Source organism: Papaver somniferum, chromosome 7, assembly GCF_003573695.1.
Source record: "Papaver somniferum cultivar HN1 chromosome 7, ASM357369v1, whole genome shotgun sequence".
Taxonomy (NCBI): Eukaryota; Viridiplantae; Streptophyta; class Magnoliopsida; order Ranunculales; family Papaveraceae; genus Papaver; species Papaver somniferum.
In genome coordinates, this window is record NC_039364.1 from 142,727,761 (window position 1) to 142,799,849 (window position 72,089).

Here is a 72,089-nt window from a genome sequence, read left to right on the forward strand (position 1 = left end):
AATCAAGACTTGTAGTTTTGATCACTAACATTGACAAACATGCTTGAGATGGGAACACATACGAGTTCGACCGAGAAATGATCTAACAAGGTTTCCCAGTTGCTAGAGTTATTTTTTATATAGTCTTGAAATCATGGTTTGCAATCAATGTTACCTTGGTAACAAAGCATTCAATATTCACCGTTAGATGAAAACCTGATTAGATTCAAGCTAATATCTTTCAACCTTAGATCGAACTTAGCTTGTTATACACAAATGAAATATACCATCATTTAGATAAAGGTAACCATACCTAAACGTGTACACTTAGTTGGTTCAACAATAGTTAACCAATGGTTATCCATATGAGCACTTTCATATCAACCTTATTCATCTTTTTCATAACTAGTTCAAATGACTCAAATGAAACTAGTTAGAGAGTTGTTCAATTGTTTATATTATCATAGAAGTATACAAGAAACAATTGAAGCAATTTTTTTTTTGATTCACTCGAATCATTTCATGAACATTATATCCACGGTTTGCAAAAGATTGCATTCCTTATTATATAAATGTAATAGTTCATGAACAAACCGATTTTAGAACATAACCTACTTAAGTATGCAAACGGGTACGCATACCTAAGTAGCCGGACTGAGTTTGGTTATGCCAGTACGTGTACGGGTACGCATACCATTTACACTTCCAAACTCCAGAAGAAATTCACGGAATTTGAACTTCCGCCAGTACGCGTACGGGTACGCATACTTAGTTTCCGGACTTCCAAAAACCAACCAGTATGCATACGGGTACGCATACCATGGTTCCCGGTTTTGGAATTTACACAAATGTGAATACACACTATGTTTATATCCAATCATGGTTACATGTTCTAAACCCTCATTTCAATCATTGAAACATTCTTGGAATACGACAATAGCTGTCTCACACAAACTATTAGCTTCAAAGCAATTTTCAAGTGATCGAATGATCAATACGAAACATTCTGAGTCTACATCAAATGACTGTCTCATACAAATCATGTAAGATGTTACAAGGTGATTTTCACATGATCATATTTTGAATTTCGTCAAGAATAAAAGATGAACTTGGTTAAAGCGAAAGCTTACCAGCACATATTTCGAGAAATAGATAAGCGAGATAAACTCGACTCGAAATACCAAATGTGTATAATTGAAGTTTATATAGCAATACGACTTTTTGTCTCAAATAAGAGATAGAGTAGATAGACTTTTGAGTGATAGATGAGTTCAAGCCTCCACATATCTTTTGTTGATGAAGTTCCACAAGTTCCTTTGAGTAGTTCTTCGTCTTCATTCGATGAACACCGTGAAGTCTAAAGCTCAACTACATTTACTATCCTAATCCGAGACTTAGCTATAAGTAGACTAGAAATCAAGACTTATAGTTTTGGAAACTAAACTTGACAAACAAGCTTGAGATAGCAACGCTTGCGAGTTCGAACGAGCAGTGCTCTAAAAAAATTAGATTGATCTAACCATACAAATTATGTTAAACGGAAGAGCCTTTGTCAATAAATCATCTAAATCTTGTAGCAAGATTGATTAGAGTGGTTACCAAACAAATTATTCCTTTGCTTTTTGGAATACGATCCAAAGGACTTGCTATTCACGTGCGTGACTCTAGAAGTCGAAGGCGCGGGGATACTGGAGGAACTAAGTATCTAGGGGTAGTCTGCTTGGTATCAATTATACGAAGTTGGGATTAGATTTTGTATAGCGGCTTAATTTTGAGAGTATTCAAAACTTTACTAGGTCCCGGGGTTTTTCTGCATTTGCGGTTTTCTCGTTAACAAAATTTTGCTATGTCTTTTACTTTGATTTCCGCATTATAATTGTTTATTATAATAAAGTAAAATACACAAATATGTTAACTCCGCAATACTTGAGAGAGATCCTATAGAGTTTGGTTATTACCGAACCTATTATCAAGTATCACACTTTATTGTAGTATTATCTCGATCTTGTATCTATAGTCAATCACACAAGTTATCTTGTTGTTGTATTGTCTCGATATCGTATCCGTAGACAACCACACAAAGTGTGAACTGAATCGTCGTATTTTCTCGACTTTGTCCATAGACGATCACATTCGGTAGAGGACTTATAGGTTGATAAATAAACTATTGTCGTATATTTGGGTACCCTCGTCTTTTCATCAAGACATGGTTTTGATCAACTAAATTTGACAACAAGATTGATATTGCAACACTTGTGAGTTCGACCGAGAAATTCTCTAACAATATCCCCCTTTGTTAGTGATAAAACTATCAATACATATGGATTTCAAAAAATAAAGCTTCAAAAACTCCTTGAATCCATCATGCTTGATTTCCTTGGTTTCTTCAACTCCTTGAATTCTTCGTTACTTCAAGTTGCAATGATTTTTAGCGTGTTCAACTTAGTATCATTTTTGTTGAAGATCCTTAGCGATAACAACTTTCAAAAAAAATATTCTCAATCGCCATTATACAGAAACATTGTATTATTATCTTCTCTAAAGTTCATTTGTATCACAACTTTGACGTAATACTACGATGATATGTTTCTCCCCCTTAATCAATACTTACATCTTTTGCATAATAGGTGAAACCTATAGATATTGATTCACTCCCGTTTACATAATGATCCGTAAACCATATGTATGTAGGGTGAAACTACTAACTAATTCTCCCCCCTTTTGTCAATAAAAATTGGAAAAGTTACGAAAACTATGGGATCGTAATGAATTCAACCAAAAGATACTTCAAGACTTAAAGGAATAACATATCAACTTTTATTTAGATGATATCACATAGTATGAAATACTTAGATCTCATCTAGGATATTTTATATAAAAGCATCCCCTCTAAATTCCACAGCCACACACCCCACAAAGATATAGCAATTAAGGAAAAGTTCACTTGAAAACTCTCCCCCATTTGATGTCATTCACAAAAGAACAACATGGGTGACCTTACTTTAATGAAAAGGAAGGATTTTGTCATACATTAACAAATCACATGGACTTGTATCATGAACATCGATATAAATTAATCTTAGCGCCAGTTATGAACAAAGATATGATTTTAATCGGTATGACTCAACATAAGAAAATCTTAAGGAGTTTATAGTGCAGTAATAACACAAAAGTGTGATCACGAGTAGATCGATACTGCAAAATATTCTCACAAAATTTGTTCTATTTTTAGTTTGTAAAACATAATAGATTTAACTTCTTAACATATATGAGATATCAATTCAATTCACATAAAGTAAAGGACACATATATCTCATAAGACTTTGCAATATATTAAACCAATAATGATTACATACTGCAAGTTCATCTTCCAAATACTCTAGAATTTAAATAAATAAATATAAAAACATGCAAGATGAAAAATCGTTGGAAATAGCTTGTGTAATAACACTTTTCTATACCAAACCCTAGTTATCCTTCTTAAACGCGAGAATTAATTCTCAGAAGAAGTTTCCTAGTACTCAAACGAAAAACAAGATAAGGAAAACTATAACTCATAGTAGTCCGCGACTTGACTTTTGAGAGAGCCAAGGTCATCATATGCTTTTCCCAACTCTGAATTGAGGAGTTTGAGATCCCTTTTTGCTATAGAAAATTGATATAACAAAACTCTAATGTCTCTCATAATATTTCTAACCAAATCGGTGGACATCTGAACCGGTCTTGACCCTGCATGTTCTTGAGCAAAGTAACGGTATATGGTGACAGGATTATCGTAGAACTCAATAATACCTGTGGAACCACCATCCTCCATCTTCTTGTTATCTTCCTTTGTGTTGTTTGAAATCTCAGAACCATTCATGGTTTATGAACATTCACTAGTTAAACCATCACTTGTATATAATTCAAAGGTAGGCATACCTTGAGTATATATATCTTACAAAATTTCTAGGTCAAGAAAACCGAAGAAGGAGAGATCCTTTTCTAAAATCTTCTGAAGAATATTAGCTAATTACTTACATGGGCTTTAGATCTATCATAGGGCCCACATGAATACAGGTTCGTGAGTTTGTTGAGTTCGTGATCAAAAGTTTCCAAGACAGGTCATGTAGACAATATCAACATTATTTTTAGCTTAATAAATGAGGATTTAGAGCACAGGAGATAGTTGATATTCACATCAAAGATTTGATGTGACTGCCTCAAGGACACGTCCTATGATAGGATTTTAGAACCATGTTTTTGCACAAGAGTAAGTTTACACACAACACAATACATCAAGTGTCAAGAAGGAAGCAATTTTCTTTCTTGAACAAGTTGTGCATCCTCCTTTTTTTTACAAGAGGAAGCACTATATGCCTTCATCAAGTTATGTTATGATAAGCATCCAACAAATTCCCATCATGAACAATAATATTTTTGGTATATTTTCTTGTTTAGTACCTGCTGTAACATTAATGCAATTTTTATCAGATGAATTCAAGGATAGAGACATAGAATTCTTACTTGCATATAATCTTTTCTTTGTCCTCCTGATGCCACATCTCAATCGATTGATATGTGATTTGACATCAGAAATCCTGTGATCAATCCTTTTCTGAAGGTTTGTAACTGTGTAATTATCAGTTTCTGAGAAAGTTTTCTTTGAATTGAAGTTATCTTTCGTTTCCCACATAATTTGAGAGCTGCAACATAATTGATAATTTGGTGCAAGGATTATTGTAGAACAAAAATCTTATCTCCCTCAGTTACTGGTAAATAATCTTTTGAAAAACTATTCGTACGGAAAAAAGGTTCCACACACGACAGTTTTCTATTAGGATTATTCTTGCATGGTTCTATACGACCTTCTTGTTTACATCAAAAAGTTTTTTTTCTGAAACCTAATGAGATCATATTTACTTTTCCGCTGTGTACTAGATTTGTTTTTAAAAGTACTTGAAACCATTTCTCTGACGTACTGAGAACCATGAGGAATTATGCTTTCTAGAGAATTTTCTGGAGAGCATACTGAGTTTTTTCTTACTTGACAACATGGTGGTTTTAGTCTAGATAACTCTTTTTCCAAGCTCTCAGTTGTTAAAAGTGCTTGTATTATACCATCTCTTGATTCATTGAGTTTTATCTTCAATAGATTTTCTATTTTATTACTTTCCTCAAGTTGTTTTTCAAGAAAAACATTTCTTCGCTCTTTTAATTGAAGTAGTTTTTAAGAAGGTTAACTCTGTCATGAAGAAATGATTGAGAGCACATTTCTCAAAGTCCTTGACTATACATAAATCATTGAAAACAAGTTTATCATGAAAGTTGATGAACCTGTTGTGTACCTGTCTTCTCAGAAGGTTCGATAAACTATTCGGTTGTACACACATAAGAGGTGTATTACCAAATAAGGAAATCTTCTTCCTCGTGATGTGTTTTATTACGGGTAGTATGTACAATGAGTCTTTACTTGGTAAATTAAAATCATGATTTGACTCATTTGATACAGGTTAGATCGTCTATAAACACAAACTTATTAGATTTTCTGTGTTTTCCTGCTCTAATACCAACTGAAAATACGGGGGTACCAAACTGAACCACCAACTTCTTCTTAGGCAACCTGTAAGGACAAACCTAAATACAATTCCAAGAGTTCAACTTAATGAATCTCAATCAAGGAATAATATTCAAAGTTGTACCTCTTTCTCTCACAATCAGAAAGTTTACAGAGACTAGTTCGTGAACCTGATTTACGTGTGAGAGTACTTAGACGATTCCAAAGATCAATACCCAAGAATCAATCAAGTCGTATCCAACTAACAAGATGGATGTATCTATTTTGATTGATTTACGTACAATCTGTGATATTTCAATTATAAATATAAACAATATAAGGTGGAAAAGAAATAACACAGACACCAGAAATTTTGTTAACGAGGAAACCGCAAATGCAGAAAAACCCCGGGACCTAGTCCAGATTGAACACCAAACTGTATTAAGCCGCTACAGACTCTATACTACTACAAATAACTACGGAGTGGAATGTAGTTGAGACCGAATTAAACCCTCACAACAATTCAGTTACATTCGCGCTCCTTACGCCTCTTGAATCCCAGTAGGACTCCACGCAATATATTCCCTTAGCTGACGTCCTATACATCCTAAGAGTTTCTTCAACTCAATTGAAGACTTTAAACCAATCTTCCTCCCACATATAAGCCTATATATGATTTCCTTTTTGATCAAAGATAAAGGTGAGAATGGGAATCGATAGTAATAGACAAAGTCTAACTAACCTCAAAATCCGGTCTTATGACTCCTGAAGAGCATCTTAGATTCTTATTCACCTCACAATTATTAAATCTTTGGAATCATAAAGTCTGAGACAAAGAGAACTTTGGGATTTCTATCTATCTTGTTTGAGTGAGCAACTCAACTGAAAACGCAGGGGGCACCAAGATACACCACCAACTTTTTCTTAGGCAATCTATATGGACAAACTCAGCACAACTCCGAGAGTAAAAACTCAATCAATAAAAGTGCCTAGAGTTATATCTCTCCCTCTCTTTTGTTGTTAGAACGTTTACAAAATTCAGTCAGTGAACCTAACTACAAAGATAGTTCTTGGATGGTACCAAAGACCAATGGCCAAGGATCAATCTTGTCTTTTCCAACTAACAAGGTTGGACCTAGATACTTTGATTGATCAACGTACAACCTGTGATATTTCAATTTTAAAGTTAAATAATATAATGCGGAAAAAGAAATAACACAAACACTAGAAGTTTTGTTAACGAGGAAACTACAAATGCAGAAAAACCTCGGGACCTAGTCCATATTGAACACCACACTATATTAAACCACTACAGACACTAGCCTACTAACAATTAACTTCGGTATGGAGTGTAGTTGAGCCCTAAAAGGAAATCCACCATTAAGGTACAGTCGTGCTCCTTACGCTTCTAGAATCTTGCAAGAATCTGCGTAATTGATTCCCTTAGATGAAGTCACCCACAACTAAGAGTTGCTTCAACCTCAATTGAAGACTTTAAACTAAATCTTCCTCCCACAGATTAAGCCTACAATTGATTTCCTGATTTACGATCTAAACGAATGATCAGATCAAACGATAGATCCGGGTGATGGAAATCAATAGAAACTTAAACAAAAATCTGGCTATCCTCAAAATCCGGACTTATGGAATCCTAAGTGCAACCTAAATTATTATTCACCTAACAAGTATAAAAATTTCGGAATCAACAAAGTATGAGACGAATATACTCTGTTTATTACTATCTATCTTGATCGTTGGAGCAAGCTCTACAAACAATCAAGATCATGATACTCAAGTTATCAAGATATAAGATAACTCGACCTGGATTCACGAATCCTTGTGAAGTCTTTATAGTCGCTAAACCCTAAAAGGGTTTCTGGAGAGGATGACCCTAGATACAACAATGACACCAAAAAGTAGTGTCGGGATTCAAAGATCCAAGTTGCCAAGAGTTCCCCTTATATAGACTTCAAAGCCTAGGTTGCTTTTGGTTTAAGCTAAGATAGCTTTGAAACCAAGCAGACAATATCCATCGTTATATGAAAGCTTTGAATATTAATCACATATACAAGATATATACTATGGTTAGGTAAACCGTAACCGAACCGTGTATAAATACTATGTTCAACATGGTTAACCGAAACTAGACGATTTGAACTTAAAAGATTAACACTCATTTTCATCTTCACTAAAACATTAAGATTGAGTAACAATCATGTGATCAATTGAGTCTAGTGTCAATTATAGAAAAGATCAAATACAAATTACTTCATATAAATGATTTAATCGTAATTGAATCATGACCGACGTAGTTTGTAAATGTAAAAGGTACAATTACTTGAACCGTTCGTGAATCGGCTGAGTCACAGTATGTGGACCAGTTTGCAAACTCATATGCAATTACCGAGTTCCGGAGTCAACAGAACTTTTCAGTTCATAAACTTGTTTGCACACTTATGCAATTACCAAGTTCCGAAATCTTACAAAACATTTAATTTCACGCTCCGGTTTGCAAACTTTGACCCAAATCAAAGTTCCGGAGTCTATAGAAATTTTTAGTTCATGTACTTGTTTGCAAACTCTTAGACCTTTGCCGGTTCCGGAGTTCACAGAACATTCAGCTTGCGTACCGTTTTGGGTACTAAACTGGTTCTAGAACATAGAATTGTTTTGGTTCGCGTACTGGTTTGATTATTTTAACCCAGTTCCCTTACCACAATTTCACAATTATTTGTATGCGAATATACAAACCTATCTGGATCAGGAAACAAACAGATTTTCCCATGATGTACATACGAATATGCATATCACACAAATCTGAAAGTCGATATATAGCTACTCTGCTACATGTACGAATACATGTAATACAACTTAAGACATATAACAGTTTTTTCAGTTTGTAAGACTGATAACACCGTCTTGTATTCCGAATATAGTAGTTTTATATTTCAATAAATCAATTCGAAACATTCCTGAGTAACAACAATGACACTTATCACTGTTCCAGGCTATTTTCGAATGATAAACTTGAATCATGATTTAGTTCCAAACAATAAATTGTTCTCCACCGAATTTGATCAGGTATGAACAAATGCTCATTAAGCTTAGTCATTATATCTCGAGAAATTCGTAAACTAAATAATTAGTTCTTGATTCGAAATTCTTGTCTATGCAAGCTAGTCTAATTAGTTATGCGACAATCGTCTCAAGATAGAAAGTGAATATAATTTGAGAAATAGGTGATTCAGTCTTCACTTACCTTTTGTTGATGAAGTTTTATAAAAGCTTCGGTTGATCTTCTCCTTCAAACGGTAGAATGAAAATGATGACTAGCTCATTTCTCAATTCCACTATCCTAGACCGAGGCTTAACTAATTGTAGACTAGAATCAAGATATAGTTTTGACAACTAAATTTGACAACAGGTTTGATATAGAAACACTTGTGAGTTCGACCGAGCAATTCTCTAACATCAATAATCAAAACAAGATCGGGATACTCGAACTATCAAGATAAAGATAATTGGACTTGGCTTCACGAATCCCTAGGTGAAGTCTTTTTAGTCGCTAAATCCTTGAAGGGTTTGAGGGAGATAACCACTCTGATTTACAACTATGACACACAAAGATAGTGTCAGGGATTTAAAAATTCTAGTTGCTTGAGGTTCTCCCTTATATAGACTTTGAAAGTACACGTTGCTTTAGGTTTAAGCTAAGATAGCTTTGGAACCAAGAAAACAATATCCACTGTTAGATGAATCTTTGAAATGAGATGAACATACCAAGATATACACTCTGGTTAGGATGAACCGTAACCGAACCGTGTATAAAGACATTTTTCATGGATGGTTAGCCGAAACTAGCCGATTGAACCATAAGCTTAATCATTTTCATATAACACTTAAGATTTTAAGCTTGAGTCACAACCATAGGTTATAATGTGATCAATCATGTGTATATAGTATTTTTAGAGATTTATTCAAATGCCAATTATCTTACATAAATAATTTGTTGTGCATCTGAAAATATTCGGCAGGGCAAGTACGTGTACTCTACCTTGTTCGTGACTATTTTTGTCATGGTACATGTATCGGGTATGTGTACCGTTAAGACAAAAATAAGTTCAGGAACTCACAAAGCTTTTCCATTTTGTGTACCGGGTATGGATACCACTCCGATTACAAAACCAACAGTTCCTTTACGATATGCGTACCATTCCTGGTTCACGAGCAATAGACTTTTTATGGTATGGATACCGGGTATGCGTACCAAAAAATTGTTGTCGAACTATATCTACATCGGTACGTGTCCGGGTATATGTGATGCGGCTTCGGACCTAGAACATTTTTCCTAGTATGTGAAACTGGTATGATATTGTCATGTATCTAGATGTACAATAGTTCTATATTTCTCTCTAAATCTATTCGAAATATTCTCAAATAACATCAATGATATATATCACTGTTCCAGGCTATTTTAGTTAGATAATCTTGAATCATGATTTAGATTATGAACAATAAATTGTTCTTAACTGAAATTCATCCAGTATGAATAAATGTTCAAGCTTAGTTGTATATATTTCTAGAACGATATTACCAAGGTAAACTTGACTCGAAATTCTTGATATGCTTGCGATAGTCTAGTTAGTCATGCGACATCGTCTCATAGATAGAAGGATAAATATAACTTGAGAAATAGGTGGTTCAGTTTCACTAACCTTTTTTTGAAGAAGTTCTCCAAAAACTTCGGTTGATATTCGCCTTCAAACGATAGAACGCAGTGATATCCGATTCTCAGCTACACACTTCTATCCTAATCCGAGACTTGAATAATTATAGACTAGAAATCAAGACATAGTTTTGATCATCTAAATTTGAAAACAAGATTGATATAGCAACACTCGTGAGTTCGACTGAGCAACGCTTTAACAAGATTTATATGGAGGACCCGTTGTGTTTCCAGGTGATTGAGGATTCCTGGGACTTTGACCCAGGTGGGTCAACATCCTTTAGGTTGATGTCCCGGCTAAAAAATTTTAAGACTAATATAAGAATTTGGAATTGAGAATATTTTGGGAACATCCAACAAAACATAAAGAAACTCAACCAAAATCTTGATCATGCTAAAAGCAATCTCAACCTTCAAGATAACAACCCTAAAATTCTAGAAATTAAAAGTGATCTAGAAAAATGGTATAATTATGAAGAAGCGTTTTGGAAAACAAAAGCTTCAGATAACAACTTGCATTTGGGAGACAGAAATGCCAGATATTTCCACTCAATGACTAATTATAGGGCTAGAAAATTGAGATTGAGACTTTTAAAAGAGATGATGGAACTTAGTATAATGAAAGACATGAAATAGTGGACACTTTATACACCCACTTTGCCTCTATGGCTTCTTCCTCCCATCCTGATATTTCAGAACAAATCATCAATCAGATCCCCCAATGCTTAAGTGATCTGAATAACAACAAACTCATGGGAAAATCTTCAAAACTTGAAATAAAACTCATCCTTTTCAATATGCACCCAAACAATTTCCCGGGCCCGAACAACTTCCTTGCAATCTTTTTTCAAAAAAATGGTTTCTAATCAAGGATGTCAACTAAGATGATACAGGACTTTTTTGAAACTAGACACATTATAAAGGAAATCAATTCCACTTTTATAACTCTCATTCAGAAAATTGATTCTCCGTAAACACCAAGGGATTTTAGACTTATCTCTTTGTGCAATACCATTACAAAATCATCTCAAAACTTCTAGCTAATATGATCAAACCTCACCTGGACAAATTGATTTTCCTTTATCAATATGATTTCGTCCCTGGTAGGCAAATATCCGACAACATTATCATTGCTCATGATATTATACACACAATGAGAACTGAAAGAAAACATAAGAAAAAGAAAGGGTACATAAGTCTAAAAATAAATATGTCTAAAGCGTCTGACCAGGTAGAATGACCTTTTTTGGTTGAAGTCATGGAAAAAATGGGTTTCTATAAAAACTGGATTGAGTTAATCGTTTACTGCATAGGAACCACCTCCAGTGCGGTTCTTATCAATGGGTCTCCGATGGGTTTCTTTAAACCTACTAGGGGATTAAGGCAAGGAGACCCTCTTTCATCGTACTTATTCATCATCTATATGTAAGCCCTCTTGGGAGTCCTCTTGGAGGCTGAAAATAAATAAAAAACTGATAAGTGGGGTAAAGTTCGCCAAAGTCTCGCCATCTATCTCTCATCTCCTTTTCGCTGATGATTCCCTAATATTCACGAAAGTGTAGAAGAAGGAATTAAGAACCTGGTGAAAATTCTTGACCTTTTTAGCGTTGGATCAGGTCAACAAATTAACTATGATAAATCTGGGGTCTTCTTTAGTAAACCGGTATCAAACGGTGACATAAGGGAAATTTTGGAAATCCTCAAAGCGTGTAGGATTAGACTAGATGACAAATATTTAGGTGTCCCTTTATTCACCCACAAGTCCAAAATCAAGTGTTTCAAACATCTAGTTGAAAAAATCCATGGAAGACTAAAAGGTTGGAGGCTCCTCTCCCCTGCGGGAAGGGGGGTCATGATAAAACACGTTGCAGACACTTTTGGCAACCTACCAAATGTCTTGCTTCGTGATTTCTAAAACTATAACCAAGAAAATGGATGTTCTCAACAGATCCTTCTGGTGGGGTCATGCAAAAGACAATAACTGTGGTTGGTTTCCTATGGCATGGGTGGTATTTGTAAGCCCACTATCAATGGTGGGCTTGGTTTCAAGAAATATAAAAAATCCATCATGCTATTTATCCAAGCTAGCATGGAGAATGATAAATAAATAAAAAAAAAAAACGAAATCTTTATGGTAAAAAATCCTAGAAATGAAATACTTCAGAAACGTTTCCCCTTTAAACATCACTCAACCAAAAGGTAATTGTTCCTAGTTCTGGAAAGGCCTCCAGAATGGTTTAGAAATCATCAAGAACGTGGCCATCTGGCAGGTAGGAGATGGAAAGGATATCCATATATGGAACCATAACTGAATACCCCTTGACAGCCCTAATATCATTCTGAGGAATGATATCAAGCCCACCATAGAGAATACCCTAATCAAAGTGAAGGACGTTCTGCACCGCTCTTCCTAAGAGTGGAATGTAGATTTTCTGCACCAAGTTCTCCCCTATGAGATTGTGCAAAACATTATGGGTATAGACCTGACCAACTCCAATGGCACCACCGAAATTTTGATCCGGCCTTAAACTATTAAAGGAGATTTAACTGTTAAGTCTGTTTATGAATATCTGTTCAAAGATCACGCTCATCCCAACAACACCATATCTACGTTAAACCCTGTTTGGGGTCGTATTTGGTCTCTTCTTGTGCTACCGCGCATCAAAGTTTTTTGTGGCAGGCTTACAATGGTATCCTTCCTGTCAGCTCTACTATGAATAGATTGGTTCAAGCAATTGACCCAATCTGTAGTCTTTGTAATTCTGAACCAGAAACTAAGTTGCATTTCTGCTAAACTGTCCATTCAGCAGAGCAGTCTAGATGGGAATAAGTTGTAGAATATACAATTACATAGGAAGCGTCGGGATATGGATAAAAACTTGGATAGATAATATTAGTCCAGTTGGAAATGTAAAGTGGAGTCAAATTTTTTCTCTTACAGCTTGGTACATATGGAAGGCTAGGTGCAATAAGTGCTTCCAGAAAATTACTCCCTCTCATGTAATAACTGTTGGCCTTATACATGATCATACGAACCTACCATACTCATGCATATTCATACACCCTCAATAGAACCCCAAATATAGCTTAACTCACAAATTCCCAAGCTTATCTTCCCAAACAAAGTCTCGTTATGTTATGTTATAGAAAATGGCAGGTACACCTAATCAAGGCAATTGAGGTTATAGTCATTACAGATGAAAAAGGAACAATCAAAGGACAACATGTCTTCTACTGTGACATCGGAACAATAGAAGAAAACGTGTCTTTTGGGGCTTTGGCAGCAATGAACTGGCTAACAAGTTAAAGAAACAAGTATGATTGTTCTCCCTTGATAAGGTAAAGAAATAGGTATGATTGTTTTCCTTTGTATACTTGGGAGAGCAAACAACGTCTCTATTTATATTACACAAGTTACAGGAATTGAATGAATACACAATCACATAAATACAGAATATACATAAAATGGGAAACACGAAAATCTTCCACAATAATCGTGTAATATTTTTTCCTATCCTGAACTATGTTTCCTTATGTGGTTGGATACTTGCAGCTATACATGATGTCGACACAATATCTTTGACAGTTGTTGACGTTGACACAATATCCTTGACACGCCCCCTCAAGAGAATGTCTGTGCCAACAAGATTGAGCTTAGATTGCAACTGCGTAAATCGAGGAGTAGAAAGACCCTTCGTAAGTGTGCCCGCAATTTGATCTTGAGACGAGATTATTCTCACAATGAGCTCTTTCTTAGCAACCATGTCTATAAAAAAGTGGAAATAAATATCAACATGACGACTACGAGTATGAAACACCATATTGCCAGTCAAGTACGTAGCCCCTATGTTGTCGCACCATAGCGTGGGAGGATAAACCAAAGGAATGTTGAGTTCTCTAAACAATTAACAAAGGAAAACTACTTCAGCTGATGCACTTGCAATGGTGCGATAGTCATACTCTGTATCCGATCGAGAAACAGTTGGTTATTTCTTCGAACTCCAAGAAATAAGGTTAGTCATGTTAGAACATAGCTCGGTTGAACCCACCAAGCGTTGGTATTTCAAGTTTGTTTGTCATATTTTAGTGAGTCAAAACTCATCTAAGAGTCGTTTGATTATGTATTAGAGACAACTTCGTTTAGGTTAGGCTAGAAAGTCTAGGAATGTTGAGACATACAAGTATTACTCGAAGACCTGAAGAAAGTGAAGAAGTAACGACTTACAACGACGACATAATCCTTTCTCTTGAGGTTAGTAATATTGACTTGAACTGTTTCATTCCTAATGTATCTTTCAAGTCGTGTTATATTGAAAACATAACTGCGAAGCTGTGTATGGATATATTACTCAAGTAGTGAGATATGATCACATGATCATAGTATTAGGGAATTAGACTAGGAAGTATAACTCTTATCTTTTGAACTTCGTAGATATGTGATAAGTGCATAATTCATATGATTTTCGTTTCTATTCCATACTTGTTTTAGCTATTATTCTTGCATATTTTCGTATTATTACTCTTGTTTTCTCTTATTTGTCTCTATTAGGTGAATCATCCAAAAAGGAGCTATAAAGTTCTTAAAATATCTAAGAAGAGAAATATTCCAAGTATCCAAGTGCCCAAGTCCAAGAGAAGTTGAAGAAGTGCGACGAAAAGGAGCAAAACGCTCAAAATCAAGAGATGGGACAAAGAACGATATTAAATCATTCAAATTCAGGATTTCTCAACATCATCTTGAGGATAATTTAAAGAGTAAAATAATGCAAAAATAATGAGGTCATTCTGAGTTCGGACGAAGAAGTTGTGGGCAAAACAAGCTTTTTATCGAATACCGAAGCCAAGAAACGTATGCAAACGGGTATGTAAACGGATTTTCAGTATGCAAACGGGTATGCATACTTATTTCCCTGGATTTTATTACAAAATTAAGTATGTGAACGGGTATGTGTCCTTGTGGAGGCCAAAATTCACGGTTAGGGTCTTTCCTTCATAATTTCGGGTCGGGTTCCCTAACCGACGGAAATACTTGAGGGCCAAGCAATGTAAACCTATATAAATAGGTATTAGTCCTTCCAAATAGGATATCATCATCTCATATCATAAAAGTTAGGGTTTAATCTACATCTAAACCTAGGGTTTATCCCTTTAGGGGGAAGCCACCATTATTCATCTTCTTTGTAATATGAGTAGCTAAATCCTTTGTTGATTAAGGATGAATTCAATGTTCTAAGCGTGAAGATTTATTATTAATACAAATCTATTGCGAGTTTTAATCATAATCATTTGTTTTCACTATATCCAGGGTTTATGATTGATTTTAGATTGTTCAAATGTACAATTGGATTAATTTTTTGATCATTCTATTGCTAGTAAAGGGTGTGTAATTGTTGAATAACCCTTACACAAGTAGAGAACGTGAGACCTCTCAGAGGGATTCTATAGAGCAATCGTGTGTGAAGACAACACTAGTATGTGGACCTTACGCTAAGAGTCTAACTGCTAGGATCAATCTAAGTTCACATAACTTAAAGCTTCTGTTTGGGTTACACCTTGAGTGCGCTACTACTTGGTGGTTCGGTTGGATATAAATTGATATGCAAGAGCTTCGGTATCCGGTTATATAAGGAACTTCGGGGATAACACTGCTCTAGGTGTTATTCTACGGTTGGTGATGAATGGTTCTTACGAACGATAGATAAGTATTCTAATCCTGTTAACGCTTGGTAACGGCGAAGGATTCCTTGATCAACTTTCTTTTATTATTATCTTTTTATTTACTTTAATAAAGCAAACCCCCTTTGTTATTTACTTTTTTTTGCTGATACAAATAACTTATCAATTACACAGCTATCTTTGGGAATGATCTCTTACTACCGATATATTACTAGTTAATTAATTAGTGGGAAATATCTTTATTAATTTGATTGCATCTGCGACACACATCAATATGACATCGACATAATCTTATGAATGTTGTTATGATTACGTGAATGGGTAAAGGTGAAGATTTCATCCTAGGAAACAATGTTTTACATTTGTTTAAAGGAAGTACATTCATGAGCTTGTTTTATGAATCGAAAGGGAAATCACTAGGCTTATTGGTACGGCTATTCATTGCAAATCTTTGGATTACCAATATGTGTGAGATGGTAGAACCGATCGTAACTTTTTTATGTATCTTGGTACAACTAATCACAATGTTTGGCTTATGACTTGGTATGACTAGTTTTGATTAATTAGTGTAACCGATCCTAAGTAATCACCTGAGATGTTATGATCGATATTTGTAATTGGTGTGATCGATCCTATTAATCGGTGTGACCGATCAAAGGGAAGCTGTGTAATCGATCCTTGTAATTGGTGTAACCGGTCCTAGTAATTGGTGTAACCGATCCTGGTAATTGGTGTAACCGATCCTGGTAAATGGTGTAACCGATCCTACTGACTGGTGTGACCGATCACAAGCAATACTATGTGTATATGGTAACCGGTCCTGGTAATTAATGCAACTGATCCTGGTAACTGATGAAACCGGTCCTGGTAACTTGTGTGACCGATCACAAGTGTTTCCATATTAGGGTATAACCGATCCTAGTGATTGGTAGAACCAATTGAACTCATTGATGATATTTGATATTTGATCAATCACATAGTTTTCTTGGAATACAGATGAACCAATTCTAAACTTGTTTGGAAGTGTGGTATAATCGATTCCAAGATTGTAAATATGAAAGAGGATTTACAAAGAAGAGATGTCAACATTTTTTGAACACGGACATTAACTCTTATCTTTTATTGTTCAAAAATATTCCTTAGTACTGAAGGAGATCATGTTACGAAATAAATTAAGAATCTTTTAATAAAGGTTATTAATTTTATATGCTTTAATTACCAGCAATTAAATACATATCTTAGAGAATAAAAATTAGTAATGTGCATTTATTATTTGAAGATTTTCTAATTGAGAAATTTCGGGAAATGTTGGACAAAGCATTTACTGGGATTATGGAAACCAAATGGGAATTTATTGCATATCTTGAGAATACTTTCGGTTTTGGAAATTCCTTGGTGCCCAAACATCCTTGGTCTATAAATACCTAAGTTTTCATTTCTAGCAAACTTAAGGATAACATGTTTTAGAGTGTATCCGGGCATTCTTGTCTTAAGGACAACATGTTGAACATGTGCCTCAATATACCATTATCAGTTTCTTCTTTCCATGGTGTTTAACAGGGATGTTCAAGACATCAACAATTGAACCGGAGACGAAACAATAATCAGAGAAGTGCCTCTAATATTAATTAGTTGTTCGATACATTCAATTTTAATTGTTATTTTAACATTAAAAATTGTTATTTTCCAACAATGAAAATTGCAGCGGAAAACTCACGAAACGTTAGCACTTAAACTCTCGTATCAAACATAGATAACGAACAAAGAAGTACTCAAGAGAGGTTCATCTGTATATAAAACCCTAGCGCAAATCCAAAATATATAAGGTAAACTTATCCTCTAAAAAGCTAATAGATAAATTTGGAAGGTTTTTATGGTGGGTTTGGATGTAGAATTTTAAAGGTGGAATTTATGGGTCCATGGAATTTGGTAGAATTAAGTTTCCTTTTGTATATTTGGTTATCCGAATCCTTGGAATCACATTTCCTAAGGGATTCAGTTTTCCAGCAAATCCTCCATATGGAGTCCGACCCCTCCCTCAAAAGATTTGCTGGGAAACTTATCAAGGGATTTATGGACCCACTTTTTTTTAACTCTAAATCCCATATATATGCAATTTTAAGATTTGAGGATAATGCCAAACAGTGCAAAGACTTTAATACAAGAAAACTCTATAAATCCTAGGAATTTTGATTGAGTTACCAAACACACAAAGAATTTACATGAATCCCAGAATCTGTAATCCCATGGGATTATAAATCCCTGGAAACGGTGAATTTTGCAACCAAACCCACCTTTATATTATTTTGAAAAACTATTTTATTATAAATTTTTATTACATAAAACCTTATTTTCCCAAGATGATTTCCCTTGGATACTTGGGAGAGAAAACAACTTCTCTATTTATATTACACAGGTTACAGGAATTGAATGAATACATAATCACATAAATACATAATATACATAAAATGGGAAACATGAAAATCTTCCATAATGATCATGTAATATTGTTTCCTATCCTGAAGTATGTTTCCTTATGTGGTTGGATACTTACAGTTGTACATGATGTTGACACAATATCCTTGACAATTGTTTATGTCGACACAATATTCTTAACAGTGGCATCACCAACTCAGGAACAAAATTTGCAACATTGAGATGGAAAACAAGAAGATAGTGAAGAAACTGAGGTCAAGGTGGAAGCACCCAACGTAACCATCAAATATAACTATGCTTGATGACAATGTAGACTTATTTTGTCATTTTAGACTTTTTAATTGTAATTTCCTAAGGCAAGATTGGCAGCCAAAACTGAAAGCGATTGCTTGTACTTATATGCTACATCCTCCATAGATGATAGTGATAAAGAAACGATTTGTTTCTTATTCAACGGCTAGCATCTCAAGCTCAAAAGATCATGATTCAAAGAACCAATAAATCAAAGGGTAGCAATTTGCTTAATAATTTTCTTGTTATGATTAATCAACTGATAAGGCCTATAAATAGGTTACATTACCTGGAAAATAAGAAAACAATACTATTCCTAAATTACTATTCCAAACAAATATAAACTCTAAATAAAATAATTAAACACTTAAAATATAATAAAATGCCTAAATAAATATATTATCTCTAATAATAAATTATTTTTGCTTATCCAATGCCTTGTGCCTCAATTGGACTTGTGTGCTCGTTGCGCCCTTCACTTGCTAGCCAGGGTGACTTCCACAATCTTGAAAGACTTGACCTGTATAAAGGATCATATATGCCAAATATGCTTGAGTGAAGCATCGGGTCAACACCGTTGACATGTTCCATAAAACGTGGTCGTATCATTTCACCCTCCTTAAATGAGACTTTGCCCTCAAAGTCCATTATATATATTGATACTGGCTCCACATATGATCTTATCATTCCACCCTCCTTAAATAGGACCTTGTCCTCAAGGTCCGATTTTGAGACACTTCCGATTTGGTTTTCTTCGTCGACAACTATCGAAGGAACATTAACAGTATCATAAAAATTAATCTCACTGGGTTTTGGAATCTCAATAGTGAAATAATCGGATGTAGTTGCAACAGGTTGCGGCTTCAATACTTTAGCTCTTTGATGTTCCTCGAACTCTTGGAATGCAGATTACCAATAAGCAAGACTCTCGTTCAGATCTTGTTACAAATTGGCCAAGGCAAGTTTCGGATCATCACTTCCAAAGCGTTTTAATAAAGCAAAACAAAAAAATTCTTCCAAGACCCTGAAATATAATCTTGCATCCACTTGTACCATTTTAACGGATTACCGATAAGGTGATCACTCGCTACCTTTATAAAATCTTTTGGCGGAATCTTCCGAAACTCAAAAATTAGTTGTACTTGGAATAACCAACCTTCACGATCTCTGCCATCGAATTGTTGGCGTAACAACCTTTTTGTGTTGTTGCACCGTTTACATATTGGATTAACCGGAAACGGTTGGGCTTTAATTAAATTTTGATATGTGTATGCTCGCCTAATAACTAAAGATGATGACGTGCCTAGGATGAATGGATGAATGGATGAATGAAGATGAAGTGCGTACTGGTTGGTATGTATGCAAATTATTTAGCTGTGGTGGATTAATGGGTACTAAAGATGGATAGACAGATATAAATTACAGGGACTCGTTATGGTTGACTTTTGGAAATTAATATAGACGGCTGTGATGATGAGTTATAAACCAAGGGTTTACTCAGTGATGGTGATGATATGGGGTGATATAAAACTAAAGAGCTTCGGTGATACAATAAGAGAACTAATGGGTGGAGTGATATTTATATGATGATGCTTGACTGTTGAACCCTGAAGTAAACCTTAATAAAAAAACTCACCCAACAATAACTTGTCAAATCTGGAACGTAATGAATCTTCGGATCCACGCAGCAACTTATACAGATAAAGATCTTGATGACGCTAGATATCAATACCTGTTTTCCACGTATTTTTTTTCTTTTCAATGAATACGGTGAAGATGGGTGATGGATGATTTTGGTGGTTGATGGTGATTTGGTAGCCGAAGTTAGGATAGGAAAGATTTGTTTCTTATTTAACGGCCATCAGCTCAAGCTCAAAAGTTCATGATTTAAAGAACCAATAATCAAAGGTAAGGGTGCACAGGAACCGAGTCGGACCGAGTCAGACCGAACCGGAACCGGTGGAACCGTACCTGGTTTTGGACCGAACCGAGGTACAAGGTACAGGTACCGGTCCCAAAAATAGGAACCGAGGTCTGGGAGGTACAGGTACACGGTCCAATACAAGTACCGTGCCGTACCGGACCGAAAATCCCGAATTATATAAACCGTTAGATTTGGGGGATAAGGATCAGTATTAGCCGTTAGATTAAAGGGGATATATAAACTAAGGGTTAGCCGGTTAGGGTTTCAGTTTCCTACTTCCCTTTCTTTCTTCTTCTGTTCTTCGCCTCTGGCGATTCTGAAAGTTTTGACAGATGAAATTAAATTATGAGATCGTGAGGGTTGAGCAGAGATCAAGGCATATTTGAGGATGAAGATTAGGGTTTCTGATTCGGGAGTTTGATTTGAGAAATTGAAGGGTTAGGGTTCATGTGTTCTTCCCCAACTTGAGATAAGGGTTTGAGAAGAATTGTTAACGATATCGAGTATCTGTTGCACGCAGAATCAATGGGTTGTTGTTTAAATTGATGTTCAGAAGCTGTTGATGTTAGGTTGAAGAGTTAGGGTTTCACAAGAGGAACTCAAATGAGATTTAGAAGTTGAATTTAAGGTTCTACATGGATTATTAGAGACTGGGTTTGGTCGAATTGAAGAGTTTGAATGCATGTTATAAACTTGAATTGGAAATTCAGCTTTTCAGAGGATTCTAACGGTTGGGTAAGATTCCTTTTTCGATTAAGTTTAGTATTTTCGTTTCAATTGGTAGATTATTGATTATCTTGAGTGTATATGAATGTATGTGAATCTGTGAGTTATAGTTAAGATAGTTGTTTGGTATAACTGGCTCTAGTTGTCAGATTTGGAGATGATTGAATTGGTTAAGTGTTTGAGAAGTTGAATTGTATTAGGTTTAGTGATTTATTGGATTGCTGGAGGTAATGAAATTGTTGAGCTGAGTTGTAGTTCGGGAAGAAGAGGAGTTCAGTTGAGTATGCAGCTGAACTTTAGTTCCAGGGATGGTGGTGCAGATTATGTGAATGGAGCTGTAATTTCTTAGAGTTGCAGTGAGGTTTAGATTAATGGAATAAACTAGTGTTGGGATGATGTTGTTAGTGATGCAGAAATGGAGATAGTGGGATAAAATAGTTACGCTGAAGCTACAGGTGGAGTTGTAAGTTGATGAAGGTGATGGCTTGGGTATCTTTGGAGTGAAATGGTGATGAACTGATGAAGTGTTACATGTTTGAGTAATGGAGTTTTAGGTGGTGCAGGTTTGATTAAATCCAGAGTTTTAATGACAATGATGTTGCTGCTGGAAAAGTACCGACCGGTACCGGTCCCGTACCGAAATCGTACATGTACCGAATGGTACCGGAACCGAGGTACACGGTACCGGTCCAAAATCTGGGAACCGATCTCTGGGAGGTACAGGTACTCGGCCTCGACGAGAACCGAGCCGAACAGTACCGTGTGCACCCTTAATCAAAGGGTAACAATTTGCTTAATAATTTTCTTGTTATGATTAATCAACTGATAAGGCCTGTAAATAGGCTACATTACTTGGAAAATAAGAAAACAATACTACTCCTAAACTACTATTACAAACAAATATAAACTCTAAATAAAATAATTAAATACTTAAAATATACTAATAAAATACCCAAATAAATATATTATCTCTAATAATAAATTATCTATGTTTATCCAATGCCTTGTGCCTCCATTGGACTTGTGTGCTCGTTGCGCCCTTCACTTGCTAGCCAAGGTGGCTTCCACTTGACCCGTATAAAGGATCGTATATGCCAAATATGCTTGAGTGAAGCATCGGATCAACACCCTTGACATGTTCCATAAAACGTGGTCTTATCAGATAGCGGCTCTTTGTTTCCGGATTGTAGTACCTTCCAAAGGTACAAAGCCAATCAGGCTAAACCCCCTGAATGGCTAGTTTTTCCTAATATAGTTTGTTCCAAGGAAAAAAAAAATATGCATCATCAGTCAAACATGGCTTGGCTTAAAGGCCGTAGGTATTCAAAGATCGGGTAAGAACTGTCACTGTATCAATCCCTTGAGGCAGGAGTGGTGGGTCTCATCTGATTTCTCTTATGGTTACATTTACATGATGAGATGGTAGTATCTCTAATCCTACTAGAGTGCCGGTGTCAGACATTTTGATATCCAAAATACTATGAATCACATAGAAGAGTGATTGTTCTAGATTATGATTCTCCTTGTTTTATAGTATTTACTGTACATTAAGTAAACGCAGGTAAAAACCACTAGAAAAAATAGTTATACAAATTTTGGATTAATCAACTGAGCACAACAGTAACAGAAACATAGCCGAAAAGGGAAATTGCTTTCACAAATTTCTTTCCAAAACCTGGCTTCTGATTGTACCAGACTCCTAGTACTTGTAACTTCTCTTTTATTTATACAGAAAGCACGTTTGCTTGCAAGAATGACTCAAACCGTGGTTCTGTCAGGTCTACTGTCTCGTCGTCTGGGTGAGCACGCCAACTTCTTCCTTTAGAAGTTAATAGAACCAATCTTTCCATATAATCGGCTGAGAGAGCTACTTCCCCATCTTTACTGTTGTCACTTATACATAGGGTACGGTCCAAGCTTAATGGCAAAGAACACCTAGGAGACCATCTCTCAGATGTAGTTCGTTTCAACTCCTCCGCAACTGTTGATTTTTCAGTCAGCTCGTCGTTTTTCTCAATTTCGACTGTAGCTCTCATGCTACTACCAGTTGAATTTTCAGTGTGCTCATCAGTCTTCTCAATCTCCACTAAACTTCTCATACTCCTGTTTAAAGAGTTCTGCATGGTAATAGAGAAGGATTTAAGAAAATGCATTAGTTGGAATGGAGAGTTGATGGTAATATTAAGTGAAACTTGGAACATGAAGCCCATCTCCGTAAGGACATAGACGTATTACCTGAAAAAGATTTACAGGAAAACTTCGTCTCCTTGATTTATCCGGAGAAATGGTAGAAAGGATTTGAACAACCTCACTCATGGATGGTCGAAAATCAGGATCCAACAAAAGGCACTCCTTTGCTAAATATGCCATCACCTGCATTTCTTCTTCTGGATAGTTACCTTTCAGAAGTGGGTCAGCAAGTTCTGATATTACCCGCTTACTATCCTTCAAACGAGGGGCAGCCTGCGACAGCAATAATTAACTCAACTAGTTAACCAACAGTTTTTCTTATTTACGTAATGCTTATTTGAATCAGAGTTTGCTTTTCCAACAGAAAACTTTAAGTTCGCATTACCCATATTACAAGACTTTGATCTCCTTTATCAGGTGATTTGTGAATAGGGTGACGACCACTGATCAACTCAAGAAGCACCACTCCAAAACTGAAAACATCTGATTTAAGGGAGGCCCTTCCAATAATTGCATACTCTGGGGCAAAATATCCAAAAGTGCCTTGCATTCTTGCAGGAGAAGTTGGAGCACTTTGAAGGTCATCTGTCTTTAACCGTTTAGCCATACCAAGATCCGTTATCTGCACATGCAATGAATAAATAAGACACACATAAAACTATCAAGTTATAATCTAAATTTTGTAAGTTAAAGTTACTTGCCTTGGCTCTCCACTTATCATCTAGAAGAATATTGGTTGACTTGACATCTCTGTGAAGAATCCTGGGAGCAGCAGCTTCATGGAGGTATTCCAGACCTCTTGCAGCTCCAAGTGCAATCCTAATTCGCGTCACCCAATCCATTGGTTCTTTCCCTTGAACCTCATCCAAACAATCTCTAAGATTACCATTAGGCATGTATTCAAACACTATTAGCCTTTCAGCTTGTTTTCCTTGGGATTCTGAGCAGTAGCCAAGTAAAGGAATTATATGACAGTGGTGGAGTCTGGATATCAGTTCAATCTGTAAAAACAAAGAAAACTAAGTTTCCAACGCAGCGGGGTAAACTAAGTTGCGTTTCCTTACAGGTTATAGACTAGTCGAAATGAACCTCAAAGGAACAGCTAATTAAATAGATCAAGATGACTATTAGAGAAAATGAGGAGCACCTCAGTTAGAAAAACATTATCCGCATCGGGCCCTCCTTGAGTTTTTAGTCGCTTTATAGCTACAGTTCTACCATCTTTAAGCTGACCACGGTAAACATGGCTACTACCTCCGAGCCCAATGAGATTAGACTTGTCAAACTTGTGTGTTGCAAGCTCCAACTCAGTGTACGAAAATTGGTAAATGGTTCCAGGTAAAGTTCCACTTTTGGTCCTAAACATGAAAGATACCTTTCTAATGCATCCTGCAGGATAATTAAAGAGTACTGGTGATTTGACTACTTATGAAACATTCAGAATTTAAAATGACCCGTCTTATGGTTTCAATGAAATTTTTATTAAGCCTTTTCAGCTTCTAAAATAGGATTGACCTTTTGCAGAAGAAGACACCAATCAGTTACCTGACAGAGGGTTGACTGAGGAACTTGTATTGAGTTTGAACGTTGATACAGATGATGTTGATGTTGACGCATGACTTATGAGGTTGGTTGCACTATTGCAGCTTGTGTCCTTGTCTGATGAGAATATCGGTGGTTGCATCGGATATTTATCCCTTCGATAAACATAGCATCCCAGAGAAGCAAGAAAGGCAAGAGTTGTGAGCCCAACACTCAGTAAGAGAACATAGACAACAACCTTATTTGTAATGCGCTTGCTCGCTACTTTAGGCTCACCAGCAGAACCTGCACGTGATGAAATAAAAAAAAAATGTCATAGAACGAAGTTCTGGGAGTGTTAACTAAACAGTGAGGAATGACTGTTGGGTAAGTTTTCATTGTTCAGATGCAACTACTGATGTCAACTGGTTAAAAAGTTATACCTAATGTGCAGTTGCAGCCTGTAAAACAACTGGAATCATGGAAGTTGTCAGGCACTTTAGGTAATCCTTCAGCAGAACAAAGACATGTCCATGTTTCTCTACTTGAACCCCCTACAGGTTCTTCTGCCATTTGTAGGAAACACATTCAACATGAAAAAATTGCAGCCGGATACAGAATATTTCTCCACACCAAGATGTACAAGAATCTCAGTGTCATGTATGCCATAGCAAGGATGATTTGCGTAAAACTAGGCAGATTTAACCCTTCTAATCTTATAAAGACTGTTGCAACTTATCGTTCACTAGCAAACCTCAATCCAAATAATCTTAGTCATGAAAATGCTAACATCATAGACATGGAAGTTACCAGGATTACAATCACAAAGCGTGGAACAGTTTGCAGCAATTGAGTAGGTGGCATTCCCTCGATTAGTGGAGGCACATGAGCATATCCATTTGTTTAGACCAGGCCCTTGAGGTTGCTCATCTGTTAACAATAAGTTATACGCAATTAGAAGACCTAGCTTGAATCTAATTAAAAGACGTGACAACTTCAGGGCAACTCGGTCAAGCAATCAAATTTGCATTACTTGTTATGACCCACAAGAATGATACGTGAATCATTACAGATTGTATCTTGCGAGATTATAATAGAATATATGCTATCTATTTAGAATGACGTGTAGTTCTCTAACGGTAAAGAACAACTATTTGAGGTAAAACCACAAATATACTTACCGCAAGAAATGCACTGAAGTGAAACAAGGATACCAATACAAGCAATGGTGAGTCTAAATCTCATCTTCATCTTTTTGGCCCTGAAGCAAAAACAATAAAATCCTGTCAAGGGAAAGTTCTGCAATCAGTTCCATATTGGATCTTTAGACCAAGTCCATTCCAATTGTTTATAAATGGAGTTGCAAATTTAATGACATTTTTGGACTGGTGAGTGCATCTAGTATACATTTCGAAGAAAGGCGGTTGTTGAGTTCTGTCTTTCAGAGAGAAAAACGTCATTTGGTTATTACACTTCTGTTCTGAGTCTCCATTTTCAAAAGTCAAAAGTTGAGATTTGTGACACATTTAAAAATAACATGACTTACAGCTTATTAGGGACCTCCAATTCTAATGTTTATGATCATAAGCTCTACCTGAAACAAGTGAAGAAAGGAAACCCATCAAATAAAGAAACAAAACTAGTATAGATAATAATAAACTAGTATTAAGCTGTTTGGTTTATATTTTTGTGGTGATCACAGTAAGGAAATGAACTTCAAAGCAGAATTGATAGATAGATAGATAGATAGATATACATGGTTCAGTTATAGATGTTTGGTTTCTATATTGTGGTGATCATAATAATGAAAGTTACCTGCATTTTTATTAGTAACCTCAAAGCGAAACTGGAGACCACCCCAGGTTATATTTATCAAAGAAGATCAAATCAATCACCATGCACTAGATGATGCAAACAAACCCATTAATAGCAAATAAGACAATATGTTTTGGAAAGATGTCAAAAATAAATATGAACTCTAAGTACCTCCCTGAAGATACCCAACCCATCTCTATCTTCTTTGGAAGCGACTACCATTTTCAATCAGGATAGGGACACACCAACCATCATCAAAATATAGTCGGTTGATAATTACACAATAAACTTTAGAACCCACAACACTATTTCCTTTATTGAATCTGGCCCTTTTATTAAGTAGTTTAATTCTACTTTTTTAGAAAGAAATCTATAATCACTAAACATATGAGTAGTATTCAAAACTAGCTAGTGTATGCCGACAGTTGAAAAAACTTGGCTTCAAAGACATTTTTAAGGATTTTGCTTACTTTTTTTGCAGCAAAGAAAAGGAATCTTAACGTATTTTTCAGCAGATTCAACAAACTATTACTGGTTATTGATATTTGAGACCAAGACAAAAACTTCAAGACAAGAACAGTAAATGGGAAGCAACGCTTTCTCAGGGGCACCCTTGTGATATGGCAGCCATGCCATTTGAGTGGGTCCCACATATAACGGTTTTTTTATTGATCGAGAAAGACTCTTTGGACCTTTCCAAAATGCGAAAATGAGTGGTGGATCCCAGTTTTCTTGCGCATCCCTGCAGCAAGCCGCATAAACCATTCACCGGCTATGGGAAGGCACACAGCTTAAAGGAATTCTAAACACCCTATAGTAGTAAATCCAACCTAACCCATCTACACTCGGATTAAAGAGGTGTACATGTTGGTTAAACTTCAACATAGAAGTCACTAACAAGCTGGTTAGGACAAGATTAGGAAATTGATGTAATCCTAAGGGAATTAGAAGTCATCTAGTTCTAAGAAAAGGAAAGACATGTAATAAGGTAATAGGACTAGGAAAAGGAATTCATAGTTCTATATATATATGATCACCAAAGTTGTGGTTGATCATATGAGCAAGATTAGAGTTTGTGTTTAGTTTTGAGAGATTTTCTAAACATCAATAAAGAGAGTTGTCTTTATATAAGCTAAGTTTCATCTTGCAGTTGCCATTAATTGGTATCAGAGCTTGTTTCTGAGCCATGGAAAACGAAACCACCATTGTGGGTGCAAAACAGTTCACGCCACCATCAATACAAGTTACAATCCTCAACGCCACAAACTACACAGTATGGGCCATGAGAATGAAGGTACTGATGAAAATTTACAAAGTTTGGGAAACAATTGATCCTGGTACATTGGACCCAGACAAAAACAATGTTGCCATTGGATTACTCTTTCAAGCAATACCAAAATGTCTTGTTCTACAAGTTGGTGAACAGGAAACTTCAAAGAAAATTTGGGATGCAATAAAGGCACGTAATCTCGGAGCTGATCGAGTTAAAGAAGCCCGTCTGCAAACCTTAATGTCTGAATTTGAAAGAGTGAAGATGAAAGACACTGATACTATTGATAGCTTTGCAGGAAAGCTATCAGAGATAGCCTCAAAAGCTGCGTCACTTGGACAATCCATTGATGAAGATAAACTGGTAAAGAAGTTTCTCAATAGTTTACCAAGATCCAAGTATATTCATATCATAGCTTCTCTCGAACAAGTCTTAGATTTAAAGAAGACTAGCTATGAAGATATAATTGGAAGATTGAAAGCATATGAAGAAAGAATCCTTGATGAAGAAAACAATGGAGAAACTCAAGGAAAACTCTTGTACACAAACTCTACGACAAGAGGAAGAGGTCGTGGAAGAGGTGGTAGAGGAAACAGAGGCCGAGGAAGGGGAGGAAGGTTTAACTCACAAGATAGAACAACAAGTCAGAATGATCAAAACCAAGGGAAAGAAAAGAAGGATAGATCAAACATTATTTGTTACAGATGTGATAGACCAGGACACTTCTTCTCTGTATGCCCTGAAAGAATACAAAAGATGGAAGAAGCAAACAAGAATGAAACAAGGGAAGCAGATACAGCTCTTTTCATGCACAAAGTTGTATTCTTAAACGAAGGGAACCTAATACCAAAGAACTACGAATCAAAGGATGGAGAAGAAGGAATCTGGTATTTAGATAATGGAGCCAGCAATCACATGACTGGTAAGAGACACTACTTTTCTGAACTCAATGAGAAAATCAAAGGACAAGTGAAGTTTGGGGATGGATCTTCTGTAAAAATTGAAGGGAAAGGATCAATTCTATTTCAGAGCAAGACCGGAGAACAGAAGCTTGTCACAAACATCTATTTCATCCCAAACTTACAAAGCAACATTCTAAGTTTAGGACAAGCTACAGAAGTTGGATGTGATGTTAGAATGCGACAAGATTATCTAACAGTTCATGACCCAAGTAGAAGACTTTTAGTTAGAGTCTCACGCTCACAGAATAGACTCTACAAGATAAGTCTCATGACTGGAAGGTCATTGTGTCTGAATATGAGACTAGAAGATCAGACATGGAAGTGGCACGCAAGGTTAGGACACATAAGCTTTAGAACCTTAAAGGCAATGTCTCAGAACAAGATGGTTCGAGGACTACCACAGATAAATGATGAAGCAAAAATTTGTGAATCATGTTTAGTTGGGAAACAAACTCGTCAAGGTTTCCCAAAAGCAACAACATTCAGAGCCTCAAAGCCATTAGAGCTTCTTCATGCTGATTTATGTGGTCCTATTACACCACAACAAAATGGAGTGGTGGAGAGGAGAAACAAGACTCTAATGGAGATGACAAGAAGTTCTTTAAAGGCTATGCAGGTACCTAATTATCTATGGGGAGAAGTTGTACGACACTCCACATACCTAATAAACAGGACACCTACGAAAGCTCTGAAAGACATGACTCCATATGAAAGCTTGCGAAAGAGAAAACCAAACATAGATCATTTAAGAGTGTTTGGTTGCAAAGCATACGCAAAAGTTGATTCTGCAAATCTTAAGAAACTGGATGATCGATCTCAGACTCTTGTGAATCTAGGAATTGAGCCTGGATCCAAAGCTTACAGATTATTCAATCCAACAATGAAAAGAGTGATAGTGAGTCGATATGTGGTATTCGATGAAAAAGCAAACTGGAACTGGAAAGAAACTAATGATGGACCAAGTAGGGATCCAGGAATGTTTCACATGAGATGGGGTCAAGTAATTGATGAAGGCGAAGGACCCATAATCATCAATACCAATGGAAACAATGATGTTAATCAAGAAGAAGAAGAGAATAATGAAAACACTGAGAATAACGAAGAAGTAGAAGAAGATGAAGAAGAGATCGATGAAATAACTCAACCCATTCCACTGCGAAAATCAACAAGACAGATACAAAAGCCACGGTATCTGGAGGATTATGTTCTTCAAGCTGCAGAAGAATGTGAGATAATGCTACTTTCTGTTAATGATGAACCAAGGAATTTTCAGGAAGCAAAGGTCTCGACTAAATGGACACAAGCATGTAGAGAAGAAATTATCTCAATCAACAGAAACAAGACTTGGTTTCTAGTTGATAAGCCAGGTGGGGTAAAAGTGATTGGTCTCAAGTGGATCTTCAAGGTTAAAAGAAATGTTGATGGAACTATTAACAAATATAAGGCAAGACTTGTAGCTAAGGGTTACGTTCAAGAATTAGACATAGACTTTGATGAAGTTTTCGCACCAGTTGCTAGACTAGAGACAATTCGTCTCTTAATAGCAGAAGCAGCATCAAACTCATGGAAAATTCACCACTTAGACGTTAAGACAACATTCTTACATGGTGAATTGCGAGAAGATGTGTATGTTGAACAACCAGAAGGTTTTGAAGTAAAAGGACAAGAGCATAAGGTTTATAAGTTATCAAAAGCTCTATATGGTCTAAGACAAGCTCCTCGAGCCTGGAATACAAAGTTAGATCAAATCTTAAGAGAAATCAGATTTGTTAAGTGCTCTAAAGAAACATCAGTATACAGAAGAGAAGAAAAGGGAACGCTTCTTGTGATTGCAGTCTATGCAGATGATCTATTTTTGACTGGCAACTCCCTTAAGGTGATCAATGAGTTCAAGAGAGAAATGTCATCAAAGTTTGAGATGTCAGACCTCGGAAAACTCACTTATTACCTTGGCATAGAAGTCCATCAAGGAGTAGATGGGATTCAGATTAAACAAGAAGCTTATGCAAGGAGAATTCTGAAAGAAGCAGGACTTGAAACTTGTAATCCAACTAAGATACCAATGGAGTTTGGACTTAAAGTTTCAAAGACACAAGAAGAAGTTGAGATTGATCCAACGAGTTATAGAAGAAATGTTGGATGCCTTAGATACTTGTTACACACAAGAACAGACTTGGCTTTCTCTGTGGGAGTAGCAAGCCGCTATATGCAGAGTCCACGCAAGTCTCATGGTGATGTAATAAAGCAGATATTGAGATATCTAAGAGGAACAATCAGCTATGGATTGAAGTATGGTCGAGGAGGATCAAAAGGAATTGTTGAGTATAGTGACAGCAGTCATAATATTGACCAAGATGATGGAAAAGGTACAACTGGTCATATATTTTATCTAGGAGAAGCACCTATTACATGGTGTTCACAGAAGCAAGACACTGTAGCCCTCTCATCCTGTGAAGCTGAGTTTATGGCTGCAACAGAAGAAGCTAAACAATCAATATGGCTTCAAGAACTGTTGGGTGAAATCAAAGGAAGAGAACCTGAAAAAGTTCTCATCAAGATTGATAATAAGTCTGCAATTGCACTCACTAAAAATCTAGTGTTTCATGGGAAGACGAAACACATTCACAAAAGGTATCATTTCATACGAGAATGCATCGAGAAGGGGGTCATTAACGTTGAACACATACCAGGAACTGAGCAGAAAGCAGATATATTGACAAAGGCATTAGCTCGGATCAAGTTTGAAGAAATGAGACAATTGATTGGAGTACAAGATATGTCACGGGTAAGGTTGAAGCTTAACGGGGAGAATGTTGGTTAAACTTCAACATAGAAGTCACTAACAAGCTGGTTAGGACAAGATTAAGAAATTGATGTAATCCTAAGGGAATTAGAAGTCATGTAGTTCTAAGAAAAGGAAAGACATGTAATAAGGTAATAGGACTAGGAAAGGGAATTCATAGTTCTATATATATATGATCACCAAAGTTGTGGTTGATCATATGAGCAAGATTATAACTTGTGTTTAGTTTTGAGAAATTTTCTAAACATCAATAAAGAGAGTTGTCTTTATATAAGCTAAGTTTCATCTTGCAGTTGACATTAGTACAGAGTCATTTAAGTGTTGAAATTCTATACAAACAGCACTCAATATAGTGGTGGCAGTGGGTTGGGTTGTGCGGGTACAAAATCCTTTTCAGCATATAATTGGGCAGTAGACAAACACCACTTCTGATTAACTCTCAAATCAATCACTTTTGAATAAGGAATGCCACTGTTCCACTCATCGGAAGCCTAATCCCTATGTGTGAAAGAGTTTGTTCACCAACCAGTCCCACTGCCAGTGTAACAACCCCAAAATTGCTTTTGCAGGGACATTTCATTCGCTACACTAACCAATGGTCTTATGATATTCAGCATCACGAGGCACGATCACAAGTGCTGTTCACCCACATCATGATCAGATAGGCTTACGTGGCACCAACTTTGGTACTATAGTGATTGTTTAGTTTAAAACTCTACGTGTAGAATCAGAAAGTTGATTAAAAAAACCATGATTGTACCTTGCAGAATATCGGAAATTGAAAGTCTTCATCCGCAGAGGTCTCCCACCACCACCCACTCTACACTGTCGCGGCAGAAAACAACAAAATTACAGAAAATTCAGATTAAAAAAAACAAAGATAATTTTTTTGAATAAACTTTAGTAACGGCTCTCTGAAGTTTAGGGCTTAGGGTTTCAATTATTCAGACAAGACCACTAAAAATAGTTTCATGATTCTAATTGTAATAAAACGATAATGGTAAATGGAATCTTAAATTCGATTGAATAGGATCGAGCAAAGGGTTTCAGTTGAAAAAATAAGAAAACAAACCATTTTTCGTTGTTCAATCGATCAAAAAGAACAATGTAGTCATCAAGAACTTCAAAAAGAAAATTCAGATCAGGAGATGAATAAGCTGAAAATGTAGCTAAACAAGAAGAAGGAGAACAAACCAAAGTAAAATAGTATTGTAGACTTTGAGAAGGAAAATTTACCTAATTTGACATTAGTTGAATCGTTAAGAGATCATTCGAATTCAGATAACAACCACTACTTCACAAGTTTGTACCGGAGCTGAAATTGATTATGAAAGTCAGATTCTGCAATGTCTGAAGAAGACTTGCACGAATAGGAAGAGGGGAAAGTAATTAGGGTTATAACTTTGACTGGATGAAGAAATTTCGTAAAGCTTGGTTACATGTATCAGACTTCAGAGTGAGTGGGAAAGAGAGGGAGAGTGACGAAGCCAAGTAACTAAAGAAGTACGAGAAGAAAAAGAGAGCTCCCTCGAGATGCGATAAACTGGCGCTGCGCTACAGAATGTGGTCCCCGCATTCCGTTTCATTGGTTTAACTTAAAATATGTGACGCTTTAATGAATGCAAAGGTGGCAACCGGCAAGGAAGGAGCCTTTGTTGTGATTTGATATGGTGGTGTATTCCTGCCATGTTGGTTTGATATCTTGGACTGGGCAGTGCCTCCCCCGCCCGGCCGTTCATAATGCTATTATAAGTTTGCCTATAGGCAACTACTATATTTTCTCGTACCATGTTTTAAGAGTAATAAGATTAGATGACAGCTGTAAAGTAGCGAAATAATTATAATTAGATCCTTGTTTCCAGTTTTGATGATGGTTTGGGACCTGGGAGTTTTTATACACTATGTTTGTTTGCATCTGACTTGTGATCTGAATCTGGGTCAATGCCGACTCGTCGCGAGTCAGCTGTCAGACCGTTTATTTTCAATTTTGAATCAGATCTGACTCGATTCCTGATTCAGACCTAGTCCCTGATTCAGATCCGTTTGAGTCAGGTAATAAAGTATCTCTGACTCATATGATCAAACCACTGACTCATATTTTTTGGGTCAGTTGAGTCGAATCTGACTCAAAACAAACATATTGAGTCATATCTGATTCAAGTTAGGTGATTTCAGTCAGATTCAGGCGACTCAGATGAGTCAGGAGTAAACAAACAAGGTGACAGATAAGAAATGAAAAGAGATAAGAAAACTTTCCATCTGCGTGCTTGAGAAAAGTTTTTAAATATTAATTGTTATTAGTGCATTTAAATATAAACTTATAGTTCCAAGACAAAATGATAGGGTATTGTTGGTAGTTTTGAGAGAGAAAAAAATATGAAAACTATCACGTAATGTGGAGCAAAAATTTAATCCTAGACCCTCATGTAAAGTGGAACATAAGAAGTATTTATTATTCAGTCCATGCCTCGGGATGTTCTTCCTTCTTTGTCTTTTTTTCGTGCCGAGACTTCCCAACTCCTTTTCTTCTTTCAGGTATTTAATACAAAAAAAATTCCTGGTATTCACAAAAAATGGATGTATATGCATATATCGGGTACAATTATAGAAAATTGTGCTATTTTTACGCTCAATTTACCAAATAATCTAATCTAATTAGGATCCATGATTCATCTCATAAATAAATCAATTGAAATCTCATCATCTTTATTTAGTAACTAAAGACTTAAAGAAATAAAGAATCGAGATCTAAATGTAGAAACATATGAATCTTGTATCTATTCACAATTCGAAGAAATGGAGCCCCTTTTTTTTAGAGCTTCTCCAATGGTGTTGTGTGTGTTCTCTAGGTGGAACCACAAACAAAACATCCTCATCCCAATGTTAACTTCAATTTAGGATGAAAAAATAATTCATCTTCAATGGTGTTGGTTGTGACTTCTTTTTAATTAAATGTAGATTTTATTTTTAGTAATTTTAAGATTTTATTAGAATTAAAAATGGTTATTTAGTATATTGGAATTTATTTTAGTTAAGAAAAACTGACTAGGATAGCTGAATAGTATTTTTAAGAAAATGCAATTATCTCTGAACGGAATTCTAATGATTTTGATGCATAGTATTCAGGGTTCATATTACTGTAAGGTTGTGTGTTTGATAATTTTAACGGCTTGTTTCTATTCTTCGGTTACCATGTACAAATTCCTTTGATCATCGCATCATAAAAAGAATGAAATTAGGAAAGAAACAAAATATATTCCAAGGATTAAGAAAATCGAACCCCAGTATACAGGACATCAATATCAAGATTAAAGTAGTAAGCTTACCTTTTCTTTTTTTTTGCTTTTTGTTACTGCTCAACCTTAGCATTGATACTACAATCAAGATACCTTTTTGTGTTAACCCCTACTAGTTAGTAGTACTTAGTCAGTACTAACGCTATTTAGCTACCATCCCCAAACATTGAAAGTATTCCATTTCCGAGTGACAACCAAGTATAGTTAGCCAACTTCATACTGGGTCACTTACAAAACAGTGGGGGCAAGAAATGATTCCATTGTCTCTAAATCAAATTTATTAATCGCATGATCGTGATCTTTGTGAATATTGCGCCACCTTAGTAAATGCATTCTTTATTTGAAGCGCGGGTTGACTGAGCAAACCACGTGAAGAAATTTAATAATTTCTGATCCCGGAATAGGGCTGTAGGTTCCCAGTGTCTCTTCTTTTGTGTATTGAAGTATTAGAAAAGCAGCCGATTCTCCCTTATTATTACTTCAAATGAGACTACAGAACAGGCACTTCGGAATGTCTTACTTCAAAAAAAATTATCCAAACACAGGAGAAAACTTGAGATTTCCCTTAATTATTTCCATGCTTAAGCAAATCCATAACCCAATAGTTTACCGGAAACACTCTAATACAACCATTTGTTGTTGGATGTGATCTAGAAAAAGCACTAGTTTATGTGCATTGTCAACTTTCTTTTTAGTTCTATAATACTCTGCAGTCCCATTTAATGAACAAATCTTGAAACAGACATCTAAATTCAGCTATCAAATCTCTGGGCATCTGATTTCTGTTAATTTTTCCAAGCAAATCCCCAAGTTGACCAGCACAAAACAAAGAAATGGGTACACTAGATACAGTGGTAACGTACTGTACTAGTAACTTTGATGCGTTCCATGCACCATAGACCAAAATAGGTATATGCGCCTTTTGGGTCCCCTCTACGGTGGTATTGTTTAGGAGTTAGCCAACTAGCCATCACCAACACACAGAATCCAAAGATCAAAAGTGAAAAGAAACTGTGAAAGAATCAAGAACATATATATTATGTATATTTATATAAATGAGTGAAGAATGCAACCCCCAATGCATCCGCACCACCACTACCCAATTACAAGCTTAGAAGTACATTACCACTGTAAACCCCCTCTTACTATTCTCCTCTTCAAAGAGAAATTTATGTACACCACACCCCCAAAAAACAACATCAAACCAAGAAAGCAAGAGCACAACCTTGTGAACTCTTGATCCACCCTTATTATCTCTAAGAATCAGTTTTTACCCCCATTCTTTTCCTCCATTATTATTCATTTTTTACAACCAGGTAATTTTAACAACCATGAGACACCAACAAAAACTCTTTCTTTTTATCTCCACACCCAATTTACCCCCACCAAAAGAGAAAAAAAGAACGAAAAGAAAAGAGGACTAAATATCTGTATCGTTTCAGAACGAAACTATTTGGTTACCTTGGTTGAGGTTGGAGGGGGAATGATTTTGCAGGTCGCACAGATGGTTGAGGTAATGAACCACCTAGTAACATAGTTTGAGATCGTGTGAGCATGTCAACCATGGACGGTGTCTGGTAAGCATGTACTAAGCTTGCGTTATCTGTTGAGTCGCCGCGTGCTGTTGCTCTTTGCCATGAATGTGAACTTAGTCCTGAGAGAACATATGCTCTGCCAGATACTTCATACATTCTCCTGGTTGCCATTCTTTCCTGCATCTCTTTGAGCTCTGCATCTAACGCAACACAGAGTCGATCGCCTACTCTTGCCGATATACTCTCTGATAAAGCCCTCCGACAGTTCTCAAGAATAGAAACTGCATTAGTTAAATCACCTTTTTCAGCTGCAGCGCTCGCACTGGCCATAGCCTCTGCTGCTTGAACACGGTTTTGCTGTCTGTCAACTTCAACTGAAACCACTCTCTCCTTCACAGTTTGAGGTCTCTGTATTCTTACTTCTTTGGGTTGGGAATTCAAGGTTTCTTTAATAACCGGATCCGTATAGGCACACTGCACTTTCAACAATGTCATCTCACTGCTCCAATCACCTGCGGGGAGATTGACTGATACCAGGAAATCTCTCTCTTCATCTGCATACAGATCCCCAACGTCTATAATACCTGTTCGTTCATGATTGAGCAGGCGGGTTCCATAACTTCCGGCTTTTAAGGGGTTGAGATGTATACCAGGGTATGCACACTCAATACTCACTCTTAGATCCTGCACAACCACACTAAGGAGCCCACCTATACACTGAGCGAAAGCATCCTGGATCACACCCTCGGCCTCTATAAAAGAAAAGGTACCACCAGAATTTTCTGAAATTGAGTGCATTGAGGCTGCGTCGTGGTCTGCACCAAAACCAAATGCATGCACTGGAATCTGAAACCCTGAGCTGCCAGTGTTGCGCGCAGAAAATGAGAGACGAGACTGGTGGTTGGGCCTAGAGTGGCCCCTATCAGGACCACTGGCACTATATGTATCCTGCCCATCTGACAACAATATGATGCTGCCAACAGGGTTCTTTTCCCTGCGCTCTTCCATCACTTTGGCAGCCTTCTTCAGTGCTTCAGCAATGTTAGTTCCACCATTTGATATTAGAGCGTTAACAGCTTGAAGTGCCTGTTGTCTACCAGAATCAGTCATTCGACGGAGAGGGAATATTCGACGTGCCGTAGATGAGAAGGCAATAACTGACAACCTATCTGACGGACCAAGATTCTGTATCACAAAACCCATCGCACGTTTTAGCAATGCAATCTTAGTGCCTGCCATGCTTCCACTAACATCGAGCACAGTTACGAGATCAACTGGAGCACGAGAAGCTTGAGAGACTGGTGGAAAGTTGGCCTGGTTTCTGCTCAAATTATTTCTTGATTTTGTGATAGGAGCTTTAAGATTGATTAATACAGTGAAATTCTGTAGGGTAGTTGACCGCTGAACAGCTGAGACCTCAGGGTACATTTTGATCTCTAGAGGTCTAACGGAATATTGATCTCCAACTTCTCTTATAGGGAAATTTTTATCTTGCAATTGCTGTTGGTTGTCTAAAGCTTCATCGTCATTAAAGATAGTCGGCTCAGGTGCCTGTAAAGCAGAAGCCATTTGCCGATTGGAATTTGCACGATGAGGAGGGAGCCGCCGTAATACTGTCATCCAAGCATCATCTCCAGGCCAGTCTCCTGGGTTAATTCTGCCACTTCCACTGGGGAGATCTGCTGTAGGTCCTTGGAATGGAACTTCCTTCCATTTTGCTCTGCAAACAGGGCAAACTTGGTTCCCATGCTTCACGTTTGATGCAATGCAATGAAAATGAAATGTATGTGAACATTCTGCGGTGAAAAGAGCATGACCATGGCCAGGCTTCATGGTGGCCAGACATATAGCACAGGTCTTCTGCAAGTTCAAAAACAAAACAGTTGAGAAAGTCAGAATCCTCAGGCATAACATATAGATCACTGGAACTTTAAAAATAAAATATAGAATCCGTTATCCAACGGATAAATAATAGGACATCCATGACGCGAGAGAATAGTCATCTCTATTCCAGAGCCACTCAACTGCAGCTAATCTATATAAACTAACAAGTACCAACAATCTCATTTTGAATGAAATAAGCGTAAAACTAGTGTGGATATGCATCAATATTCAGAGGTATTTATGTCAATACAATAGTTGCAGCTGCAGTTGGATCGTGAACACACCCTAACTGGAAACCTGGTTGGTGCTCGACAGGTTTGCTGTATGAATAACTATTCAAGGGCTTAATTTGTTAATTTTCTGCAAACATGTTTCCCTAGTCCAATCTCCGCTCTTAAATGGTTTCAATCCCCAAAGCCACCCAAGAAAATCAATCTTAAAGGTACCTATTTTATCGTGTGATAACTAGGGCAGTCTCATCATTCATTGAGCCAATATAACTAATGAGACTTTCCTTAAGTAGTTCCAACTAGAACCTGTACACTATATTCTTCAAGTACTGGTTAAACTATACCAAACATATATCCTCAAGGGAACCAATATAATTTCCGGACAAGTGCTTCAAAAAATTCAGAAACAGAGGAGATGACTGGATGACCGCATAATAAGTTGTGAGCTTTTGAGCTCGAGCTAGGACATTCATACAAAATTTTGCTAACATGCATGAAGATGAGCACAGTCGTCCAAGATATCAGCCGTTGGATCATTTTATGTTGGCCCCACACGCAACTCTCCACCATACAGCATACTTTTGTATGAATTCCATTTTATGAATATGATTAGGACAAATCTAACATTATTGATGAAGAAGGGCTTTCGAGGCTATCAAGAAAAACAACAAAATAAAAATTGTCCACAATCCATCTACAAAAAGCCAGAGACAGATGATGGTTGATGAGCCTACTGGTTGAAATTGGTTTTCTTTTCAGACTTTTATTTTCCCTTCGATCAAGCTTAATTGCTGGAAAGATGGCTATTAACGGTCCACGGACTCTCGTTAAAAGAAGATCACTTACCTATGGAAGAGTGTAGTGCTGACTAAAGAAACAACTTTCTCTTCAATGGGTAAGGTTTAAAAGGAAAGTGTACCCATTTGTTCAATCTTTTCTAACAACAAGCCATACATCACTGGTCCTTAAAAGAAACTACTCCACTTTAACCCCACAATGCTAAAGATGAGTGAAAACTACAAGTCATAAAAAATAACAAGCACCTCACTATCCCTATTCTCATATAATTTCAAAAACCAAAAATATAATTTGCATATAACACCAAAACTGAAGAACCCACATAGGAAAAAAACAAAAGAAAAAATTTAAAAACATCATAAAAAAGAATTTTAAAAGGAAAAGAAATCAATCAATAAGAGAACAAAACAAGAACCTCCCATTCTGGTGTATGTTATCTTTAGTATATAACCCATAATTCAAATAAAATAATTGAAGCAACAATCCATAAAATCGGGTATTGATATACCTCTATTTTGACTATTCAAATATGTATCTAGAAGAACAAAGGAAAATGACATTCTTGCAGAAGTATAAACCATGGTAAAATCTGTAGAGCAAACAATTACTAACAGCTACTTCTACCATGTATTCTATGTGGAGAAAATCAAAAGTCTAAGCTAAAAAATCACACACACTTGGGCAGATAAATTAGTTCCTATTCAAAAAAAAAAAAAGATAAATTAGTGCAAAACACTTGTAGATAAAAACAAGAAAATGAGATATTTGGGGCAAACCTTTGAGGATCTGTATCCAGATTTGCCTAACCGAAGACCAGAAGACGAAGGTGTTGGTGTAGTTGGTGGTAATAATCTAGATTCAGAGTGTCTACTACCCGAAGAATACGAAGGAGAGAGTGACGTAGCATTAGAAAACCTTCTAGTAACTTCCATTGATGAAGAAGTAGAAGATCCTACTTCTTCTTCTTCTTCTCTTGTTCTAGGTACATAAACACAAAGATTTAATCCGAGTGCTATTTTGGCTTTTCTCCATTTACTCGCCATCAGTAATATTCTGTATCTTCAAAAATATCAAAAATATATTTCCAGCTTCTTCTTCTTCTTCAATAATTGTCTACTTGTCATTCATGACTGACTAAACCCCCAGTAAGTACACAAAGAAACGGACGTTAAGCTGAAGAATCTCCAAAAATAGAGATCCTGTGAAACTGAAGTGTTAAGGGTTTTAAGAAAAAAAATGAACACAACTCTTAACCAACACAACTTTAAAGAGATGAGAGAAAATTTATTAATACACGAAAACCAAGAGAACTTTATAGAAGCAAAGAGAGAGAGAGAGACAAGTAAGTGGAGGGAGGAAGATAAATTATGGTAGACCAGAACAGAACAGAGTTATTATTACTATCTCCTTACACTTTTCTTTTCTTTTCTTTTTTATTAAAAGAAAATAAAAAATGTAAAAACTACGTCAACAAAGAGGAGTTCTTTTTTTTTATAAAAATATACAAGTCGTATCCATGAAAATACTCTTTGTTCAATTCAACTCCTTTGTTGGCGCCATTAAAGCTTTGTCTTTTGACCTTGTTCTAGTTGAAAGTTTGAAGGCACCTGTTCTTGTGCAGCGGCTTTTGTTTTACAAAGAAACGAACGAAAGAAGGGAAGGGTAAACCGGGGTAACTTTGATGAATGAATAGATAGTTATACCATGATTGAGCTCTTAAAATATCATGCTTCACAGTAGTACTTTAATTTATACACAGTTTTTGCGTTTTCAAATCGCTGTTTTGGTTTGACATCTTGTTATTCGCTTTTCAGTCTAGTTGAATCCAACGTGTCAAGTAACAACTAAGTAGTTCCGCGGGACCTATTTCTCCTCAGCCCTCGTCCTTTTCGTATGGAACTGTTCTGGTCCTGTTATGCAGCAAATTAAAATGGAACCAAAATTCAGTCTTTATTTAATTTCGCAACGTTGCTGAGGGCGATTTCTATGACAATCAACAAAATAAACTAGATGACCGCTATCACGGTGGGACGGTCGACCGAAAAAATCGGCGTGAAAGTATCATTTTTTTTGACACGGCGTAAAAATATCATTTTTCGTGACACGTCGCGAAAGTATCATATTTCCTAATATGAAGGAAAATATCATTTTTCTGATATGGCGTGAAAATATCATTTTTTCTGACACGGCGTGAAAATATCATTTTTTCTGACACAGCATGAAAATATCATTTTTCCTGACACGACATGAAAGTATCATTTTTCCTGACACATGGTGAAAAAAATCATTTTTCCTGAAACGAAAAATTAGCCGATGCATAGATCAATAAATGGCTGCATAATGGCTATGCATTCAATTTTCGAAAATTGTGCCTAAACTGAAAGTATCACTTTTCTTAAAACAGAGGAGTATATGGTTTTTTAGTTGCAAAGGAACATAAGTTATGCATAAACCAAAATATGGCTACATAACCTTTTTGGTGGTTCACATAATGGATGTACATTTAATTCTCGAAAATTGTGCCTAAAATGATAAACACCTACAAATTTTTCGTAAAAACTCTAAATTTGATATTGTTGTTTGTACTCATTGCGTAGAGTTTTTTAATACCATTCCAACGAGATAAAATTTGTAAAATTTCAAGGCACTGAGTTTTATATATGTTATATTAAAGTTTGGATACTCATTATACCCCTGAAAAAATAGGATACATTAGGAGTTATAGTAATTGGAATTAAAGGGAGGGACAATTTGGAAATTTCGGGGATATGACACCAAATCGAATCGTTTTTGTCAAATTGGAAAAAAAAAAATCATGTCCCATTTGACACAAAGTCACCATATACAGAGTCCTCCCTCGTTTCGCTCGGTCGGCCTAATTAGTATTTTTTTGGCAAGGTGGATGCGCAAATGTGATTTTACAATATGGGAAAACAGTGGGTGGGTATGATTAGACGTTCGGACCCCCATAAACAGCTGGCGGACGAACAAGGCCTGCTGGCGGGCTAAAGGAAACCGCTGGCGGATTTAATAAGATCGGAAATGGCTAATTTTAAATGGTTATCTGGATGTCTAGTTTCTATCCCTATAAATATTACTCGAGTTTGATCTTAGAAATTCACAACAATCTTGGATGAATACACAATTCAAGATAGAAGGAGGCAAAATTTTATGTTGCAATTACAATGAGGGTAATACCAAAGCCTTTAGAGCTATATGAAGTTATGATCAGAAGATGGACGTGGTGAGATCGACATTTTTACCACGTCAAGATGATGCATGAATATTTTTATCATGGATGTGTCTATTCCTATGATGATTTTCAACATTGATTCCGCGTGCGCCGCAACTTGACGCGAAGGATTATTGTCGATCTTTGTCAGGTACAACTTTTATTTAATTATCAGTATGATGCACAACATGTACGAGGATTTAGCCACGAACAAAAGGTCATTGCGCCCTCTGTATACTATGTTATGGCATACCAACAGATTCCACAGATGATTACATCCGTATTGGAAAAACAGGTATCTCAAATTGTTTTGTGAAACAATAATCGAGCATTTTGGTCTAACTTTTTTTTAATAAAGCCTACTCAGAAAGATGTTCAAATAATCACTGCCGAAAACACCGCGAGACGTTTTCCAGGAATGCTAGGTAGTCTTGACTGCATGCACTGGACGTGGCATGCGTGTCCGGTTGAATGGGCAGGTCAATATAAGGGTCATTATAAAAAACAAACTGTAATTTTGGAAGCTTCGGCTACTTATGATTGTAGGTTTTGGCATGCTCTTTTTTGGACTTCCTGGTTCAAATAACGATCTCAACGTTTCGTATAAGTCACCATTGTTCGAAGATCTTAAGCATGAGATCGCGCCGCACTGTAATTTTACCATGAACACATCATGAATACACTCAGAGTTATTATCTAGCAGGTGAAATCTATCCAGAATGATCAACTACGGTTCAAGCTTATAGTCAGACAGGTTTTGGACCGATGACTGCGAATGATATGAAGTACTTTAACACCCAACAAATGAAATGCAGGAAGGATGTTGAACGCGCTTTTGACATACTGAAAAAGAAGTTCGGCACCATAGCTGGTCCGACATGCTTTTTTGGTCTTCAAAAAATGAACAAAATTATACTAACTTGCATCATTCTGGATAACATGGTCATTGAGGAAACCACGTGACCCAACCTGGACTAGTTTTCCAAATGAAGATTTGAGGCTGAAGCTTGTGGTGCAACATGGTCGTCCGGAAGGATAATATAGACTATCCATTGAGAGAATCCAAAACCGAGGACTTTATGGACAACTAAGACAAGATTTAACTAAGCACCTTTGGGTTTTAAAAGGATCAAGAGACGATGCGCGGGGACGAGGTCGAGGCCCATGCAGATAGATGTTGTTTTTGAATTTGATGTTTTTATTTTATTTTAATTATATGTGATGTTGTTGAATTTGATATTGTTTGGTTTTCAATGTAACGTATTTTATTTTAATTATATGTAATAATCTTTAATAAACTTAAACTTAAAATTAAGGTAATTATATTAAAAGTAGTTTTAACTAAACTATTATATTTAAATTAAATTTAACTACTAAATAAGAATTAAAATAAATTACATTTAATCAAGACGGTATTCATTTTCGTCCTCTTCCGAGGCATCATCGGCATTGGCTTCGTCTTCCACATTCTAATGTTTTTCAGGTACTTGTTGTTCCTCCATATCCATTTTCCTAGTCCATACACCAAGTTCGTGCATTCATTGTTGAAGTATTCAAGGAAAGTAGCTTGTTTATCTTAAAAACCCTATAGTGTTGTTCTCGCGAAAGATGACTTTTTCGGTGTTGCCTTATCACCATGCCACGGTCCCTGCTTCTTTCTTGTTCTACCTTCAGCTCGAATACCTTGTGCTCAGTATAGTTGAACTCATTTGAACCTCCTTCTGTTACTGCTCTTTGGGATGCGTCTCTCACTGCTTTCCATCCTTCTGACCCATCATCTTATTCTCTTGATGTTGGTGTTAATGTTTAGATTGGAGTTGTGTTGTTCATGACTACTTGGAGACCCAACATATGTAGATCCATTTCCTTCAGGTGAGGAAGGAGGCCCACCATTCTGAAAACCCTACGAGATTGGACCATGTGATGATCTTCAAGGCACTTGATTACCTTCCAACAAGTAGGGATTAAAAATTTTATGCACCTTCAGAATGGTGAAACAAGATTCATATTGAAAACCAGTTTTGTGGGATATTTGCCACTCTTCCCGACATCTTCGTTCCACATCCGGTTGACCTTCACCACTTTTTTTGTCGTGCCACATTTGCATGATCAAAGAGTATTCACTAACAGATTCTGAAATTGTGTGAAAACTATGAGACAACCCGACGACATCACGATGATTGATGTTACGGTTTCTTCATATAAGTTTTGAAAAATATATAACAAAAAACTTACACAAAACGTCATGAAACTTACTTACGGACCTTAAATCCCCATGCGCCATAGCTTTGTAAGGCGAATATTTCTCAAAGTGTAAACATCTCATTTCATAGCCCATAAAACTAATGCAACTGCAACCTGTTCAGATTGGCTATTATCCTCCTGATAGTATATTTGATGTGTTGAATTTGGATTGGATACACATCAACAGTATCAACACTATGTGTAATTTTTCTTTGTATTTTCACTTTTCTTATAAAAAAAGAAACATCTGCTAGCTACCAATATTACAAGCGCAGAGTATTGGGCTTTGAAACCAGGTTAAAAAATGGTGTTTGTTCACATATGGGATAATAGGAAGCTGAAGGAGTAACATCTTTAGAAGGACTATTTCGGGTTTCTTTTTTTTCTTGAAACCTTGGTGAAAGATGTAATCATTATTGATGGACGTTGGAATCTAAGTTTCTTGAACTCTATTTTGGAAAATCCATTGTTCATGGAATATCTTTAGTCAACAATAAAAAAAATAGACCGGACATGCCTATATGAAGTCTTTCGATCAATGGAAAATTTAGCACCAGCTCCCTATATAGTGTCTTTTAGGGAATTGAGCTATCAAAAATATCGTCTTGGGATAACATATGAAATTTCCATACAATACCTAAGATCAAACTGTTCATATTTAAATGCATACATGGCGTGGTACCTACAGCTAGTAAATTTGCTTAACACACAATTACCCCAAGTATCTAATCTCTCTATTCTCAACACAATGAAATTCTGGAACATCTCGTCTTCCTTTGAGATTTTCCACGGAGTGTTTAGTTTTTCTCTATTTTTATTATATATGTATACTATTAAGTTATGGATCTTAGACTGGTATACTAGCCCTGCATGATAAAATGATGAAAAATGATGGAACTCAAAATGTGCGGGAATAGTTTGACACATCTGGAAATCCAGATGGGGCAAACTGTTCAAAAATACTAGCCAAAATTCAAAGAGCACGTACGTTCAATCATCTGAAGAATAAATGGTGAATATGGAGCAAATTGAGACTCATCTTCAACCAACTGGATATACATCAACATCTGCAACCAGATGCTGGAATTTCCGTTCCCTTGAAAACATCAAAACCAACGTGTAGTTGTGAAAATAAAGAAAAATGCTCGTACTAGGATTATTGCTCTTTTGGTTATTGCAAGGAAGTCAGGTTCATACTTGCAAGGCTCGAAGTCTCCATGAGATGAAAGATCGGCCATCTTATAAGCAATATACTGGACAAATTCACGTGGCAAAAACATAGGATATTGAAAGAACCTGCAGTGGATTTATCACAACCGCTATTAGAAAACCATATCGACTTTATTGGAGCGCCACAAACCAGATATAAAATATCAAAATGCATATAAAAACTACTTGAATAGCTCATAAAGAAATTAATATCACTTTTTGTTTTAAAAGTGCTAATCAGACAGCTTTTGCATTGGTAAAACCAACTGATGCAAATACCTAGTGCAATTACATTGGTTATCCTTCTAATTTTCTTTTTCAATTATTAAACTCTAATAGACTTAGGGCCCAGAGTTTTGAAGGAAGGAATAACTCTGATACTCGTCAATAAATAACATTGCGCACTCTTTAGTTTTACTCCTTCCGTTCCAATTTAGATGATGGTCTCGAATTTTTCACGCAGATTAAAAAACATCAAAGAGAGTTAAAAAAAAAGAAAATTCAATTCTAACCTTATTAACACCTTCCTGAAAGTTTAAACCTCCTGCTTCTTTGTTCCTAAGTTCTAGTGTAAATTTCTAATCCCTTTATAATTCTATTGAGGATAAACTAAATATTCACTCCATGGAATATATGTAAGTGTTGAATTGGGGTAAATAATTATCTATTGTTGATTACAAAGAGAATTAATGTTACGATGTGATGGGGTAAATTAGTGAAAATTTGGGAAAAATATCTGAACCTTCATCTATTTTGGAACATAAAAAGAAAACATAGATCATCGTCTAAAGTAGAACGGGGGAGTATATATTTATGTACAAAAAAAAATATGGTAAGAACCGTATTTTACCATACATTATGTATTACAGGCGATATTTTCCTTTCAGCATCAACAATGGGGTACCAGGCGATGTTCGCCTGAAAAACTGTAATGACATGACCCTTCACCGATATTATCCCCATATAATCAGTGCAGTCATATGGAAGTGTGGATTTTCGACGAGCACTGGTGCGGTACCCAACAACAGCTTCCCGAGAGGTCACCCGTCTCTGTATTACTCCCGACCGAGTACACTTAACTGCAGATCTTTTTGCCAACTCTGGAGTCAATTGTGCTGAAAAGGGCTCGGTGTTAGAAAAGGAAAAATAATTACATGTTTTACAGTCGGTGAACTCTACTTGTCAAATCAGGGTATTACAATATCATCTTAAATTGGGATCCTCGGCTCCATATTATAGTTAGGCCCATATCTTCGGCGCTTCATACTACTCATGAGACCAGTACCTGACCCAACCCATCCAACATACACTCTCACCCTCAACATATGGCATGTATTCGTCTTTAATACTATTTGTAATGACCCGATCATCCACCAATATTTTCCCCATTTAGTCATTGCGGTCATCTGGCGGTGTGGGGTATTCAATAGGTACTGCTGTGGTATCCAGCAAAAGCTTCCTTGGAAGTCACCCATCCTTGGGTTACTCCCACAAACACACTTAACTGTCGAGCGTTTTGCCAACTCTAGGGCCAATTGTGCTTAAAAGGCCTCGATGTTAGGAAAGGACAAACCATTACTTATAATCCAATCGGCAAAACCTACCTGACGAATTGGGGTACTCTAAAAACTTTCTTGAGATTCGTTTATAATTAGTTAAAAATTTGGAAGCCTAGGTATGCTTGATCCGCCTGAGACTCAAATTTCATCATTAACTAATCATATATTGATTAACTTTACCAAGCATTTGACTTTGATTAAAGCAAAAAAATTTAGATATATGTTTTCATTTTGTACGCAATTTCAAATCATGAACTCACATTTGTCTTAGCAATGATCAAACCATTTTCTGCAATACGATTATGACTCCAAATTGACATAGTAGATAAGCATCATCTTTTGATTTAATTTTATTAAATAAATTTGTTTAGTACGTGTAATACGTGCATACAGTTTTCATCTCTTGATTTCCAGTGAATCATTTTCCCATTCTTTCTTGGTTGGTAAATCCAACCGTTGATTTCCTGATTTTGAGAAGGCGAGTCTCTTTCCCAGAGCAGTTAAAGAATGAAGTGACGAATAATTTGATAGAAAGGCTCTTCTTCACAATCGTTCTATTTGATGTTGTGGAACCATAACAATTAGGATGTCAAGATGAAGATATACCTATGACCATTCTTCCTAGGCATCCATGAGTTATGTGTTTTCCTTATTTAATAAAAATGTTTAACTAGGATTTTTTGAACAGATAAATTATAGGTTATACGTGGATATACTCAACCACGAAGCTATAAGTTTTAGCCACAATATTAAATCAGAAATATCTTTTTAATAAATTACCCAATTAATATTTACTCAAAGTCAAGTCTTTAAGTTGCTATGCTAATATCTAATCCACATAGCCATTTCTTGCTTGTTGATTTATATTATAACATTCATTTTATATGCCATATTTAAATCGTAAAATTTATTATTCTCGTGCATTGAAATTGACCACAAAATTTTAATTCGAAATATGACTCTTGAAAATGAAAAACCAAGACAAATTATGATTAAAATATAACCCTTGGCTATTTTATATTTTTTGAGTTTTTCTTGTTATATTTTTGTTCTTTTCAGTAGACAACAAAATAGTGTAGTTATCTTGTTGTTACGTAATTATTAAGGATTTTATTTTTACCGTATACTAGGTTTTATATGATCTAATTTGGATAGAGACCTTATAGACTCAAGAACAGCTTTGGTAGGTTCACATGATAACCATGCAACCAATATATTAAAAATAAAATAAATCTTTTGATAAATAACAAGGATTGCATTAATCGTAAAAAATGATACAAAGTAAAATACCACCCGCGGCCGGATGTACACACCCAAAAAAATAAATGTGCAAATATAGAAAATTTAAAAATTCAACACGAACATTCTGGTTAAAATTTAGTTACTTAGTCTTTTTTATTTACAAAAGGAAAGACTAATATATTTAAAGAGAATTTCAAAAGATACAAATAAGCACCAAACGGTGTTTAATAAAGGATTTTCAATTGAAAGAATATGATATATTGAAACTTTACTAAAAACATCTAAAAGAGTCCCGATAAGGTATGGTGGAATCTACACTCTGAATGATTTATTCCCTGTATTTCTATCTTCTACCAAAAGTAATTTGATTTTGTTGTTTCCAAGTAACGTAACAATTACAAACAATTTAATGCACCAAATTTCCTTGTTTTACCTCTTAGCAGAAATATAGTTGACACTAGATTATGAAGCCAGACAGCAACACACTATTCTTTTACAATTGCTAAATGATCCACATCCCATGGCTTTCGTGGGAGATTAATGTTGATGCCACAAATTAAATTCGAGGGATTTCTCATAGGATTTTTTTGGTAAGTGCAAAAACGTTGTTGCTAAATATATGTTATATGTTTGTGCATTATTGTTCTCAAAATTACACTATTCGCCCTAACTTCTAAAATTTCATCGTGTCATATATATATACAATGAAGATGCATATTTCGTGTCTTGGGAGTAGAGGATTCGTATACATACCTACATAGAGATATGATTTGATTGATTCGTTTAGTTGATCACCAAATCTGATCAATTATGGTATTTTTATAGGTGATTATCTTGATTCGCACAGATTAAGAAATTATGGTTATCTTATCAGTAAGTCGTATTGTCAGTCTAGAAGGTATCAAGAGAGAGAATCACTGAAAATTATTTCTTATTGATCAGTCAAAGTTGTGTACGCTATACTTGATTTACAAGCATAGTCTTTCTGGCTATTTATACTAGCGTAGCTATCACGCAGATAATATGCCTAATTCTAAACCGTCTTAATCTAGCTGGAGATGATGACAGTATCCACTCAAACTTTACTTCCTTATCAAATTACCTCCTCGGCCTGGGTTTCTTTCCTTGTCATGTGGCTCTTACTCCAGGTCGTGAGCTCTTGGTCTTGGCTTCTAGCTGGCTCCAGAACTCAGATCGTGCATGTGGTTTAGTCTTCGTCTTCAGGTCGTGATTATGAGAATATGATGTCCTTTAAGTCTTTCACGTGCTAAAGAATCATTTTCGACCTCGACATAGGTTCTCTGTCAGCACTCTATCTCGTAAGACTTGTACAACTCTCAATATCCGATAGATGCTACATTTTGTCATCTACATGTGATAGTCCCAAATATAGTTAAATTTTATTACTGAGACTTGATTGAGATCGTCAAATTTACAAAAATAGAAATTTGGGAGAAAAAAAAGTGGATATCATGGATTCAATGGTGTATATCTTCAACTCATATTCATGTTTTGGTAAATGCAACTTCAACTGAGAAATTTAAGGTTTCTAAAGTTCTTAAGACAAGAGGATTCTCTGTGTCCCTTCTTGTTTTTGTAGTTTATTAAAGTGTTTTCAAACCTAGTGACTAATGCGGTGGATAGAGATCAGTTACATGGTTTCGAAGTGATGAAAAATAACATTACTGTTTCTCATCTGCAATTTTCAGATGATACTTTGTTGTTTCTTAATGCAAATTTTGAGGATATTAGAAGGCTCTTAATTTTTCTTACTTCATTTGAGATGCTTACTGGGATTAAATTTTGAAGTTCGAAAAAAGTTGTGTGATCAGTGTGGGTGCAGATGGAATGATTTAAGTACTTAGCTCTGGAGCTGGGATGCAAAGAGATTACTTGCCTACCAAATATTTGGGGCTACCATTATGAGTTACTTCAAGAATTATTGTGCGGTATTAGGTAATTAAGAGAATGGGAGTGATTGGAAACATGGAAAAATAAATTTTTATCTAAGGCAGAGGAGTTGGAACTTATTTTTATGTCTGCAAGTGTTGAATTGAAACTTACTAGGCTGATGAGAAACCTTTTATGGGACTCTAATGAGAACAAGAAAAAGATGTGTATGGTATAATGAAGCAAGACTTGCAATCCTAAGAAAATGGTAGGAATGAGTGTCAAAAATCTGAGTTGTTCAACCAGAGTTTTGAAAGTTAAATGGATCTAGAGATATACTAAGATGAATGCACTACAGAGAAATGTGGTGCAACCGAAGTTTAAAAAGTGAAAACAAATATCAATCCCTGATGATGATAATAAGCTACAAGGAAAATGAATGTGGATGAATATCCTTAACTCTTCAACTTTTATTTAAGAATATTTCAAGTTGATTGTAGCAAAGCGATAAGATTCCGGCAAGAGAAATTCCGACAATTTTCAAAGTTATAGGCAAAAACAAGCTTGTATTTATTCTTTGGTTGAGGATGGGAGGTTAGTATATCAAACTTGGAGAAACTTATTAACAGATGAATAATTAGAATGAGACCTTCTTTCACATTTCTGAAAGCTTTTCTATTAGAAAATGCTATAAGATCTAGTTGAAAGGAGGTGAAGTTGTAACTATGAGAGGTTCTTGTGGAGAAAAGGAGTACCACCAAAGGTGAAATTTATGTTACGAGAATTTTTTTCATAAGTCTCTACCTACTTCAAGCATGCTTAACATAAGGAAATTACTTGTGTTTATTCTGCAAAAATGATGAAATATTGCAAATCATATGTTTTTACATTGTAACTACGGTTTTAAGGTGTTGGGATATTTTTTAAAGGCTTTGTAGGTTGATTTGGTACGCCCTGGTGATATCTTGAATTGTTTCCAGGCCATAGAATTAAATAACTTAAGAGAAAGGTGTAGAGAAATCTGGTGGAAAATTATTTATGCAATTTCGTGGCATTTGTGGAAGAAGGCGTGTAATAGAGCAACTTTATTCAGTGGAAAGGGAAAGGAAATGGGGAGCTTGCTTTTAGATATGCTTTAAGAGTTATGTTTTCAGAGGTTATGATGTAAATCAATTTTGTTTAATTGGGATACTATTTTTTACTTTGTTTAATTGGGAAATATTGTTTACTTTGTTCGATAAGAAAAGACGGGATTCAACACTGAAATAATAGTCCATACATCATTCAACACTGAAATACATAGTCCATACATCATTCATATTAGAGCAGTCATTTGAATGATGTATGGACTATGTATTTCAGTGTTGAATGTCGTCTTTTCTTATTGATTTTGACTCTTTTTTTATGCAAAATGAATTGTATTGATTATTAAACTATTACATTGTTATCCTGGTTCACCCATTCCTTTTAGCTAGTTTATCACCAACTCCATTTGCATCTCTTTTAACTGAGACACACTTCAAATTTTCTAGTTTTCCTAGTAGAAACTTAATATCCAAAATAAAATGTTGATTCAACCAATGAACATGAGTAGTTTGCTCTTTGATTGATTTTGTTACAACCTCACTATCACTCTCAAAAATAACTTTCCTAAAGTTTTTGTTGTTTGCAAAGTTAACAGCTGCAAGCATGGCTTTGCATTCCAACTCCTCCGATTCTATGCCTTCACTTATTCCTCCATCAAAGTATTCCCCTTGGACTCCATTACAGTTACCTGCAAAATCTCTAGAAATTAGTCCAATGCCACCTTGTGAATTAAGCTGTTGAAAACAAGCATCCACATTAATTTTTAGAAAACCATCATCTGGTGGCTTCCATTTCTGAACCTGCAAAGGACCATGATTACTAGTTGAACTATGCACATCTACAACAGTAAGCTTGTTGATCACAGTAATTGACAACTCCCTATTAAGATTCTTATTTTGAAAAAAAAATTTACATCTGTCTCTCCATATGGTCCAAGCAGTGACCATAAGAGTTTTATTAATGTCCTGCCTAGTAATACCTGTGCCAAAAACCAAATTAGCTCCTGTTGAGAACCAAGAAATGACCCAATTCCTAAAAGAACCATGCTGAGACAAGACTGTACCAACATTAATGTTAACAACTAACCAAACAGATCTTGCATAAGGACAGTTCAGAAAAATATGATCACGAGACTCCATAACATGATTACATAAACTACAATGTGTTTCAATGCCATTTTTGTACCTTTAAAGCTTATCTCTTGTTGGAACTATGTCTCTAATACATTTCCAGGTAAACAATTTAACTTTATGTTTATGAGGTAGTTTAACTTGCCAAATGATTTCCAAACCTGAATAGAAACAACAGGAGGAGCTGCAGGAGAGTTAGTCACTCTAGTTAAAACATTATACACACTTTTGACAGAGAACTTCCCTCTTCTATCAGGCAACCAAATAAGAGTGTCCTTACCAGTAACAGGTACAGACGTAGCTAGAATTTTAGTAGCACATTCCTCAGAAAAAAGATAATGTACCTGTTGATGGTGGTTTTTAGCTTAGGGTTAAAATCGTAAAACCGTACAACTGACATGACGTCACTATGACCATTACCACATTTATTGAATCGATCAGCATGCCTACGTAAGAATTACCAGGGTACCTTTTTTTTATGTGTCATGTTCCACAGCAGAACCCTTAACATTGACCGACATAATCTATGCCAAACCTTAATTCTCATGCTACCGCGCCAAGGCATATCAAAAATGCCAGCCGCACCACTGTGCCAATGGAAAACCATGCCAGCCACATCTCCGCGCCAAGGCATGCCAACAATGCCAGCCGCACCACTGTGCCAATGGCAGACCATGCAAACCACATCTCCGCGCCAAGGCATGCCAACCATGCCAGCCGCACCACTGTGCCAATGGCAGACCATGCAAACCACATCTCCGCGCTAAGGCATGCCAACCATGCCAGCCGCGTCTACCGCGCCAAAGCATGCCAACCATGCTAGTCGCACCATGCGCCAATGGCATGCCAAACCCTTGGCCCCACCATGCCAAGCCAACCGCACCTTGCCTTGGCCCCAACCATGATAGCCGCACCATGCGCCAATGGCATGCCAAACCCTTGGCCCCACCATGCCAAGCCAACCGTGCCTTGCCTTGGCCCCAACCATGCTAGACGCACCATCCTCCAATGTCATGCCAAACCCTTAGCCCCACTATGCCAAGTCAACCGCACCTTGCCTTGTCCCCACCATGCCAAGCCGTTCGTACCAAACCCTTGGCCCCACTATTCCAAGCCATTTGCGCCATTGGCCTTGGCCCCACCATGTCGGCCTTCCCTGTGCGGCTACCAAAACGAAGGCGTGCGACGATCAACGATCAACCTTCCATCCTATATGCAAATCCTAGCCGTCCAAGGTCACCAGACAATGCATGGTAACCTTTGGCCCAAAACCCTAGTTTTGGCCACGCCAAACCGCGTCAAGGAATGCCATGCCACATGTGCCAATGGCATGCCAACCACCTTGTCGCGCCATTCCATGCCGGCCTTCCCCATGCGGCTACCAAAACGAAGGCGTGCGACGATCAACGGACACCCTTCCATCCTAGATGCAAATCCTAGACGTCCAAGGTCGCCAAACAATTCATGGTAACCTTTGGCCCAAAACCCTAGTTTTGGCCATGCCAAACCGCTCCAAGGCATGCCATGCCAACCACCTTGCCGCGCCATACCATGCCGGCCTTCCCCATGCGGCTACCAAAACGAAGGTGTGCAATGATCAACGACCACCCTTCCATCCTAGAGGCAAATCGTAGCTGTCCAAGGTCGCCAAACAACGCATGGTAACCTTTGGCCCAAAACCCTAGTTTTGGCCACGCCAAACCGTTCCAAGGCATGCCATGCAACATGTGCCAATGGCATGCCAACCACCTTGCCGCGCCATACCATGTCGGCCTTCCCCATGCTGCTACCAAAACGAAGGCGTGCGACGGTCAACGACCACCCTTCCATCCTGGATGCAAATCCTAGTCGTTCAAGGTCGCCGAACAACGCACGGTAACCTTTGGCCCAAAACACTAGTTTTGGCCATGCCAAACTGCGCCAAGGCATGTCAGGCCACATGTGCCAATGGCATGCCAACCACCTTGCCACGCCATACCATGCCGACCTTCCCTATGCGGCTACCAAAACGAAGGCCTGCAACAATCAACGATCACTTTTTCATCAAAGATGCAAATCCTAGCCGTCCAAGGTCGCCAAACAACGCATGGGAAACTTTGGGCCAAAACCCTAGTTTTGGCCACGCCAAACCGCGCCAAGGAATGCCATGCCAAAAGTACCAATGGAATACCAACCACCTTGTTGCGCCATACCATGCAGGCCTTCCCCATGTGGCTACCAAAACGAAGGCGTGCAACGATCAACGGCCACCCTTCCATCCTAGATGCAAATCCTAGCCGTCCAAGGTCGCTAAAAAATGCATGGTAACCTTTGGACCAAAACCCTAGTTTTGGCCACGCCAAGGCATGCCATGCCAACCACCTTGATGCGCCATACCATGTCGGCCTTCCCTATGCGGCTACCAAAACTAAGGCCTGCAACAATAAACAACCACTTTTTCATCTAGATGCAGATCTTAGCCGTCAAAGGTTACCATCTAACACATGACAACCTTTGGCCCTAGTTTGGTCGCGCCTAAACAAATCCAAAACCCTAACTTTTGGCCGCGCCTAAACTGGGCCATATTAAATCCATACTGATCATACTTTCATGCCACCGGCTACCAAACGAAAGGTTGCAATAATCAATGGCTACTTCCTCTTAAGATGCAAAATCTCGACCGTTGAAGGTCACTACCGAGCCGGAAAGTCTCCCAAGCTCAACTTTCCAGACAACAACAACATGCTACATGTTTTCCACGAAAATACTCGAGATATCAACACATGTCACAAACTGGGGGATGCTCATTGGGTATTGGTTTGGCGGTTTACAGCATGTGGCGTACACTACGCTCGTTATAAGAAAGTGTCATAAGGATGAGGAGGTTAGTAAATACATGGAGTAATGGTGAAACGCTTTCTTTTATGGAACATCAATTCCAAGCGTTACCGGTTACCACCTCCTCCCGTTTACTCACCCATTTTACATTTCTTCTTGAGACCAGAGTACGTTTCACTTCGGGTTGTATAAATAGGCATTACCTATTTCCACCGAACAACAAGTTCAGGTCAGTAGCATACAACACTCAGAAAACGTTTGCTAGCTTTCCCATATGTTAGCTTCCCACTTTCTTATACAAGTCACAAAACAACTACTCTTCCAGAATCAACTATTCTGGTCTCAACACTCTCTTCGCTTTCCTCCCCAAAACCAACCCTTCTCCTCCTCTCTGTGACCGAAGCAAGTCTGGAACGACCATTTCTTGGTTTAGGACGGATTTGTACAGATTGATCTCTCAAATCTAAAGTACTCCATTGTAGTACATTGTTTAGGGTTTAGACTCGTTTCTCACCCACACGCCCGAAATTACCGAAATCAACAGAAACCGTTTTCACCCTCAAACAATTGGCGACCACAGTGGGAGATTGATCTTTCGGTTACAATGTCAATTTTCGACCATCGATCTCATGCTTCGACCCAGACATCAAGGCGGTAGAAGCAGGCGATCCGCTCAGGGATCGACGACTCAGTTACCAGACGACCCTATTATCAGTCTTGACACGAAGAGGGATGACTGGGGACTTCCTATAGGTTAAAAGCGAACGATCCAACCAGGGATAAACGAATCGATTATCAGATGAGACGACTTGGGACTTTCCACAATCACGGCGGTGCCTCCCGTAGAACCCGGTCTTACACCCGGAAGATTCCCTTTTCATCAGGAGACCTGAAAAACCAAGTAAGTATTACCTAGACAAAATTCATGGTTTGCTATTTCAAGTTTTCACGGGAATGATAAAACCGATAGCCATGTTATGTTTCACCCCATGTCATCTACCGACACGCAACGCTCACGGTTCCATGGTTTTCCTGGGATGTTTGCGTCACTTGTAATCGTAACCAAGACAACATCATTCCAAAAACAATCCATTCCAAAACAATTCATTCCAAAAGAATAATCCAAAACCCTCAAGATAACATTTGTCTATCAACCCAAAAATCCAGGAAATCAAAACCATAAACTAGGTGTTTCATTTGCCTTTCAAAAAAAAAACCTAAAAATAAGAAGTTCAGAAGACAGAAATACATTGAAGGAAAGTTTTTGAACAATGGATTGATCTTCTTAGAAAGATCCTCCTTCGTGCTTTGGAGAGCCGCCCTCTTCAACTTCAGCTTCCTGGACAATTTTTTGACTTCCGCTTCCTGCTTCTTCACCATATTCGCAGAAGGACCTTCGACTGTTTCGACCAACAACTTTTCAACCTCAGAGAAACCGTCAACGAACCAAGGAACGTTGAACTCGAAATTTACACACATGTCACAATGGAACCTCCAGCTCGAGATTAATCCTCAGAAACAGTATTACCGGTCACGTTGCACATGTCGTCAATCGAAGACAAAGCTTCCTCCACACGCTTAACCAACGCAAATCGACTAGTAACCTTCTTGGTCGTGGCGATATGTCCGTAGCTTTCCCATATCTTGGTGTATAGCGCCGCATGTTTGGCTGGCACGCTAAATCCCCCGATCAACATATGATCTGGATAAGGAACCAGGTATGAAGGGTTGAAAGTGGCGCCCGCGTCTACATCAGCAACCGGCAAGGGATTCCTAACGACAATTGCACCTGCGTCCACTGGAGTACTCTCCATTTTCTGAGTCACAACGACGTTTTCATCTCGATCAACATCCATTTCAAGGTAGCCCGGTGCGGCTGCTACAATTGGAGACAAAGCTGTATCACCACCAGTCTCCGTCTCATGGTCATCTTCAGAAACGGTTTCCCCCTATGACATCACGGATGAGATATTTTCCAAAGAGAAAGGAAAAAAAAACATGCGGGAGATTCACTGATTCGCTTTCAGACTGGCTAGAGGAAGATTCAGCACTGCTATCGGAAGAACTACTCTCGCCATCACTGAACTCTGAGCTTTCATCCTTCTCGGGTTCCCCATCGCCACGGATAGGCTCAGCACCGCCACCCTCCGTCTCGAGAAGCGATGTTTTCTGACTACTTGCAAGCTTGGTAAAGGCGTTCACGCTGCTGATACCCTAGGCAAGATACAAAGACGGATACTTAGGAAAGAAACAAGGATATACACGATCCAACTAAAGTCAAGAGAAAAATCACACGTACCCGCATATTGGACGAACTGAAAGTCGGTAGGGCTGTCGAAACTGACTGGGAACCATCTGCACGGCTTTTAGATCTTCTCTCCTTCACTTGGGGAATATCTGCATTCGGGCTAACGGAATTTCGCTTGGGTGAAGAATGATCCCTCAGCAGTGGATGCTCCGCTAAAACCGCAGGAGAAGGCTTACCGCGACGGTTTTCTACCACATCATTCACGAATCCATGGAAAACGAGAAACTCATCCTGCCAAAATATGTTATATTTGGAGGTTGTTGATAGATTTCATTCCGCAAGCAGGAAACGGAGACTTTTACCCGACATAAGAACATTAGCATCGAGAACAGTTGGCAACGAGATTTCTGAAACAACCGGATGACGAACAAGTGGGACCCCTTGGTCAAAACCCGTATGCCGAGCCGCCCTATCGATATTGTAAGAGACTTCTTTGAAAGATCCTCAAAATAAAGACGGCACATAACCGGGCGTGAAGCTTCGCATGAACACCATCTCTCCAACACTCATATCCTCTTTATCAGAAGACAAATACATGATCGGAGCAGGAGCAAAGGAATCCAACCAGGTTCAAACCAATCTTTGGGCGCCTATTCGACCAGCGCAGTATCCTAGAGCCACCCCAAGACTCGGGAAGTACGGCCAACGGTTTTGGAGCATACCTTTCGAAGTGATCCCACAGCTACACTTGGGTAAAGGCGGCATGAATATACGAATCCACTTTCATGTAACCATTTGAAGCGCACATATCCGCGACCAGCTGATCCAAGTGTGTGTACAGATAACCAAGAAACAAGCCGCCAATAAGGAGAACGATACCTTTTGCCAATTTTATGGCAAACTTGATAAGTTCCTGTCTTATCTCTTTCTTACCCGAGCCGTCATCGAAAATATCTATGGATAACCAAAGAGCCAAGAACACCGCGACATGAAGCGTACCATTCTTCTGATTCGTCTCCAACCCATCGGGAAACCACTGAGACAACCACCATCCATAGAATCACCTCGTCTCGTTTTCTTTCCGAACGAATCCTTTTGATTTCGCAACCAGAGTGGCGCGCATTTCTTCTTCATCTGCAGACAATTTGACATCGAGGTTTCCTATTACAGGAAGCTTCAGCAACACGGCCACGCTCTCTAAGGAGATAGTAATTTCACCCCACCTGTATATAGCCATGTGAGTATCTGGACACCATCTGGAAATAAAATCAACCAATCCTGGAATATCTTTCCTAATTTGAAGCACTGCGGAAGCCGCGACAGCATCAATGATCCGCGCCTTGGTCAAACTGGCTTTTACACATTCCTGACTCATACTGAATCTCATCTATTTCTCAAAGGGATGCAACGGACTCACAGAGATTTTAAAGTCAATAGGAGAAGCATGATACTCTTTCCTTTGAAGACAAAACCTTATTACACCTCCTGGCCGAACCGACCGGGCCTCTCCTTCACTTTCCGAACCAGTCAGAAGAACCGACACATACTTGGGATGATTTCTCCTAATCGTGGAGGATGTTGTAAAGAACTCATCATCTATGTTTGTCTTGGAATTGCCAACATCTTTCGGTACGGCAAAACTTTTCTCAAATGGCATCCTAATGAAAATTCTCTCACGCTACTTCCACCTTCGAAATAACTACAATGGAACAATACGAAGAGAAATTATTATGCAAAGTGCATGGAAATTATTTTATCAGACACAAGAGATCCATCCTGGACGCAAGCCAATTTATTTCAAAGTCATAATGCGCATAGGCAAAGAAATGGGGACTGACAGACCTTGCATCGCCTCCTCATGCCAAGACCGTACCCTGCAGCGGGAAATTTGTGCCCGGCCGAGGAGGCGATCCCCACCACGGGAACCATACACACGGTCACACCAGAAAAAAGGAGTAAACCCTAGAAGCTAGGTTTTCGCGGTAAGGGAATGACAATTACCAGCTCATGCATGCTTATTTTGCACGGTAATTGAGGCGGCCAACATCACAACGGTATTCAGGCCTAAATTTTACTACAAGTTCGTGCAAAGCATACCTACGGCTAGGATTCATACCAACGCAGAAGGACAACATTTCTACAAGTTCGTGAAAAGGTACGCCTACAGCTAGGCTTTGCACTAACAAAAAAAAAACAAGAAAAGCAAGTTAAAGAGGAAGTGTTGGAAGACATACCTGGGATTCCCTCGTCCGCTTTACTGTTACCACACAGCCAGAATAAAAAAAAATATAGGTGTGAAGTAAAAGGAGAGGCCAACCCTCCTTTTATATGCGTGATACTTGGGAGTTTGAATAAGGAAAGGACTTCCTATTTGAGTCAAGTAAGGAAAAGAGGCAACCAGGACCGCGAAGACCAATCACCATGCCAAGACTGTCTGCGCCATTGCCTTGGCCCCAACATACCAAGCCATCCGCCATGCTTTCCTCGCCGGGATCGCTCCATGCCTTGGCCCCACATGCCAAGCCGTCCGAGCATGCTTTGCCTCACCAAACTACGACATTGCCTTGGCCCCACCATGCCAAGCCGTCTGCACAATGACTTGCCGCACCAACACCGACAACTCGCCAAGCCAGCGTCATGATGTTCCCTGCCCCAGCCAAGGTGATGCATAGCCAGACTAAGCCGACGATCTTCATCTCACCACTTCACGGTCTACACCACGAATAGAATCTACGCAAGGCCGGCAAACACGAGGATCATGGACTCTCCTTACCTCTCGAAAAAGGTTAGACGGACCTTCCTGACCATCTTTCCACGACTTGTCGTTTCGATTTTTGTCCTTGCCCGTCACTGTCTTATGCTTACGTCGAAACAATGCTCCTTTTCCGAGCTAAGCAAGGGACTTAATGTTGATGGTGGTTTTTAGCTTAGGGTTAAAATCGTAAAACCGTACAACTGACATGATGTCATTATGACCATTAGCACATTTATTGAATCGATTAGCATGCCTACATAAGAATTACTAGGGTACCTTTTTTTTTTTATGTGTCATGTTCCACGGCAGAACCCTTAACATTGACCGACATCATCTATGCCAAACCCTAATTCTCATGCTACCGCGCCAAGGCATGCCAACCATGCCAGCCGCACCACTATGCCAATGAAAAACCATGCCAGCCACATCTCCGTGCCAAGGCATGCCAACCATGCCAGCTGCACCACTGTGCCAATGGCAAACCATGCCAGCCACATCTCCGCGCCAAGGCATGCCAACCATGCCAGCCGCACCACTGTGCCAATGGCAAATCATGCCAGCCACACCTCCGCGCCAAGGCATGCCAACCATGCTATCCGCACCATGCGCCAATGGCATGCCAAGCCAACCGCACTTTGCCTTGGCCCCAACCATGCTAGCCGCACCATGCGCCAATGGCATGCCAAACCCTTGGCCCCACCATGCCAAGCCAACCGCGCCTTTCCTTGGCCCCAACCATGATATCCGCACCATGCGCCAATGGCATGCCAAACCTTTGCCCCACCATGCCAATCCAACCGCACCTTGCCTTGGCCCCACCATGTCAAGCCGTCCGTACCAAAACCTTGGACCCACTATTCCAAGCCATCCGCGCCATTGGCCTTGGCCCCACCATGCCGACCTTCCCTATGCGGCTACCAAAACGAAGGCGTGCGACGATCAACGACCACCCTCCCATACTAGATGCAAATCATATCCGTCCAAGGTCGCCAAACAACGCATGGTAACCTTTGGCCCAAAACCCTAGTTTTGGCCACGCGACACCGCGCCAAGGCATGCCATGCCACATGTGCCAATGTCATGCCAACCACCTTGTCGCGCCATACCATGCCGGCCTTCCCCATGCGGCTACCAAAACGAAGGCGTGCGACGATCAACGACCACCCTTCCATCCTAGATGCAAATCCTAGCCGTCCAAGGTCGCCAAACAACTTATGGTAATCTTTGGCCCAAAACCTTAGTTTTGGCCACAACAAACCGCGCCAAGGCATGCCATGCCACATGTGCCAATGGCATTCCAACCACCTTTCCGCACCATACCATGCCGTCCTTCCCCATGCGGCTACCAAATAGAAGGCATGCGACGATCAACGGCCACCCTTCCATCCTAGATGCAAATCCTAGCCGTCCAAGGTCGCCAAACAACACATGGTAAACTTTGGCCCGAAACCCTAGTTTTGGCCACGCCAAACCGCGCCAAGGCATGTCATGCCACATGTGCCAATGGCATGCCAACCACCTTGCCGCGCCATACCATGCTGGCCTTCCCCATGCGACTACCAAAACGAAGGCGTGCGACGATCAACGACCACCCTTCCATCCTGGATGCAAATCCTAGCCGTCCAAGCGCCAAACAACGCATGGTAACCTTTGGCCCAAAACCCTAGTTTTGGCCATGCCAAACCGCGCCAAGGCATGCCATGCCACATGTGCCAATGGCATGCCAACCACCTTTCCGCGCCATACCATTCCGACCTTCTCCATGAGGCTACCAAAACGAAGGCGTGCGACGATCAACGGCGACCCTTCCATCCTAGATGCAAATCCTAGCCATCCAAGGTCGCCAAACAACGCATGGTAACCTTTGGCCCAAAACCCTAGTTTTGGCGACGCCAAACCGCGCCAAGGCATGCCATGCCACATGTGCCAATAGCGTTCCAACCCCCTGTCGCGCCATACCATGCCGGCCTTCCATATGCGGCTACCAAAACGAAGGCCTGCAACAATCAACGACCACTTTTTCATCTAAGACGCAAATCCTAGCCGTCCAAGGTCGCCAAACAGCGCATGGTAACCTTTGGCCCGAAAACCTAGTTTTGGCCACGCCAAACCGCACCAAGGCATGCCATGCCACATGTGCTAATGGCATGCCAACCACCTTGCCGCGCCATACCATGCCGGCCTTCCCCATGCGGCTACCAAAACTAAGGCATGCGACGATCACCGACCACCCTTCCATTGATTAAATTTTGCAATTCTCTACTTCCTTTATTATCTAACGCTTCACTTGGATTCTTTGATACGGTGTCATCCATTGAACAAATCTTACAACGATTAAAACAATTAGCAATGGAATAAGGTTTAAAACAATTAGCAATGGAATAAGGTATATTGGTTCATGTTGTTGATTGTTTTTTTTTAGAATTAAAAAATATTTTGATAAACTAATTAATATATAGTTTAATAATTATTAATTTATGCGATTATTTAATATCGCGATATATTGATAAAATTTGGTGCTCCCGACACTATTATTTTACAGAGGTTATATCGTATGTATATAAAATCAAGCTTCCATGAGTGTCAAGAGATTTAATATTATGAAGCTTGATTGGTATTTCATAGTAAAAGAATTATTGTCGACCAAAATGTTAGATTAGTCCTGAACCTCCTGGTTATAAAAATCTAATAAGCGTGATTCGCAAGGTTAACAGATCTCCCCACTTTCAAATCTAATAAGCGTGATTGGCAGTGGCCAATAAGGCAATTTATGCTTCGTTTTGCTGGGCTCTTACTTTCAAAGATTTTGAAAATCTTTGAAAGATGTGGATTCCACCTTAATGATGAAAAACTGGAGTAATATTTACTTTGACATTGTATTAATATGTTTCTAGTATCCTTTTTTTGTTCTCTTTGTTTCTTGTAAGGGTGATATAATTCTTTTATACCTGTTTTCTTGATCGATAAAACTTTTCATTGCGGATCAAAAAAAAATTTCTCCCCGCTTAGTTTATCGAGTCAAAGCTTTTTAGTTGTCAAAGCTTTTTGGGTCAGTAAAAGCAAAGTTCACCCAAAAATACTATTTTTATTTTATTTTTTTTTATATTTATGAAAACAGATAGAGAGGATTATCAGTGATTCAGTATACGATGCATGGGAGCAAAACCCTAAAAATCCCACTCTTCCACTTTCAGAAAGCTCTCATTATGTTGGAAAAAAGCTTATATGTGGAATAATGATAGATAATGATATGTATATATGCACACACATGTGACGTGTTCATGACGAGTATAGTAGTGTTTTAAGGCTAACCCCTGTGAGATAGATCGAAATGTTAGATTGGCCAAAAAAATGTTGCAAATCATCTAAATAGTGTGGAAAAAAAGTTAACACTAGCATTTAATAGTTCTCTCTCCTAACAAGTGCTCGCAGTTCAAATATCAGCGAGATTGAAATGTTGAATTGATCAGCGCTGGGAGATAAATTTTATGATCTAACGGCTGAGATTTAAAATGCTGAACCAAACAGCGCTCAGCACTGACCCAAACAACGTTCTATAGTGGTCCCAGATGACATGGATGACCAATCTAGCCGCTAGATATCTAGCTCATAGGATTTAAGAGGTTGCCCATGCTGACGTGGATGGTCAATCTAGCAGCCAGATATCTAGCCCATTGAACTTAGCCTTAGTTGACTAAATTTATATATTTGTGGTGGAGCCTATAAATTATGGATCATGATGTAGATGTTTTGATGTTGCTTCAATCCAACGGTGGACTATTAGCTATCATGATGCAGATTGCGTGAGTTGCTACAACTAGTCATCAACATCTATGATGGTAATATATTGTGTTGACTGTTGAGTACAATCAAGTTCTAGTGTATGATTTCAAACATGGACGATGATGACCTATTAATCCACACGTGCACTAGATCTTCCTTGTTCGTGTTTGTGGTGGTGGGTCCAATTTCGTGCTTCAGTTTTACTCGTCAAAAGTTTTCTGAGCCTGGGGCTTTGGTTGGATCTTACCTACTTGTGTGACGACGACACAGTGAAGGCATGCAAATGCATGGTTTCAAGCCTAGTTAGCAATTCGGGATTTGGCAAACGTACGAGTATTATACGGTTTTGTAAAATCCAGATTCGGTCCAAAATTCGGTCAACGGGACGTGATTCGTCATTAATTCGGAACGGCATACATACGTGTATAATTCGATTTATAAATGTGAGTTCGGCTCTGAAAATTCAGTATCTATATATAACAAATAATTTGTATTTATAAGTTCAAAGACCAATTTTTATGCATATGTGTGAGTTATTTAAGGAAAAAATAAACTCAATATGATGATATTAATAATATATACAACATTAGTTATCCAAAAGGACATGGTATGGTGGTTTAGATGCTTGGTTAGTGAGTTTGAGATCTCTCTCACCTTCACCTTCAAATCTCTTCAGTCGTTTTTGTTTCATAAAAATTACAACACGTCTAATATTCGGTCGTGTATGTTCGGGATGCAATAAAGCCCAAAAAGTGGAGTCTTTGAAAAGTAAAAGCTAAAGAATTTATGACGAATTAAGCGGACGATTCGCCATAAATTCGTGAACGATTCGCGAATAATCCGGGAACGTCACATAATACGCGACTTGGGTTCGGAGTTGCAAACGTATGCGAATAAGACGGTAAAATTTGTGATACGGAAAAATTCGCGAATCATTCGCGAACTTAGTAACCACGGTTTCAAGTTTAACCATGCAGCAACTTATAAATTGTTTTCACGCCCTGTAGTCTAGTTTACGTCTCAACAAAACCCGATTCATTGTTGTTTGAGGCCTATGTCTAGTCTGGGTTGTTATCCTTGTAGCTTTTGAACTCTGACAGGCGTTTAAATTTTCCGTCATTATTTATTTATAAATTTTCCGTCGTTATTTATTTATAATTTGGATTAAATCACTACCATTAACAATTCAGAACCGGAATCCCAAGTTTCCTTCTTTGAATAAAAAAAAAAAGGAATGTTTTGATTTTAGGTCACATAAAAGTGACCAGAATTGCGTTTAGGTCACCCAGAAATTTTAATTAGAGTTTTGGTCCTCCATCGTCTTTGACCATCTTAATTGTCAAGAAATAATTTATTTTTTAAAATTAATATTAATTTATTTGACTCTGTTATGTTGCCGTTAACACAACTATCACCACCACTACCTCCGAAACAACCAGCACACCTCTGTCGCCGCCGCCACTATCTTAGCTTTCTTGATTATACTCGACAGAAGAAGAATGGTTGGGTTGTAATATTTTCAAACCGACAACCTCCGGTACAACCACCAGGAAGCACCATCTCTATAAACCCAAATTAAAAATGAAGAAGAGGACGATATCATTCTATTTTGTTTGACCACCTAAATCAACATCCTCTTCATTGCCAACTTCTGCATCTCACTTGACAGAAATCCTTGATCATCATACAAATCAATGGCCAAAATAAATACTACCTTGTCGTTGATTACTTTAGAAAATGCACTTTGACCAATTCATAAAAACCTCATCAACCATAAATTCCTTAGTCTGATTCCTTACAAATTCTTAATCATCATACAAATCGTTGTCTTTGTTTATTAGTTCACCGACGCTCTCTATCACATCATTCATTCGAACCCAGTTAACACTACCATTTTGTCTCGCAACCAAAATCCCAAAGTAAACAATAAAAATTAGGGTTTTTGTTTACTTACCTTCCTCAAGCAATTTGACAAATCAAAACCAGCTTTAGCTACAGAATATTGTAAAACGAAAAGTAGTAATACTTGTATCAACTCAAATTAACCATTGGCAATCAATTTTAGGATTCAGTTTGTAGATCCTATTCGCAACATAGAACCCTGGAAAAAGAGACCTTATCTGTTTGTTTAGTTTGAAGTAAAAACTTTAAGTGTTTTGATCTCAACCGTTCGCTAAAATAAGTATTTTGATGGTTCCACGTGTCTAACAGAAGTAGATGGGTGGGTTAGTAAATAAGACAAACTCTGTTATTATGTTGGTCATTTACTCATTTAACTAGATTCCATAACTGTCAAGCCGGTCAACTACGATCTTGTGACCCAAACTCTAATTAACTTTTCTCCGTGACCTAAACACAACTCTGATCACTTTTATGTGACCCAAACTCAAAATATCCCAAAAAAAGTAATGTGAAACTACTCTTTAAAAATTACAAATATACATCATTTCGTTACACCTTACGTGCACTAAATTTGCAAGTTAGTTTGGTTTATTATAATTAACTGGGTTACCATGCAAACAAACTGGTTACCCAAAATACACCTTACAGCCGATCACGAACATTCTCTTGTTTTATCATGAAAACCAAAAATCAAAAGCTACTTTAAACATATTCGATAACCTTTTTCAAGGAGAATAATTAGGAGCATGTCATATATCCTCAAAAGCATATATTTCAAAAACAGCAATGAATCTTTAATAAAGAACTGCTCATCTGTTTGCACGAACTCTTTCTTTAATCGTCTCCCTTCTCTTTAAATCTCATGTACATAATCTTTATATAAATCTTCATAAAGCTAATCTTATGGATAGACAAAATAAGTACCATGTGCACAAACCAATAAATAAATTTAGTTACCCCAAATTTTATTCTCTACTTCCATTATCTATGCACATAGATTGAACCAAAAGGCCATGGCCATCTTATTGGTACCAATTCTAATCATGAATGTTTCATCCGGTGGAGTAGACATGAAATGAGAACAGGTCGATTCCCCAGTTTCTACATCAATGATTCTCCACATACCCTGTAGAATCCCCTAAAATGTTCCGGCAGGAAAATCAAGAGTATGCTCATTTCATGAATTTTTCCCGGTAAGCAAACCATGCTCATTCCTTTTTGGATACCCATTAAGAAAATGCTGGAGAATTTCAGGAACCCAGATGCCACACAGATACAATCATAGCCTGATAGGTAGGAACTAGTATGAAATAGTTAAAGCCAAAAGTATTATTATCAACCAGTAAGCAAAGACAGAACCAATTAGCTAAGCTTGGGTCACTAAATAAAGTAGAGATACCCTTAAAAAAGTACCTTTTAGTGTTGACTTACCACATAAAGTCTGGCAAAAACTTGAGGCCAGAAAAGGGAACCCTGTTCACCCACCAAGAGAATGCTTGTAATCTTAATAGATTCCTTTTCTTTTTTAATCAATGGTTCTCCACTCCACTGAGTGTAATCCATTTCATCAACTACGTCTCTCTATTCGTCTTCGTTCATTCTCATTCTCATTCCCTCTCTGGAAACTCAAGTTACTCAACAACGAAAACGTATGCATACATATTGACCATGGCGAACAAGTTGAGAGCATATGTGCTCTTCTCAAAAGATGGAATGAAAATGAAAAGGAGCAGTTGTCTTGGTCCCTTGTTCATGTTCTCTTGTGAGGAGGAATAACTTTACTCGTAAAAGATGGCTTTTCTTTCTTTCTTTTTTAATAAAGTTTCAACCTTTACTTTGTATTTCCCTGGGAAATTATTACAGGGAGTTAAATATTATAGGGTACAGAGAACTACACCTAAAGTCAGAATCATGAGTAGTAGCTGTTTCTCTCTTGATTTCTATCTTCTTCTTTTTTTACGTATCCTAATTATTTTGTGTGGTACTGCATCTTTCAAGAACGGGGGAATCAAATTGGAAGAAAAAGTTAGCAAGTGAATCATTTAATGCCCCGATACCTAACTAGTGCATGGTGAGGAAAAAATGCTCCTTGATCCCATGTTGTTCTTGGTGATTTAATGCTCTACTTGGAGCATAAGCACCCACCCCAACAACTTGATGCTAGAAAGGTATCAATATTTCCCCAATTCTCCGTCTTCATCTTTGACAATTCTAAATAGCGCTGTCTTGACAAGTTAAATACGACTCCCCGGCCTCCTTTCGCTATTCTTTGCTTAAATGATCGAATACAAGTCTTCGAAATATGCAAGTCTTTTACAAGCAAGACCAACCAGACGATATGCAAGTCTTTTACAAGCATGGCCAAACGGAAAAAAAACAATGACATTATTCATATAGATACCGGACAAAGTAAAAACGAGGAGAAACTTGTTAGTAGGCCGGTCAAGGACTAAATTAGGAAATTTAGTTGGTTTAGGAAACTAATTATCAGGTTTAGAAAATCTAGGTTTGTTTCTTAGAGTTAAGTTATAAACTCTATACTTGTAGGAAAAGTAATCTTTGTTAAGAAATGTGTCTAGTCCTATTGATATGTATAAATAGCCATAGTTAGAACTTAGTAGAAACACACTAGAACACTAAATATTCTCTTCGTCTCTCCTAAAGGCTTTGTATATTGCTCCCTCTTATACGGTGATATATAAAATTGCATATTCCTTCCCGAGGATTCAACCCCATTAAATACTTTTTTTCTTATGTGTGTGTGATTGTGTTCTTGGCAATATTGGAATACTATTATAGATGTGCAGACTTAACGCTTGCGCATGTTTTAGCCCAACTAAACCTAGTGAAAAGCTAAGATTTTGAATTTGAATTGTAATCTTGTCAAGCCTCTTTGTTTGGATATGCAAGTCCTTCGCCTTTCAATCCAAAGAGCCAAAACACGTTTTCTTTCGTATTGAAGGGGGTGGTGAAGTTATATTTCTCCGATTTTTTGTGCAATTCTATCACAAAATTACCAGTCAAAGAAGGTATTAAAGCGTCGACAAATAAGACCAAGTTCCAAATTTGTTCATCAAAATTGCATTGCATGAAAATACGCCAACTTGCACTAGATCAAGCTCACAAAAAGTATACTTATTAAAAAATGGTTGCCCATTTGAGACGGTTAGAGCTATATAATTCCTTCTAAAGAGACTATCAAGAGTAAACAACCTATCATGATAAAGTTGTTGCATGAAGAAAAAAACCCAACATATGAAGCCCATTTTAGACTCGATTTCTTCCATGGAAATTAAAGATGTGGAGATTGTCGAGTCCAGATTTAAGTTGTAAGCGAACTTTGCAAATCAATTCAGCTTTCTCTTCCTACCGGTGGACAATAACATCTAAAATATACATCAGTAAAGTTAACTCAGTTGTGTCTCATCCGCAATACCCAAATTTTAGAATTTTCCTTTACAGAGTTGTTGCAATCATTAACATCTCATGATCAGTCATTAGGATGTTTTTAGAAGTAGAGACTTCTAAGAGATTTAGGACATAAACTTTGTTGGTTTATCTTCCCACAACATTCTAAAATTTCATGGTAATTTTGTATTGAGTCTGCTTGAAAAATCATGACACATGGAAAATGTTAAACTACGAACTTATCTTATGATAATTTTTAGGAATCAGATTATTTCTAACTAAATCAGCAATTATATATGTTCCCGATGATTTTTTTCCCACACGACAATTTTGATATCCTCCAAGAAGGAAAAATAAACGATTCTCCAATGACCTTTCATTTTCATCAAATCGTCCTCACAACCGTGTTCCTCCTAAAATCAGGAATTCCCATGATAGTGATGATGAAGATATGACTCAGTGTAGAGGTTAACCCATGGTGAATAAATGCTCAATGAATTATACCAGTATAGAGGTTTTGTTCACATTTCCAATGAATGCCCTAATCTACGAAAATACAAGGAACTAAGACTTAGTTTTGGAGACTTAAAGAATTTTCTACTTCCCATCAACGATTTTCTTTGTTGTATATAAGTTTCAAGCGTTTTAGTTAACCCGTGGCGATTTAAACACTCATATTGGTTACAGATTCCGTCGAATATCATAAACATGTAGTTTCTTATTTAGTCTCATGATTATCGTTGATACTCAAGTATTAATTATCATCATGTATGATTGTTTTCTTATTTGTTTACCATAACATGTTATATAATCATGAATGCATATTTAAAACTAGATTAGGGTTTTGGGATACAAAATCATTAATAGCCTTGTAACGTCGTGCGATAACTGACACTAGTTAAACTGATAAGATCACATTTTATGGTCCAAGTCAACGGTGTTGCCCAGACACGTTATTCAAGTATATTTGGCATTTATGACCCTTTATACGGGCCAAGTCTCTCAAGATTATGGAAGCTACCCTAGATAGCAAGTGTTGCACGTAACGAGTACACAAATCCAATGGAGGCACGAGGCGTTGGATAAGTGTAAATTATTTGTTATTAGAGATAATATTTATTTAGGTGTTTTATTATAAGTATTTATTTTATTAGGAATTTATATTTGTAGGAGTAGTATTGTTTTCTTATTTTCCAAGTAATGTAGCCTATTTATAGGCCTTATCAATTGATTAATTATAACAAGAGAATTATTAAGCAAAATGCTACCCTTTGGTTTATTGATTCCTAGAATCATGACCTTTTGAGCTTGAGCTGCTGGCCGTTGATCAAGAAACAAATCGTTTCTTATCAATTGGTATCAGAGCAAGTTCGCTCCTATCCCAGCTTCTGCGACTATCATTATCTCCATCATCATCAACCATTGTCGTTGCATCCACCACCATAATTGTTCCATCTTTTACCCATCACAGTCAAATAAATAATTTAAAAAAAAACAGTTGTCAACAGGTGCGGCTTCAATCAACATTGGTTTTAACTCAAGCTTCCGGGTACCGACGAGTTCTGCTGCAAATCAGTATTGGATTTATATTGATTTGGGTAATATCTTCTGTTGTTTTGCTGGTGGTCACGTTTTTTTAATTTAATTTGCATCTCCATTATTATCAGTTTACGCATACGTCTTTTCATTATCATCAACATGAGTATACACGCACATCTATGATTCATACCATATAGTACTGTTAGAGCATAGCTCGGTCGACCTCGCATGCGTTGCTATATCAAGCATGTTTGTCCATGTTAGTGATCAAAACTACGAGTCTTGATTTCTAGTCTATTATAGCTAAGTCTCGGACTAAGATAGAAAAGTATAGTTGAGCTCAAGGACTTCATGGCGATTCATCATACAACGACGAAGATATACTCAAGGAACCGTGGAACTTCATCAACAAAAAGGTATGTGGAGACTTGAACTTATCTATCACTC

At 37.6% G+C, this 72,089-nt stretch overlaps 2 protein-coding genes across 8 annotated transcripts; both read right to left on the reverse strand.

Annotated features, from left to right (window-relative positions):
• Window positions 1–22,788: 22,788 nt before the first annotated feature.
• LOC113298626 (receptor-like serine/threonine-protein kinase NCRK) lies at window positions 22,789–33,313 on the reverse strand. Of its 7 annotated transcripts, XM_026547412.1 has the most exons (13): window positions 33,092–33,313; window positions 32,616–32,680; window positions 26,821–26,906; window positions 26,552–26,599; window positions 26,187–26,266; window positions 25,816–25,935; window positions 25,449–25,571; window positions 25,030–25,311; window positions 24,632–24,873; window positions 24,186–24,485; window positions 23,870–24,106; window positions 23,530–23,757; window positions 22,789–23,411 (listed from the first exon to the last, which is right to left on the reverse strand). In XM_026547412.1, exons 5-13 carry the CDS (start codon window positions 26,254–26,256, stop codon window positions 23,019–23,021), a joined length of 1,995 nt encoding a protein of 664 aa, XP_026403197.1. In that variant the 5' UTR covers window positions 26,257–26,266; window positions 26,552–26,599; window positions 26,821–26,906; window positions 32,616–32,680; window positions 33,092–33,313; the 3' UTR covers window positions 22,789–23,018. The 7 variants fall into 7 exon arrangements, with proteins under 7 accessions (XP_026403197.1, XP_026403198.1, XP_026403196.1 ...); XM_026547413.1 differs by lacking the exon at window positions 26,821–26,906; XM_026547411.1 differs by lacking the exons at window positions 32,616–32,680; window positions 33,092–33,313 and adding an exon at window positions 26,992–27,091.
• A 2,850-nt stretch (window positions 33,314–36,163) lies between these two features.
• On the reverse strand, window positions 36,164–41,293 carry LOC113298627 (E3 ubiquitin-protein ligase WAV3-like). Its single transcript, XM_026547417.1, has 2 exons — window positions 40,375–41,293; window positions 36,164–38,546 (listed from the first exon to the last, which is right to left on the reverse strand). Exons 1-2 carry the CDS (start codon window positions 40,639–40,641, stop codon window positions 36,609–36,611), a joined length of 2,205 nt encoding a protein of 734 aa, XP_026403202.1. The 5' UTR covers window positions 40,642–41,293; the 3' UTR covers window positions 36,164–36,608.
• Between the last annotated feature and the right edge of the window lie 30,796 nt (window positions 41,294–72,089).

Coding starts and splice junctions, on each gene's coding strand:
- LOC113298626 (XM_026547413.1), bottom strand. CDS start 26,256: ATGAAGATGAGATTTAGACTCACCATTGCTTGTATTGGTATCCTTGTT. Junction 24,486..24,631: donor ATAATGTTTTTCTAACTGAG/GTGCTCCTCATT, acceptor TTGTTTTTACAG/ATTGAACTGATATCCAGACT. Junction 23,758..23,869: donor ATCAAAGTCTTGTAATATGG/GTAATGCGAACT, acceptor TTGCTGTCGCAG/GCTGCCCCTCGTTTGAAGGA.
- LOC113298627 (XM_026547417.1), bottom strand. CDS start 40,641: ATGGCGAGTAAATGGAGAAAAGCCAAAATAGCACTCGGATTAAATCTT. Junction 38,547..40,374: donor CTGGATACAGATCCTCAAAG/GTTTGCCCCAAA, acceptor TTGAACTTGCAG/AAGACCTGTGCTATATGTCT.